This window comes from Urtica dioica, chromosome 9 (assembly GCF_054948205.1).
Source record: "Urtica dioica subsp. dioica isolate 48M chromosome 9, U.dioica_male_clone48M_v1_H2, whole genome shotgun sequence".
Classification (NCBI taxonomy): Eukaryota; Viridiplantae; Streptophyta; class Magnoliopsida; order Rosales; family Urticaceae; genus Urtica; species Urtica dioica.
Genome location: NC_142764.1, coordinates 11,880,763 through 11,952,041, shown reverse-complemented (window position 1 = coordinate 11,952,041; position 71,279 = coordinate 11,880,763). Strand labels below are relative to the sequence as shown.

The following is a 71,279-nucleotide window of genomic DNA, read 5'->3' as shown; positions in this document are numbered from 1 at the left end:
AGTCTTCAAACTAAAAAAAAAAAACATTTAGAAATGCAAAAAACGTCTTCATCGGCCGCTCATGTTTTGGAGCGAAACGACATGTTGTTTCGACAAATGCCGAACGACATTCAACGAAGAAACGAAAAACAACGTCTTCGTCGGCAATCAATTTTGAATAGGGAATAAGTTTGTGTTTGTCATCGTTCTCAGCAGAAAGACATATACGTATTGGGTTAGGTTGTTGTCGTTTTGACAAATGCCGAACGACATTCAACGAAGAAACGAAAACTACGTCTTTGTCGGCAATCAATTTTGAATAGGGAATAAGTTTGTGTTTGTCATCGTTCTCAGCAGAAAGATATATACGTATTGGGTTAGGTTGTTAAGAGACCCTCCCACCTAAGAGCATCTTCAATGGTACATTAGCTTAAATTATCAAATCAATTTTTTAAGTTACAATTTTTTTAAGCAACATTGTTTTTTAGTGGTAAGTCAATCTCCATCTTGTTGCGTAAACATTAATCGTATATATATATATATATATATATATATATATATATATATATATATATATATATATATATATTTTTACATTTTATTGCATTCTCATTGGTTGAAAAATAAGTGGGACCCATTAGAATAGTTTAGAGCCAATTTGCTTTATAGAACTAATTTGCTCTACCAAATATATAACTAAAATGTGCAACAACAATTAAGCTAATAGCTTAAATTTTTCATAATTGCTAGCAAGTCGCTCTTTTTGTATCGTTAAAAGATGCTCTAAGTGTCTTGTTCCGTAAAAGGGTATTAGAAATTTCCAAACATATAATCATTCGTGGTTGTGGAGTCAAGAACTTCCACCCATTAATTCACCCAACGCAAGTTTCATGCTTATCATTTATTTTGAGTGTTTCCGATTGAAGAATATGCGAGTCATCTTGTTCCTTTGATGTGTTTTACAAAAGGGGAACGACTCTGATCTACTAGTATGTTTACCAGGCAATGCCTCGATTCCAAAGATGTAAAGGATTTGCAAACCATTATCTGAAAAAAGGGATTGATAGTGATGATATTGTTGGCTTTCCACATTATGGAAACTTTAAAGCTTGACTAGCTAAAGATAATTTCTTCTATTAGACAATCTCATGAACTCTCAGTCCAATTGTTTTTCTACGTTTTCTTTTTTAGTTTTTTCTTTTACATTGGTTTGATAGTGTCTTTAAACTTTCAACGTGTCTCATATCTCTCAGCTCTATTCATAATTGTAACAAGTTTCAAAACCGGGCAAAGGTTAACCGATTTGAATCAGGTAAGAAGTTCTAAAATCGGCTAACCGGTTAACCAATTTTTATTATTTAGAAATAGATACAATTATTGACGAAAACGAATAACGAGTTAAAGAACTCGAAAAACATTTTTCAAAATAGGTTTTCAAACTTGAAATTGATTTCAAAGACATGGTTAACAAAAAAAAATTATATAAGTAAATTTTGGTTTTTCGACGTACCAATTCGACCTAGTTATTGGTTCAAAAAAATATGGAGACCACCTACGGCTTTAAGACAACCCTAGGATTAAATTTATCTAACCTTTAATCTTCTAATGAGCTGTTAATCTATTTAATTAACCCTTAATTCCATATTTTTTTAAACACTTTCACGAATAAAAAAATATCATAGTTTTCAAACTACGAAATGTTTGAATAATGAATAAATATCTCAATTTACCGTTTCATAGTCAACTAGGATAATGGACCTACCTAATACCTGAAGCTCCAGTAATACGATTATATTTCAAAAGCTCTTTACTAATTTAATGAAATTAATTAATTATTCTGGTGTTATTCTTCAAACAAATTCAAAATTGAACTTATGTCGTTATTAAATAACTTACTCGATATAATAGTGTCTATTGATTTACTTGATCCTCGACCCTCTAGGTTGACTTATGGTGTTAAGGTATATTTTGTGTTTATGCTCTTCGTCACACATATAAGCCCCTAAGTGACTTAACATCCAACAAAAACCTCAACCATTAACATATGATGAAAGTGTTTACAATAATTTAGCTGTAGCGTTGACATTAGGTAAGTCTATATTAACTTTCTTTAAGAAAATCTGAATCCTGTATCTCTAAATTAATGCTACTATGTAGTCATCATAATATGATCTCCCAAAATGTAAGTATTGAACAAAGCATAAGCATGAATTCTGACGAAGAAATCAATAAACACGTATGATAATATGATTTAAAAGTTTGCGAGCACTTCAATTTTAAAATAAATTCAAGCCATAAGGCTTTAATTTCGGTGATACTACTTCTTTCATGTAAGGTCTTTTATTGTGTGAAGACGTGAGTTCAATCCTCAGAAATAGCGAAATGTCTTCATTATTGAATTTTAAAAAACTTTTTTGTAATTTGTGATTAAATGTTTAATGTAATCAATATACAATATATGTGCGAATAGAAAAATAGAAAGAAAAAAAAAGATGTTAAATTCTCATTATGATCATATGCATGTTGTAGATGTTCCATAAACAACGCATCTGGAAGAGGTTTATACATATATATGTCATCTATACAAAATGCTCTAACTATGTATTATAGCATATTTAGTGCCCCATGTATGTAATTACCAATTAAACTAAGTTAATCACCAACTAAATTTAAACAATTTAGGTTGTAAAGATAAATAAATTATTGAACAAACCAAGACCTATTTTCGTTAAAGATGTCTATACAACCTAAATCTCGCTCTCATTGATTAGCGTAGATATATAAAAAGGATATAGAGCAAGAGATTTAGCTATGCGGTATTTAAATGGTACAAATGCAATGGGCTATACAGATAGATGGATAAAGAATTATCAACTCACTACTTTACACATAACGCGGTCTTAATGTGAGGTAAATTAATCAGGCTGGCTGAGCGTGGTCAGCTTTTGATGATGGAAAGAAGCTCATTGGCAGTCCATGTCACTAATTGAAGGTGTTTAAGGTGGCTAAGTAACTCATCTTTGCCTGATGACAGAATCATCGATGCACACTCCGCTAAAAAAGTTACAACATCATTTCATATAAGGGTTAACATAAAGGTTTTAATTATTCGTATCTATTTGTTAATGTTTGTTAATCTTCTGATTTGAGTTACAGACTGGGAAGAGCAAATGCTTTCCTAATTTTTTTAAAATTGTAATTTTTATTGTAGAATTTTATCATTTATAAATAATTTTTAGCCTAAAATTATATGACATTTTTTATTTTCCCCTCTTAAAATTTCATATTTAAAATTTACTTGCGGCTCCACCAACCATGCTCAATTAAGTTACTAATTAGAATTTGTATATATAAAAAAAATTAATAAAAAAAATTACAACTGAAAATTTTCTAAATCCCCACTCAGATGATATAAATCCTGATTATCTCGTTTGATAAATAATTTTAAAAAACTGCCTCATAAATAATGACAACTATGTTTATTTTTTCTTATATATATATAGCGATGCAATATGATAAATACATATTCATTTTAAATATTGCAAGGACAATTTTTGTGTGTGTGATTATTATTCCCTAACAAAGCTTAATTCTCAATGTCCAAAAGAAAAAGAAAATACCTGAAATCTTAGAGAGACTAAGAAGTGTGTAAGAAGCAATCACCCTTGCCTCCACATCATTGTCATGGCTCAAGCACTCTACCAAGCACGGCACGAGAGCCGTGCATGACATCGGCTGCAGCTTCTCATCGCCCACCGAGCTGAATATCCACGAAGCCGTCACAAGACTGGCTCGACTTAAGCTCGGGACCCCATTCCTTATGCACTCCGAGAGACCCACCAGAAATCTCTCCTTCCCGCTCCTCACCAAAGCCGCGCCCGCTTTCCTTTGCCACCACTCTATGGCTTCCTCGTCTTCCCTTCCCTAATGGAGTATTTCAAACCAAACAAATAATTAAAAATGGGTTATCCTAAAAATGTACTTTTTCTTCTTCTCATTTATCCATTAGGAAGAGTTTATTCTTCTTTTATGACTATTGATTGTCAATAATCTAGTCATACTTTTGGAATAATCTCTAAATAAAACTACCAGAAGCCTCGTGTAAATTTGAATGATAAAAAAAATGTTACTCAACGGAAAATAACGTGCGTGACCCTAACAGGCGCAAATTTAAAATTTGAGTTTATTCTTCTTTTATGACTATGGTCGTCATTATCAATAATGTAGGCATACTTTTGGAATAATCTCTAACTAAAACTACCAGAAACCTCGTGAATGATTAAAAAAATGTTACTTGGCGTGCAATCACATGCGTGATCCTAACATGTGCAAATTCAAAATTTTCCGAATATGAGAAACTTACATTTTCATCATGTCTTTGAAATGCATTCACTGAGACTCCATCGAGACCTGCTCTTTGTAGAAGCCAATTCTCGATGGATGGCTCTCCGGTGTAAGAAAACCGGCCGCTTAGAATAAGGAGTGTTCTTGCTGATTGCTCTTGAATCTCGCTATTGTGTGTCGTACAATCTATTGCTTCTATAATTGCTTCCACTGCCTCTTCTCTGAATATGCTCGCATTCGAAAGATCTTCCTGCAATACAACTACATACGAATTTTAAACGAAAAAATAAAAATAAAAATTGGATTTTTATTTAATTTTTAAAACATGTGTCTATATTCTTTAAGAAAGACACTCAAAATTGGACTTTTACTCACTTAGCCTATTTAAAAAGCCAATTTTTTAAACTAATTAATTTACAAATTCGGCAAAGTTTTGAGCACCTAATTTGAATAATTTGAAAAAAAAAAAAAAAAAAAAAAAGAAGAGATGATTTACCAGTAGATCAAGCTGCAATAAAATAGCTGCGACGAGGGAACGATCTATTGGTTTGGCCTTCTGAAGATAGGCAAACAAGATGTGCATTGCGTTAAAGCCACCCCAACCTTCTTTCACCCTCTCTAACATTCTGATCACCTGAGTTCTACTCAAAAACAAAAAATAAATCATTTAAAGGAACGTATAGAAGATCTCCCAAAAAAACATGGGATTTAGTCTTTGTTGTTTCGATTGAGAAAAAAATCGAAGAAAAAGTCAGTCAAAATTTGAAGAAATATATATAGTTAAGTTTGATTTTATTGACTTCAAGTACGTATAACTTCAAGTTTACAAGAGGCTGGTTTTATGAGCTGCCCCTTTTTTACCTAAAAAATATCTGAAAAATAGTTCTTCAAGTAAATGTTATTGACTTCCAAGCCTTCATTTTCTATAATGTAAGATTCCAGTTCCAAACCAAAAAATAAAGTTTAGGATAAGAACAACGAGAAGTCTATTTAACACATATGAACAAATTATGTAAAAGTCATTCCAAACTAACAAATTAATAAAATAGCCGAGATTTAAATTAAATAGTCAAAGTTTTCAACGAGCCAAAATTTAATATTATCAATAAAAAAAAAAATTATATTGTATATAGCGTAATTGATTAAGTAAAAAATAAAATTTAAAAATTTTATTAACTCATTTTTGTAATTTTTTATGATTTCACTAATTTTAAACTTTTAAACTAGCATGACCTATATAGCTACCCTGTTACGGTCGTGCGGGAGACGACCGGTCGGGAGGTCGCTGAGGGCCCGAGACGGGCGAGAAACGTGTGCCAAGCATGGGCAAACGTCCCGCACGGATGGAAATCTCCTTAGGAAGTCTAAGGGGATCTCAGATGGGAGTCGAAGGTAAAAGACTCAATCACTCACGGGAGTCATAGCAAGTTAGACGCAGGAAGTTGACGGTCTCTATTCGGGGTACTTTGGTGTAAAGCTCTCCACCACCCGACAGTCTCAGTGACTGAAGTGAGCTTCCCGTGAGCCGAAAGAGGCAGGCACGCGGGGTGGGCATACATAGTCAAAGAGGACTAGTATGTCGTTCGAGTTGGGATAGGCTCGGACCAGTATTGCCATGGGGGCAATACTGCGCACCCTCTATCCCACACGGTGGTTATCCATAGAGATTCTCAGGTTCTCAGTGTCGACCCCAGGGGAATCGGATTAATCATCGAATGGACATTCTCGTGCCACAGACGGTAGGAATGTCCCTAACGCGAGGAGTCCGAGGTCCGACTCTATTCGTGGGACTTACAGCCTGAAACGCATGGCATGAGCGAGACATATGCGGATATCAAAAGGATAAGGGCTAGGCTGTGAGTCAAGTTGCTCATTCGGACATCTACTCGCATGAGTTGTGAGACGGAATGTCGGAGTAAAGGATTTTTGGGTGCGGGTGCCGCCCTAAGTCCCATGTACGCCTACTCGGGAGAGGCATACGATAGCCCATCGTGAAGGGAAGAAATGATGACTTGATCTTGGCTAAGGCATCGCACATGCAACCGAGTGGAGAGTCACGCGGGAGAGCGCTGATGCGGGATTGGCCGAGGTGATGCGAGGGAACCTAGTAACGAGGCGAGTGTTAGCGAGGCATTGCTCGGGCAAGTCTCGGCACTAGGATGCAGTTCTAGTCGCTACGGGCGAGACTCTTTGGACGTAGTTCCCGTCAGGATATCCGTATTCGTGAGCACAAAGTGTGCGAGGGTTTTCGTGAAGAAAACCGAGGAAAGGTAGGCTGGCCTTGACTGTAAGAGTCTTTACACCGCACGGGTGTAGTATTTCGCAGAAAAAAGTCGGCCCGTGACACCCAATCCTTATTTTACTTATACCCGTGATTTAAAAAATAAAAAAAATATAAAAAAGGTAGTAATTTGACACTAACCGGGTGAGGCAGAGCAACTCAAAGAGCAGCTCAATGGCGGGTCCGCCGGGAATAGTCCTCCGACATTCGAGGAGGACAAGCTCGAGCAGAGCCTCCACGCTCAGCCCCTCCGCCAAGTAGTGCCGGCAGCTTCCGTCCGCCCTGACACAGCGCAGCACAAACTCCACGGCGTCGAACCTCGCCGTGACCTCCCCGGCGCCGCCCACCGTCTCGGCGAGCACACCCAGCCCGCCCAGGCACACCACCTGCCTGGCGTTGTCCATGTTCCTGTCCTCGTCCTCGAACCCCGTCAGCAGCTGCCTCAGCAGGTAGAACGCCGCCGCCGCCCCGCCGAACTCCAGCAGCCGCAGCACCAGCGGCACCCACTCCGCCGCCGCCATGTTCATCGCCGCCGGCCTCAGCAGCCGTAGCGCCGCCGCCGCCCTCAGGAAGAGCCACCCGCTGCTCCTGAGGTGGCGCCGGAACGCCTCCAGCTGCGGGTCCGCGTTCAGCACCATCAGGCGGCTCAGCTCGCTCCGCCCCACCAGCGAGAGCGCCGCCGAACACACCTCCTCGTCCTCCGACGCAAGCAACACTTCCAACACTCCCTCCACCACCGCCGCCTTCGACAGAGCCGCTTCCACCCCCGTCGACTTTGCGATCACGTGGATCGCCGCCTCGCATTCCTCCAGGCTGTCCGACGTCGAGACCGCCTCGACGGCTCGTGCCACCTCAGCCGACACACCGACACTCTCTTCCTTTCTGCGCAGAGACCCGTTCTTGGGCAGCGAGCGTTCTAGCGGCAGCGTCTGTTGGCAGCCGAAGAATCGGAAGTTTTCCGGTCTCTGGTGCTGGCTCGAGGATGATCTCCGGCGGCTGCGGTGCCGCTCCTGTTTTTTTTTTTTTTTTTTTTTTAGAATTTGGATTACATTCTCTAATTAAAGCTTAATTGAAAGACTATGAGAAAAATAAAAAAGTTTAATTCTCACGTGAAGCGAAGAGCTTCTGTTGCTGCTGAAGCCACTCATCATCTTTTCGATGATCACGCTGTCCTCTCGATTTGAGTCCCACATGTCCTTCAAAGTTCCGCTCCGGCTGATTAAGCTCGCCGACTCCCGCAGATTCGTCGGCCCAAACACCGCATTGTATCTTCAATGACACGTAACAAAAGAATTACTTGAAACTATGCATCAATTGGATTGGATAGTTGTAAAAGCTATCTATAAGCAGAGTCAGAGAGACTCACAAGCTCTTGTTAGCGGAGGAGTTGGTGCTAAAGCTTTCCATGGACGATCTCCTCGGCAGCGCTCGGTGAGGCATCGCCGGCAGAGGAATAACCGGGACAGAGGGCGAACCGACCGCCCCGGCTTTAAGCCATTTCTTGTAGTAGGAAGCGAACTCGACGGTTCCGATATCAACCTGCGCATTGTAGGCCTTGCTCAGCGCCTTCGCTCGCCTCTCCTCCGAGCCACCGAGGCACTCGATCTCGTTGGAGAACCACACTTTGAGATGAAGGAGGTGAGGCAGGAAAAAGTGTTCCCAGAGATCAGGAGCCAAATGGGTTCGCGCCAGGAACGGCGAGTCGCTGAAAACCTCGAGCAAATGCCTCGCCGACTTCACGTCGTTGCGCTCCAGCTTGTGAAGGATGGCCAGGTAGAGCTGAGCGCAGGCCGAGAGGTGCGAACCCGAGTCTCGCTCGCCGTTCAGAGAAGAAACGACGACGGAAAGAATCTGAGCGGTGCTTCCGACTCTTTTAGGGTTCGCAATCGCTCCTCTCTCTTCCACCAGACTGTCCACGGACTCGATCCCAACTTCGAGCTTCTCGAGAATCTCGTAGTCGTCGTCGCAGTCCATCCTCGTGGAGACCAAGCACGAGAGACACTTCTCGCGGACTTTCTCGCGGAAAGCCTCGTCCTTGGCATACCGTCCGACGTAGCCGCTGAGTATCGAGACCACTGCCCGGACCGAGGCTTCGTCGATCGCCGGGCTGTCTCTCCGCGTGGGCTCCGACAGGACCGAGGACATCGAGTTCGACCTCTCCGAAGCCGAACCGAGCCTCGACGACGACCTTTTCTCGGCCCTCGCTCCTCTGCGCCTGGACGAGCTCTGAGTTTGGCAGATGTAGAGAGGAATGGTTATGGACTGGTCTCTCGGGGATTTTTGCCGTCGGTGAAAGACTTCTTCGGCGAGAAGGTCAGAGAGAGAAGAAGCCATGGTTGATGGTTGTGATTAAGGGTCAAGGTGGGTTGAGTGGTGGTGGTGGATATTGGATTGAGGATGAAAACTGTCGCTAACATGCTGAGAGAAAAAGACAAATGACAGCGTGAGAGCGAGAGAGATATTAGAAGTGGTCGTAGTAGAAGAAGACGGGAAAAATAGAGGATACAGATAATGTGGATTGGAATTCGGACGAGAGAAAGACAATGATACGACGACAATACAAGGGTTAAAGCCATTTCATTACAACTTGTGTCTTGGGATGCCTTCGCTGGATTTTCACCTTTGGATTAGATATCGTGGGTAAGAAAAAAAAAAATTATATCGCCGCAGTTTAACGTTTGGAATTTTCCATGGGAATTCATTTATTAAATTATTTCATTTTAAAATTTTTTAAAAGTTTTCAAATTTGCATTATTAATTATATCATTGAGCGTTTAAGCTTAAATTACTGTGAAACATTTTTATTCTTATTATTAGAGATTTTCTACACATATATTATGTATAATCGATGGAGCATATAGTTAAGCAGTAGTATTATCCAATTTTCACATTGATAATTGCTAGATAAACTTAACGGTTTGACAAATATAGGACATTATTAGCTAAGCAGAGCAATACACAAAGAGACAAAATACACAATTAAATATCAAATAATTGGCTGCGTAACCATCTTAAACACTATCAATTTTTTTTTAGCCAACCTTTCGTTAATTTCCTGTAAATAAACATATTGCTTACGTGGCAGCTTATTAATTAAATTAGGTTTACACTTTTGCCCTTATTTAATTCGCACATTTTTTTAATTAGGCAGTTTTTTTTTCAAATTTCGAATCAAATAATGAAACCGAATAGGGAAGTTTTCAAATTTGAAATTTGAAATTTCCTGCAGATTTTGAAAGTTAATAGTCCATTTATTGTTATGAATTTGGAAGTTTTCAGCGTTGACTTTAGGTAATTATTATCTATTTTCGTGGCAATTTATATGGATAAAATCTGTATATATATTCTTCATTTATTGATATTATTTTGTCTTCCATATATTCATAATTTCCAGAATTTTCGTGCCCAAAATATTTCCAGAATTTTTTTCAGTTTATTTACACGAATATACTGTAAATATGCTTTGTATTTACAGTGAATATACTGTAAATATGCTTTGTATTTACAATGAATATACTGTAAATATACTTCGCATTTACACGAATATACTGTAAATATGTTTTCTATTTACACGAACATACTGTAACTGTAATCCAACAACAACACTGTCACTGTAATCCAACATTTATCCCAAGCCAAGCCAACCTAAACCGAAGCTTAAATCAAAATCTGAGCAAAAAAAAAAAAAAAAAACTGTTCTTCGCGGAGTCCATGATTCCGATAGGGACCTTTGGATGCAGATCGCGGAGAGGAGGACGAAATGAGAGGCGCCGGAGCTTTTCCCGGCGACGAGGCTGTTCTTCGTGGTAGATCTGCCTCTTTGCGTGGACGACGGGCGGGCCCGCGCGAAGGTCCAAGCCGGCGCCTATTCTTCTCGTGGAACGTCGAGAAGAGGACGAAGAACGAGACGAGGACGAAAGCGAGGTTCCAGATCACGCCCAGGACCATGATCGGCTGCGAGTACGCGCAACTCTCTCCTCCGCCGGAGATTTGTTCTTCTTCGTCGTCTTCGTCATCGTCGTCGGCGAGGATGGCGGCGGCGAGGAGGTGGAGAGAGAATGAGGAGGGGGTCGATGGAGTGGTGTGGTGGCTTCGGAGGGGAGGGTGGTTGTGGAGAGAGTGATCACTGCTTAGGGTTTCTGCATTTTTTTTCCCTTTTGGATTGTGTTTCGTTCGGTTACTTGTGGTGGTTTTAATTTGGTTTAAATGAATATCCCTCGAAATCCGCGCGAGTAGTTAATGCCAAAATCTGATTTAAGTTTTTAATGAAATGAATATATTTCTTGGGCGGGAAACTGCTGGACATATGCGTCATTTCGTCTGCTGTAAATAAATGACACTGACTATTTACAGCATATTAACGAAAGGTGGGCTAAAAAAAATTGCTTATTTTTGGGAGGCCATTTAACTTAATTACCCATTAAATATAGATAATAAAGTTGAAATTTATAAAATATACAGAAGAATACGAGAGAATTGATGGGTCCTTTTACAAACTAATGGAATTAAAAATGAGTGAATGATTTTTTGGGTGATGTAGTTAATAGCCAATTTAAAATTATGAATTTGCAAAATAGTCAAAGTTTGCCTTAATTTAGTGAAATAGCCAAAATGTGCAACAATCTGGTTTCAAAAAAAATTTGACACCAAGATTAATTTTTTCGAAGTGATAAATTGCTTATAATAATCGTCAAAAATTTTAATCATGGTTGTCAAAAAATTTGGAAAACGTAAATTTGGCTACTTTGCTGAAAAGTTGAAACTTTGGCTATTTTGCTAATCGATAAGTTTCAAATGACTATTTTGTACAGTTTAGTATATTTGATAGGAAGTAAAGAATATTGAGTTGATGGATTGTTACGTATTTGTAAAAGTAAACTTTTTATTTTTTATTTTTTTTTCTTCCGAAATTGGAGAGATTGAAAATGGTGGGCCAGGTTGATTTATCATTCCTCCCAATTTCTCCTATTTATTTTACATAATTTCTACCAAACAACTAAAACGGTCACATCAATGAAAAAATCCATCCTCTCTTCCCTTCCCATCTACCAAACAAAGCCTAAATGTCGCCAGGAGCCCTCAGCCCAATGAGGCAACCAGCTTGAAGAAGAAGGCTTAGCCCTTGGCTAACTTCATCCTTGTTCAAGGGTTAAGCCCTCGAGTACCTGACCTTTGAGGGATTTGTCTACATTTTCGATTAAAATTTCAGAGAGGCATGCGCAAGGATCAAAATATCGGAATATATCGTTGATATATCGGTACCGATGGTAAAGTATCAGCTATAGTGTCTATCGTTTTTATAAAATATCGTTGAAAAATCGTTGATATATCGATAAAATATCAATATATTTTAGTAGTTAAAATATTCAAAATATCGACAAATATTATCCAAATTTGAATTTCTTTTTTAAAAGAAAATAAACAATTCATTATTTATTTTTTTTATTTCTTTTATGTTTTATTTTTTATTCTTTATATCTTTTACTTATTGATTTTACTTAGTATTATCAATATTTCCTTATTTATATTTTATAATACACATAAATATATACTACAATACTTATTTGTATGTAAAATGAAAAAATCAAGTTTTTTAATATATATATATATATATATATATATATATTATGTGTATATATATATATATATTCTTATATATATGTATATACACATACAATATATATATATATATATATATATATATATATATATATTGTTGGTGATTATTGTACCTTGATAACCATATTAAGTGCGGAAAAAATTAATTACGCTAACAAAAGCTAATTAATATTATGGTTATCTAACAAGATCTAGATTTACTTATTAATTCATGAAAGCAATGTCAAGCCACCAATAAGAGCTAGGTTCAGAGATTCAGTAATACTTACATGTTTTGGATCAACTACTGAATCTTCAAGCTTTGACTCATCCGTCTTCAGTCTTAAAAGACTATCTTCAAGCTTTAACTCCTCGATGCTCTTGAACTTGTCAGTGATGACACCGTAATCTTCTGAAACGTAATCTCCGAGACGAATAAGAAAGATGAGTGGGAACAATCTTTATTTCACTACGATCTATAGTGAGATGTTTAGATCGCACCGTGTTTATAGGATTGGAATCACGGACTTCCAAGAGGGGGAGAGGGAGAGTCGGCCGAGAGAGAGAGAGAGAGAGAGAGAGAGAGAGAGAGAGAGAGAGATTCTTCTCTTGGTCGAAATTTCTAATGCACAGAAGTGTGTATGTTGCCTTCTCATGAACTCATATTTTATAGTTGTGGAAAAGATATATTTTTGGTAGTTTCCAAAATATATTATTTCATTTTATTGTGTTCACTCTAGTGAATCAAAGCTTGGTCCTTGGATCTCATCTCATGAATCTCACTTTCTCTCTTAGTCATCAGATCAATATATATGAGATTTTATTTCATGTTTAAATAGAGAATATTTATTAATGAGAGAATAAAAGAAATATCTCATTGGATAAATTACAGTATTGCCCCCTCAACTCTATGGTGATTAACGATTTGCCCCCTGATAAATGAAAACGTACATCAGTGGACTTGAAATCCTACAATGTAACCATTAGCTCCTTCTGTTAACTCTTATCGACGGAACTCGTCTCTTGAAAAATATGTCATGGGTAGTTTTGTAATTTTACTGAATAATGAGTAATTCAGGATATAATAATGAATGAAAAAAAACCCCCGAAAACTTCTTCATTTTATCAGAACAAAAATTCAAATCGTGGAGATGAAATCCCCGGCGAAGAAGAAAACTCGAGCCCCGAAATCCAAGGCGAAAACGAAGCTTAAAACGGCGGTGAAGAAAAAAGTGGAGAGCGCGTCGACTGAAGAGAATGAAAGGAGAAGAGTCGATTATGGTAAGGTTTTATATGTAATGGTGGTCCCATGGTTATTGCTTTTGCCGATTTTGTATTTTATAATAGTTGTTGGTGGTCCCAAACTTTATGTTTTGTCTGGGTTTTGTCTGGGTTATGTGGTGGTTGTGGTCCCGAGTTAGGGTTTTTTTTGGTGGTGGTAGTGGTCCCCGGTTGTAATCAATCTCTGAATGGAACATTAAATTATTATTCTCGAGACTATTAAATGGTTGTTCTTAAATGATTCTTGGAATCTTTGTCTTTCAGATCCTTCGTCGACCCTATTTACTTTTAAAGTTCATCACGGTGGCACTATGGATTCAGAGATGGTATATGTTGATGGGGAAGTCTCGTACTTTGAATACTGTGACTTGGATAGGATGTCAATTGTGATAATAAATGGTATGTTGAAGAAATACTTAGGATACGATACTGGAGCATTTTATTTCTTACCTGCAGAAGGTGAAAAAAAGATGGAGTACGTTGACACAGATGATGATTTGCTTAGAAGTATTGGGGTGTTAATGGAGACAACAAGAGTAATTGACCTCTACTGCGAGCACCCGGTACCAAAACCTACAGAAAATGAGCCGGCCCATGCTGAAGAAGCCCGTGAAGAGCAGGCCCATGCTCAAGAAGCCCGTGAAGAGCAGGCCCATGCTGAAGAAGCCCGTGAAGAGCAGGCCCATGCTCAAGAAGCCCGTGAAGAGCAGGCCCATGCTCAAGAAGCCCGTCAAGAGCAGGCCCATGCTCAAGAAGCCCGTGAAGAGCTGGCCCATGCTCAAGAAGATCGTGAAGAGCAAGTGAATGCTCAAGAAGACGATGAAGAGCAGGTTGATGAAGAGCAAATTGATTATCAAGAAGACGATGAAGACCAGGTTGATGATGATGAAGGCCGTGAGCAAGAAAGTGGATACGAACGGAGTGACGATGATGTTGTTGTAGATGCTATTGACCTTGGCCTTGATGTATTGAAGCAGAATAAAGGGAAAGCTACAGAAGTTGGGGACGATGAAGAAAGTGAGTATGAAGACGAGTTTGGTGGGGGTAACGTTTCATCAAGTGAGGACGACGAACAAAAGATGCCACGTGACTTTGTGAAGAAGAAGTTGCCAAAATTTCCTGAATTCAGACCCGACACTGACATGCAAAAACCAGAATTCAAGCTTGGTTTATTGTTCCCGAATGGTAAGGTATTTAAGGAAGCAATTAAAGAGTACTCAATTAGGAGTGGGAAAGAAGTGTTCTTCAAAAAGAATGACCCTAACAGAGTACGTGTAGAGTGTAGGGACCCTAAATGTAAGTGGGTCTGTTTTGCATCTGTGGTAGGGAAGTCATCAACATGGATGATCAAGACATACTGTGGTGAGCATACATGTGCCCGGACAAATAAGAACAGGTTTGCAACATCGGCTTGGTTGGCGAAGACATACTGTCAAGAGTTTCAAGATAATGAGACTTGGTCCGCCGCTAATTTCATGAGTCGCGTACAAAAAGATTTTGTATTGGAGTGCTCGAGAATGAAGGCGTATAGAACAAGAAAAGCTGCTGAGCTAGCTATTCAAGGGACTTATGAGCAGCAATACGCGGTTTTGTGGGATTATGGTGCAGAGATTAAGAGGTCAAACCCCGGATCCACAGTTGAATTTGAGACAGAAGTTGACTCTGAAGGTAAATTCTTGTTCAAGAGATTGTATATATGCTATGAGGCGTGCAAAGCTGGTTTCAGATCGTGTAGACCTATCATTGGTCTGGATGGGTGCCACATCAAAGGGCATCATACAGGCCAACTACTTAGTGCAGTAGGGGTTGATGCTAATAATGGCATGTTCCCAATTGCATTCGCAGTTGTGGAATCCGAAGGGAAGGCAACATGGACTTGGTTTTTAAAGTGGCTACAGATTGACCTGAGCATAGAAAATGGGTACCACTGGACTTTTATTACCGACAAGCAGAAAGGTCTAAAAGAGGCTTTGACTGGAATATGGGAAGAAGGTTCAGTAATGGCAGAACATCGACATTGTGCCAGACATCTCCAAAGTAACTTCACCAAGGTATACTTAATAATTTCATCTGATTTAAAGACTTTATATTGTGTTTATGTGATACTAAAATGCCGGTTGTACATTCTATTTGTCATAGGTGTTCAAGGGTCAGTATTTGAAGACAAAGATGATGGCAGCGGCTATGGCTTACTCAGTAGACAGATTTAATGCCGAGATGGAGTTCATAAAAGCCGAGGATGTCAAGGCGTTTGAGTGGCTGGTTGATAAAGGTACAAGTCACTGGGCCAGAAGCGGGTTCAGAACCACACTGAAATGTGACATGTTACTGAATAACATGTGTGAATGCTTCAATGGGACAAGGTAAGGTTGAATTTTATACCTTGAATTTATTACCAATACATAAGAATGATTGACCAAGTCTCTGTTAATGATTGACATTTATGTGATTTAGGGCTATTTTGATGGCAAGACAAAAACCAATACTATCAATGCTTGAAATCATAAGAATGTATCTCCTACAACGATTCACAAAGCAAAGATTGGCTGTGGCAAATTGGCATGGTTGTATAGGTCCCAGAATTTCTAAAATATTGGAAAAAAATAAAGAGAATTCATCTTCATACATTGCACAATGGTCCGGTGGACATGACTACCAAGTTAAAAACATGTATGGTGGGATGCACGCGGTTAACTTGAGAAACAATACTTGTTCTTGTAAACGGTGGGATCTATCAGGTATTTCATCATTTACTTGTTCTTGTTGAGACTTCACGTATATGATAATGTTTTTGTTCATGTGTGTCATACAGGTATACCTTGCAGCCATGCAATTGCTTGCATATGGCATAAGCACGATGACCCTGTTGACTATGTCGCAGAATGTTACAAGAAGGAGACATTTCTGGCCACCTACAAGTACCAAATATTTCCAATGAATCCAATAGAGCAATGGCCAAAGACATGTAAAACACCCTTGTCAAGACCACCTGACAGAGCCGAGCCAGGAAGGCCAAAAAAGTTGAGGCGTGTGGAACATGATGAGGTTATCCCACGTGGTGCAACTAGAATTTCCAGAAAATACGTGACGATTTCATGTTCACAGTGCGGCAAGGGGGGGCATAACACCTTAACTTGTTTCAGAAGAAAACAGGAAGAACTGGTGAGATTTATACCTTAACTTGTTTAATAAATGGTCCCTAATCCAAATGTTTATTACATGTTTTCACAGAGACGTCAAAAGAGTCAATCAAACAACCCAAGCCAAAGTCAGAGTCAACCACACCACCCTAGCCAAAGTCAGAGTCAACCCACACAGGCTTCAAGTCAGGGTCAACCCACACAGGCTCCAAGTCAACCGAGTCAGCCCTCCCAAACCCTTAGGGTAAGTTAACATTAACTTTTTCTGGACCATGTTATTATGTGGTGATTTGTATACATTATGTTTGTGCAGAGGAGCCCGAGAATTCGCACGACAATGGGGCCAAGACAAGGATCAGGAGTGCTGCCAAGAGTCTTATTCTAAAAGTCTGTTTTGGTGTGCAGATTTTGTGGTCTAGTAAACTTTTGATGACTATTTTGTGGTCTTGATGACTATTTTATGTATGGTATATTTTGATACTTAATAGACCTTTTGAATATGTGTGAAAGGCTATTATGTTGATTTAATTAGGTACACTTAATGTCAATGTTTTCTCTAATTTGATCTTGTACTTCCCGTTTCAAATTGAGTGACCGATATCTTACTTGCCATTTCAGTATATTACACTTCAACAAACAAACCTATTACGTATGTAAACATATCTGCTTCAAATTTCCATTTATGATTCATTCAGCACCAAAAACAAAAAAAAAACCATACAATATAAAACAGTTGTACAATTCCTAGGGGCAACATAGCCTTACTTAAACAGAATGACATACACCAGTAGTGCAACTATGATGAGTAACATAACTTTCATCTTCTTGATTTCGGCTTCTATTTTGCCCCAATTCGCCATTGATTCCCCCACATTGTTAAGTCCATCAGCAACATCAAATTATTTCCCATTCCCGAGTTCCTGCTCTAATTTGTTTCTCTTCCTCAGTAATCCGGGAATCACTTGAACTGATCTCTTACACATCCGGGGATCGATCCACTCTAAAAACCCACACCCATTACATATCCCTTTCTGCGAAATTTAAAACTCCATGAATTGAGAAGATAAACACAAACCAATCCATGAATAGAGAAGATCAACACATTCATTCAACATAAATAACATACCTCATATCGAGAACACCCAAAAAATCGACGCCCGGGATTCTCATCGGTCCACGAAGTGCGTTGCATGCTTGGCAGTCCGCACGGACAACTAGGTCGTCGACGATCTTCGCCAGAGGACTGAGCTTCATCGTTTGTACCGGGCTGAGAACGATTCAACGTTTCGCTGCTCCAAGACTGACTTCCATCCATTTTCCTCGATTGAAATCGCGCCTCTTGATTGATTTTGGGAACCCTAGCACGCGAATTTATTTTGTCTGTTCTTTCCCTAATTTTGTTTCCCCAATTTTATATAAATCATTCGAATAAGGGTATTCTAATAAATTCACACATCACGTGCTTAAAACACGAGAAAAGTAACGATTTCTGTCGATAAGAGTTAACAGAAGGAGCTAATGGTTACATTGTAGGATTTCAAGTCCACTGATGTACGTTTTCATTTATCAGGTGGTCAATCGTTAATCACCATAGAGTTGAGGGGGCAATACTGTAATTTATCCTATCTCATTTTCTTTTAAATATTATTCTCTCCTAATATTCATGAGAGAGAATAAAAGATAATATCTTATTTCATTTTAAATATTATTCTCTCTAAATATTCATGAGAGAGAATAAAGGACAATATCTTATTTCCTTTTAAATATTTTTCTTTCTCCTTTATTTAAACAACTAAAGAGAAAATATTGGTAAGTACCAATAATAGCATGGACAAATTTTGTCACACGGCCAAGGAGAAATTTGCGCAAATCTTGTGCCGAGATCCTTAAAAAATTCCTGCACCTCAATATATGCAAGGCCCAATTGCTCAAAACTCAATTAATTATTTATTTACTTGGTCCAACAATAAACAAATAAGTAATTGATTAATTATTTACTTTATCAAACAATAAATAATTAATACTACCATAAATAATTATTTAATTATGCAAATATCCATATTTCAGAATTGCTGTTGTCAGTCACAATTACAGCTAGTGAGATTATAATAATGAAAACATTATTATTGAAAGTTCTTATCCGCCTTTATCAGAGCCGAATCGGGGACTACAGACATAGTAGTAGAAGCTTAACAAATCCGATGAAAAGACGAAAAAGTCATTTCTTTTTTCTACACTGATTTGTCTAATCTTGGTCAGACTCGACCTTGCAAGCCAAGACTGAATCCTCCTTGGTACTAGAATTATATTTACTCATCGTGACGAGTGTCCACTGATATAGTCAGTTCGTGATCAAGATCCTCCAGGTTCAACCCGTGTCGAGAAAAGTAAATTATTCTGCTATACTTTTATTGACACCTATTAGCCCTAAGCATTGTTGCTTCACCGGCGAAAGATTCTTCCGAATATACAAACTTCAGAAGTGTGCGCAATCTATCGGTTCTGGAATCAACCCTTAGGTGAGAAAACATTTACCTTCTTTCAGGAAAGCTGGATTCGATATCTGTAAATCACTTCCCACTCGAACCCTGTTCCGAAATGCTCCCAAGACAATAAGCTGTGATTAGCATGATAGTGGCCTTTTAGCGAATGAGTCAAAGAGTGCAGTAACATAATCCAGTGGCCATGATCACTTCAGGATTTAGATAAAGTCTCACAGTGATCATCATTTGTGATCTCGGTTAGTGTGTCGTAACGGTCCTTAAACGACACATCTACAAACAAGATCTGTCCGGGTCGTACACTTACTACAAGTGTAGAATGCTCCCACTAAGTGATCAACCTTCACTTGTGTTCCACATATATGATTTCAGATTCTACCCAGACATGAACAAATCATCGACCAATTTTAGTTCACCGCCCTAGCTCAGATGCCGTGCATGTGACTCAGTTTGATACAGAGACTATGGGATGATGAATGTTTGATAAATCTTAATATATAAGAAATAACGCTTTCGATTCGAATAACTTAGAAATCTCAAAACTTTATTTTATTAATATTTCAAAAGCATTTTCTCGTGGGCAAGAATTCCTACATATGTGTATATATATATATATAAATAATGATCATAATTTTAAAAAATATATTGTAAATTATACAAAAAAATTAGATAACTAACCAATTAAAATGTTTGAGATTGCTATATAACTAATGTTTCGTAAATCTTAGATAAATAGCTATAAAGATAACATGGCATCCCTAATTTGCCATTTCATTAAAATAAAAGGGTGTGATATTTAGGTTAATTTACGTTTGTAAATACATGTACGTGGCTATATACCTAAAATTTACGAAACGTTAGCTATATAGCAATACGAAACTGTAAATATAACTATACACCTAATAGACCCTAAATCATATCATTAATTTATTATATGTAAATAATAATAAATAATATTTGCGTTTCTATTAAAAATTGGTACCGTTTAAATACTATTTTATGATTTGTAGTATGTATTTTGAGTTTATTTATTGTCTTAAATAAGCAACATTTGAGAACTATTTAAAAAATTATTTTATATTTTGGATTTAGAGACATATATTTTGGAGTTTTTTTAAAATTATATTTTGTTATAGGATTTTTTGTCGATATATTGACCGATAGTCGATATATTATCAATATATCATCAGTATGATCGGTAATCGGTATTCAAATTATTATTGGATACCCATCGATATATCTGTTGGGAAATCGAGCATGTATCAGACACGAACAATCGTTCTGATGCGACTCGTTTGAGATGATTCCACCATATAACCATATTAATGCGGAAAAATAATTAATTACGCTGATCATAAGCTAATTAAATTATGGTTATAATTAACAAGATCTAGTTATGTTTAATTAATTTAATTCACGAGAGCATATTTATCAAGCAACCGATTTGAGCAAAACAAAACGAGTACTTATATTGATTTTCGGTTCAGCTATAGAACGCTCCTAAACCAATCGCGTACTCCTTGCGTCGTCTTGATGAAGGACTCGAAGATGACACCTTAGTCTTCCGAAACGTAATCTCCGAGACGAATAAGAAAGATGAGTGGGCACAGTCTTTATCTCACTAGATCACGAAACTAGGTGTTTCGAGATCTCGCTATTATTTTACTAAGAATGGAAACAAATTTCCGAGGGGAGGGAGAGGCAGAAGTGCACGGCCAAGGTAGGCTATAGTGCACAAAAATTTTCTCAAAAATTGCTTATTTTTGCCTTCTCATGAACCCCTATTTATAGTAGTAAAATGAGATATTCATGGAATCTTCCAGAATATTTTATTTCCTTTTATTGTGTTCACACTAGTGGATTAAATCTAGGCCATTGGATCTCAACAAGTGAATCCTACTTTTTCTCTCATCCATCAGATCAATATCTATGGGATATTATTCTCTATTTAAATAGAGAATATTTTATTTAGTGAGAGAATAAAGAGGAATATATTATTTCCCTTTAAATATATTCTTATATTATTCTCTCTCCTTTATTTAAACAACGAAAGAGAAAATATTGGTAAATACCAATATTATAAAATTCGAATTTTAGGCACACGGCCAATGGGGGATTTGCGCAACCCCTAGTGCCAAAATTCCCAAATCCGATTTTCATATTTTGTGCAAGGCCCAATTGCTCAAAACACAATTAATCATTTATTTACTTGGTCCAACAACAAACAAATAATTAATAATTGTTTATTTACTTGATCAAACAATAAATAAACAATTCTACCATAAATATTTATTTAATTCTGCGAATACCCGTTTTCCAGACTTAATGTTGTCAATCACAATTACAGCAAGTGAGATTAATAATGATAAACATTATTATACGAAAGTTCTTATCCGCCTTTATCAGAGCCGAATCGAGGACTATGGACCTAGTAATAGAAGCTTAACAAATCCGATGAAAAAGACGAAATAGTCCTTTCTCTTTTTCCATCGATTCGTCTAATCTTGGTCAAATACTCCACCTTGTAAGCCAAGATTGAACTCTCCTTTATACTAGAATTATATTTACTCATCGTGACGAGTGTCCACTGATATAGTCAGTTCGTGATCAAGATCCTCCAGGTTCAATCCGTGTCAAGAGAAGTCAATTTTTCCGTTATACTTCTCTTGATACATATCAGCCCTAAGCATTGTTGCTTCCCCAGCGAAAGATTCTTTCGAACGTTACTTACTTCGAAAGTGCTAGCAATCTATCGGTTCTGGAATCAACCCTTAGGTGAGTGAACATTAACCTTCTTTCAGGAAGGCTGGATTCCGTATCTATAAATCACTTCCCACTCGAATCATGCTCTGAGAGACTCCCAAGACATAAGCTGTGATTAGCATGAATAGCCTTTTAGCGAATGAGTCAAAGAGCTCAGTAACATAACCCAGTGTCCATGATCACTTCAGGATTTAGATCATGTCTCACTGTGACCATCATAGTGGTCTCGGTTAGTGTGTCGTAACGGTCCTTAAACGACACATCTACACCAAGACCTGTCCAAGTCGTACACTTACCACAAGTGTAGAATGCTCCCACATAGTGATCAGCTTTCACCTATGTGTTCCACATATATGACTTTAGATATAGCTTTTCAGGCGTATATCAGTCATCGACCTCGTTTTAGCTCACCGCCCGAACTCAGGTGCCCAGCACGTGACTCAGTTTAATACGGAGGCTATGGAAGATAGTTGTTATTGATTCTAATTGTTTAGAACTCAACCCACTAATCATATAATGCTAATAAAGTAATCTTATTATCGAATTTAGTAATCATTTATTCATTATTTTCAAGTGGGCAATATTCCCAACAATATCTGTCGGTAGTCGATATATAAATAAAATCAGATGCTCAGTATCGGTATCGATATTTCAGTCCTTAGTGTACGTATGGTACGTCGACCTCAAATTTTTTTTGTCTCAATTCAAGCTCCAATAAACACGAATAAAAAAGAAAACCTTTTTCTATATATATACTATTTATTAATAATTTGATCAGTCACTACAACATGATCATTGATTTTTCAATTACTCTCATGACAAGATGAGTGTATTTTATTGATATACTCTTCTAAAGTCTTAGTATCACTAATTCTCCAACAAATGAACCAGACGTAATCACATTATGTAATTATTTTGTAATTTTCATCCATTTAATGATATTCACATCAAAGGTAAACTTTGTAAGATATTTAATTGATCCCAATATATTAATCTTTGTTCATATACATAAGGTCTCTGCATATAGCCATATAATTAAGATCTTTTGAATAACTTAAATTGGAAAAAGATTCAAATGTTGAATATAATTCATTTTGATAAATGCAACTAGAAAATTCACATAGTGCAAAATTAGTATTTCATTAAAATTGCAAACTAGTCAATATATTGATATTAACGTTTATCATATGATGCTAAATGATATATAAACTGTCGTTGTCGTTTTTGAGCGTCAATAATCGCGAGGAAAACAAAATGGTTAAAAAGTGTTTGATTCGATTTATTTATTTTACGTGGATCTCAGAAGGACGTCGTATAGAAATGAATATTATCTGTTTGTAATAATATATGTGTAAATTAAACAAGAAAGTAAATGATTTTATTGAATATTCGAGCTCAATTACACGTCGATTCAATAAGTATGAATACAACTGACGAACTCAAAAATACAATTAAGAGACAGAGAAAGAAAAAGATGTGAGCGATCATAGGAAAAGAACACAAATCTTCTCAGAAGAAGAGAATTTATACCACGATGAGATGCACTATCTCCGGAGACACATGTTGGCGACTTCGTCCTTCATTGGCTCTCTTTCTGCCACGTACCTTCCTTATTTGAATTGGTTCGGTAGAAGTCATCAACTCTCCGAGTTTCAAGGCGAGATCGTGTCTCATGCGCTGACTTCAACTTCATTGTGATACTTGAGGAAGGTACTCTGAGTTCGTAAGGGGATTTGGGCCATGCCTACATATTTTTTGAAATTTTTGCGTCAATGAATAACAAACGACAAAAAATATGTGTCGCTTTGTAGAATGGGCTTCTTTTTATTATCAGGTTTAACGGCCCAATGTCGTTTTATTATAGAGGATCGAACCTTACTCCTACAATCAGTCACCTTGTGCATTTAAATTGTGCATTTAATATTTGAAGAATATTAAATGGACAAAAAGAGGGTTCAGTTCGTCCGACATTTTGGCGCAAATTAAATATTTGATCATGTACGCGTTACTCGTGTGGCGTCGTTATAGTGCCACGATTCCCAAGTTGAATCGTTTAGCGCATCGGTTGAAATTTTTCACGCGGACAGAGTAGATAAATTCATTTGATGGTTAATGATGAAATTTTTCAGGAAATCAAGAAATTGGGTTTTAACCGCCCTTTATATAGAGATATCAAAAGTCACATCCACTTACTCGCTATATTTACTGCGCGAATGAAATTTTAAGGTACTTCTTTTATTTCGTTTGTCCTTGTTATTTTCTCTCTAGCGAGTTCTCAGTTATTTTGACTTCGCTCGAATTTCTCTTTAAGTTCGGTCGAAGTTTATAGGAAATTGTGTCAGTTTGCCTTTCTTCTTTCGTGTTTAATTCGAGCTTGCTTAAGGCCAACCCTAGAAACCTTGTCGAACTCAGAGAATCTAGAACCATCGTCCTGGGTCCTTGACGGGAACAAAGATCTCCTATTGTCTTCCCTAATTGGTTCAACCGATCTAGAGTTGTTTAATAGGAAATACCAGATTTCCTACGAGATCCATTTTCTCACTCCCCCTCCTAGTGCCACGGAAGATATAATTATATATAAATATTGCTGTGTATACGAAATATTTTTTTTTTAAAATTGTGGGCTCATGTTTCAGATTCATCCCATTCTATTAGAATATCTCAGGGGTCCTTAAGCTTACCACTCCCCAAATGTGCCTGAACTTCATTCATATGGTACACAGGCTGATTATTCTTTCTATAGAGACGGGAGTCAAACTCACAGTGATGGATTTACTTCGCCTCCGTGTGGTCAAGTCGTACTCAAATCACGAACCACTGTGTTTTTTATTTTTCGAAGTCTCCAAATGAGAGTGATTGAAAGAATCTCATGCAAGGATACCACTTGGGGTAGGCAGTATTTTTGGTTTTTCTTCAATGAGCATTCCATGTGTGCTCATGCCGAGTCTTTTTCGACGACTTGGGCAAGTACCCCGGGCATGGATTAGCTAGTTGATATCGAGGTTTCGTAAGTCAATTATTTTTTCGAACTAATATTTTATGAATATTTCTTTGTCTCAGAAAGAGCTCAAGCTCCTGGAGCGAACGAAGAGTTCTTCAATAAGCTTGCTAAGCTTAGGAAGGGATAGGTCAATTGGGATTCTTTCAGTCTTGTGAGGTTCATAGCAGCGGGACTTTGGCAAGCTCTCATTTTCCTCGATGTCGAAGAGGAAGGTGAGTTTGGTCTTGTAATTTTTGCGTCATTTTTGAATTTTTGTTGCGTCGATTTATATTTAAAAGTTTGAAAATTAGAAGTATACGACTATATGAGTGTGTCGGCCAGTGCTCGTTCTAAAAGGAGGAAGAATAAAGCTGCAGCGGTTTCAACCTCGGCGGGGACTCCATCCAGGAAACCAATAGTGTCGGCTAGGCCTCCGAGACTTCTACAAAGAACCCCAGAGAGAAAAATAAGAAGAAGAAGACGATTCACACCGAACTGATTGAATAGGCGAAAGAGGACGAAGAAGAACAGGAAGAATAGAATGAGGATGAAGGTGACAAGCTCACCAGAAAGAGGAAGGGGAATGCAGTCGACTTCTTCAAAGATGGCACTACCTCGTACGTGCGAGATCACAGCCAGTTCGGCTCCGTCTCAGTCCCAACCAAAGCACACAAGGAAAACCGGGTTGCGTTTCACTACAACTAGGACTACATGTTGATGGATGGCTTCTTCTCCTTAGCGGTCTTGTTCAAGCAGATGGTCGATCCCAAACTGCCCATACCGAAAGTGCCAGCTCTCAAGGAGCCCACCTGGTACAAGCATATGGCTTTGGGTACATTACTGAAGTTAGTATTTTGGTCTGAGATTCTATTTTTACTATGTAGTTTTCATACTCAGGATTTGTACTCGGATTTCTTTTAGATGACCACCGAGCTAAACTGAGGCGTGCACTTTTACGAGGCTCGCGTCCAAGAGGCCGACAAAAAGGGCTAGAAGCTCGCAAAGTGTTCGCTGGCACGGAGGCTCTAATTCCGAGCATCAAGAGATTAAGGAGAAATTGGTAGTGCTCGAAGAAGAATGGTCGAAGAAAGACGAGTACGTCAAAAAGGTTGTCAAGAAGATGAAGTTTGTCGTGCTGGAGAACGGCCGCTTCAGACCAATGTCAAAGACAAGCTCGAGAAGGTCAAAGGCATACTATGCCGAGAAGAAGTTGAAGGAGTAGCTGGTGTTAGGGATTAAACATGTTGGTATCGGTCACGAACAATCGTTCTGACACCAAATTGTTTGTCAAGTACCCTTATTGGGAATACATATCCCTATAATCATGCGGAATAAAAATAATTACGCTATGTAGCTAATTAATTATACGATTATATGATCTAGATTTGTTTAAACAAGTACTAAACACTGGAGAGCAATTCAAGCAACCAACTTATAAGAGATGAATGGAATAGCATAACACTTACGGGGTTGGGTTCAACTACAGAAACTTCCAATCGAGTTTTTTAAGATCCAATTCTGAGCTCCAGTTACTCGATCTTCAAGCGTTGGTCTCTGGTCTTGAATCTTTGGGAACGGCGACGGGCCTCTTTTCATTTGGATCTCCAATGGATGATACCGTAATCTTCCAAGCCGTAATCTCCTAATGAACAAAAATAAAGTATGGGCTCTCTCGTTATCTCACAACAACTATGATTTAGGAGTTCGGATCGTGTCGTGTTTTTGAGCTTGAAATCAAGAATTATAAAGGGGGGGGGGAGAGAGAGAGAGAGAAATCAGGCACCACAGAGAGAGAGTGGTCGACTTTTTCATCTTGTTTTTCATGTATCAGACGTGTGTCTTTTTGTGTTCTCCATGACTCATATTTATAGTTGTAGGATGGAGATATTTTAGGAAGCCATTGGGGTTTTCTTATTCTCTTTTATATTCTTTCATATTTTGTAGCTAAACATGAACCATTGGATCTTGACTACAAATCCTATTTTTTCTCTCATCCATCGGACCAGAATGTAGGACATTATATTTCCTCTTTTTTTATCATATATTTAAGGAATCTAGATATTTGAGAATAATAAAGACACTATCTTATTTCTTTATTTAATGGAGAGAGTATCTCAACCATTATTATTCTCCTAAATATTAAGAAATTATCCATGAGAGAGAATAAAAGACTATTTTATTTCCTTATTTAATGGAGAGAAAATATCTCAACCATTATTCTCTCATAAATATTAAGAAATTAATTATGAGAGAGAATAAATGACAATATCTTGTTTCCTTATTTAATTGAGAGAGAATTTCTCCACCATTATTATTCTCTCTTATTTATTTAATTACCTGATTTCTTTTCCATAAATCTAAACCCTAACCAAAGAGAGAATAATGGGTATTTAAACCCTATAGTATGCGGCCAACATAGATGTACTAGGCCTAGGAATTTTTTAATTTTATAGTGTCTATGATGACCAACTTAAAATTCAATTAATTAAATATTTGTTCCAACAATAAATAATTAATTCCACAATAAATACTTAATTCGGCAAATAGAAAATTTTTTGAATGAATGTTGCTAAGAAAATTTACAGTTGTGAGATTGTAAACAATAAATCTTATTATTACTTGAGAGTTCTTATTCATTTTTAACAGAGCCGACTCGGGGACTATGGACCTAGTAACAAAAGCTCTTACAAATCTGTTTAAAAATAGACGAAAAAGTCATTTCTCTTATTTAATCGGTTCATCAATCTTTGAATCACTTTCCGCTCAGATCATATCCCGAATTCCCAAGACATAAGTGTTTAGGCATCTTCAAGTAGCCATTAACGAATGAAAAGAACCCAGTAATCCATGACCACTTCAGAATTTAGACTAAGTCTCACTGTGACCATCATAGCGACCCTGATTAATGTGTCGTAACGGTACTTAAACAACACATCAATAACCAAAGTCAATCTATGCCGTACACTTACCAAAAGTGTAGAATGCTCCCATCAAATGATTAACCTTCACTTGTGTTCCATTTATATGATTTTAGATACAACTATCCAAGTTTAGTTCACCACCCGAACTTAGATTCCCATCATGTAATTCAGTTTAATACGGAGACTAACGATGATAGTTGTTATTGATTCTAACTAGAAAACAACTCACTAATCAATTATGCTAATAAAGTAAACTTCTTATTGAATTCAGTAATCATTCATGTTTATTTTATTATCTTCAATGTGTAATATTCCTAACAATCTCTCACCTTTGACCAGAGAAGATAAGGTAGTTTCCTTAGATCATTAATGCTTATCCATTGTACACAGACGACTTCGATTTATGACTAGGATTGATATTCTCATCTTGTAGATTCTCGCCTTAATTTATATCTCTATCAATTATGTTGATCAATGACTCATTCAATATTTTCCAAGTACATGCTACTTTGTAAGTGCTCTTTGACTAACTAATTAAGATCAAGTCAAATCGTTTGTAGTAAATGTTATACTTGAAATTCTGATTAGTTGCGAAGACAAGATGTCGCACACAATGTGTTGACAATGTGTCCGACAACTTGCTTGAACACAGATTATGGATAAACAACAAACAGTGCAAGAACAAAGTACACACGATATGGTTACCCAGTTCGGTGAAACACACCTACGTTTGGGGGCACTCTGCCAGTGGAAAGGATTTCACTATCTTGTAGTCAATAGTACACGCAAGGTTTATATATGATTACAATCATCAAATCAATAAAACCTAGAGACTATTACCACCAGTGAATACCTAGTCAGGGACTCCCCCTGAATTTGAGTTTCGTCTCAATTCCACCATTCGAGCAACTGCCTGGCTCGGATGACTTTCAGTCTTCAGCTGTTCGTGAACCTTCAATCACGCGAACACAAAACCCAACTCTCACAGACACTCAATCTTTGTGGAATAGTGTTTGAGAGAATACACCGATATTAACAAAACACAAAGCCTCCCAATCCGCCGGTCTTGCACGTCTAGGAGCTCTAAGTATTTTATCAAAAGCGTCAAGACTGCTAAGGGGGAGCGCATGGCTTTTATAGCAGCTGCACAAGCCTGGAAGTGAATCTAGGGTTTCCTTACCCAGCCTCATACGAATATCTCATAATCAAGTCACCAGCGAGGCAAATATCTCACAATGAAATCAGCAGCTAGGTAATATCTCATAATCAAGTCATCAGCGAGGCAAATATCTCACAATGAAGTCAGCAGCTAGGCAATATCTCAATACTGGAAACTTGCCTAAAATAAAGTCTGCACACAGGAGGAAAGATGTCACACCAGAAGTAGAAGCATAACGACCGACATCTTTCCACACAACTTGCACTAAAAAATAGAGCCAACATATAACGTAACAACAATACTAGTGAACATACACTTTACAAATCTTATTAGATAATAAACCCAACTTTATATCTTTTAAGATAAGAAGTTCACTCATTCTTGGTGTATATCCCACTTGGCGCCAAAACTAGTTGCACCACAACATGTGATTTATTGAACGTATTTATAAGAACTATATATTGACGTATTTCCATTACTTAGTTAATTATAGTTTGTTCTTATTAGTCGTGCTCTTATTCAATATACACACGACTAATGATTTACTGTATTTTAATAACCTAGTATCTCACTATTTTCATAAATATTAGTGTTCAATACCTTATTATTTCTCAGAAATTTACTTTTGTCAAAGGTTTGACTATCAATCCTCTTAATGAAAAAGTTTATAGCCTCATCAATCGAGCTTACATCTTATTTCAATAAGTATATATATGAGACAAAATGGAATGAGCTTGTCGTTTCTAAACTTCAAGTTATGGAAACAGTTAGCTCAGTCAATTTACTTGTATTATAAATTAATCGACCATTAAAAGGTGGTAACTTCATTCATGACACATACTTAGGAGTTACACATCGAACATTTTCAAATTTCGATTTTAGCAAACCCTTATGTATAATTACACTTGGTTTGTTTAACACTTGGATCAACTTTTCATATTTCAAAAAGTTTAGTAGAATAACTACCCAGATCCATGTCATAAGCTTTTAAGAAGTTTATCCATTATGGACTATTCATCTTCTTATTTGAAGATCTCGATGAATTAGTTCGTGGTATACGAGAGAAGAGCAAGATCGTTGCCAATGTCTTTTCTCAAGGGTTAAATCCCTTCTTTACCAATTAGCTTTTAAAGCTCAAACACATTCATATGTCTATTTATAGATCTTTATGTTTCCATTAAGTCATTGGCTTGAATGGCAGATCTACTAAAATGGGTTTATGACTTTAGCTAGTTAGTTTGATCTTTTGTGATATTTCACGATCAAGTCTTTCCATTAAAGGAAAGATCTTGTTGATAATAGTGATAAGGATCCAGTCAAGGATGCTCCCACTTGTTTATTGATTTTGGTGGCAAGTTCACTATTAATGATGCTCCACACTCAATTAATATATTATCAACACTAACTTTGTTGTTGTGTCTCCTTATTATCTCCCACTCGCACAAATCATTGTCGATATAAGGTAATAAATATTTAGACGCAATCATTGCTTTAAATAGTTCTTAACAATTATACATATTCAAGATAAGAAATAAAGAAAGCAATAAATGCTGAATAAATTACTAACAAAGATTTATAACTTAGGAAATATTATTGTGCTAGTCTATAGCATATGAATGGTCATTCAATTCCTTCATATTCTATTCAATTCTAGGGCAAAACATTAATGCATAAACAATACCATAAAGGCATCCAATAATAAAGAGAGAAATATTCAATGACACAAGCATGCGTTCATAAATAATGTAATAAAGCATAAAAAAGATAAGATTCATAATATCCGAAATAACCATAAAAGGCTACGATCCAGAAAACTTGGATTATTATTCTGACACATCACGATGTTCATAAATAAAAACTAATCCAATAAATGAAAGAAATAAAACTAGCAGAAAATTAGATCTTCAGCTGGAGCATGAGCTTCTCTACAACTCGGGATTGAATCTAACATTGTTTAGCAAGCTCATCGACACTTTCGTGCTCCATCAACAAAAAGAGGTATGCTCATGATTAATTATCCTCAAACATTATTTTAGAATATCTTTAATTATGAATTTTAAGGTACAATACTAGCATTCTTCTTATTTTTCTCAAGCTCGGCCAAGTACAAAGGACAATGCTTCTTCGAATGACCTTCAGTGTTGCAGTGGTGACATTTACCAGCGCTATCTCGCTTCTTCTCTTTCCATTTTCCACTCTTCTTGAATTTTCTCTTTTCTTTCTTAGCAGGTGCTTTCCCCTTTGAATTACTAAGGTGTGCCTTAGATGAGTCGGCATCAGAAGACCATTTATTCTTGGTATTAGGTGAAGAACTTTTGTCAGCATAGTGAGCCGACCCTTTGTTCTTCACATGTTGAGAAATAGACTCGAAAGTATAAACGTGGAGAAATATTTCAAAAGAAAAGTAGACTCAACGGCGTCCATAGAAAAACACACTAAAAGTGCAAACGCTCCGACATCCTCCAAGAGAAACAAATTGCTCACATTTCGCAAGCATTACAAAATTGAAAGATTGACAGTGGTCGAGGCCTAAATCAAAGTACAACTCTCAAACGTCATGGAGACATGCGTTTGGGCTCACACTATGGTACATTACTTGGCTTGCTCACTTTATTTTCATCTATAGTTGAAGTCCTTGAAATCATCGTTGACGATGCATCTGGTTGTGAGCAAAGATACGAAGCAACTAATTTGTTGGAAAATGTTTAATTGTATGGCTTTGTCTTTTTTCTACACTTGGTGAGGATGATACTGGGAGTTTTGAATGAATTGTCAAAAGCGCTACATCAAAAAGATCAAGATATTGTAAATGTCATTGTCTTAGTCTAAGTTTGTAAACAAAGACTACAAGTAATGAAGGAAAATGGTTGGGATTCTTTATTAGTAAAGTGTCATCTTTTTTTGTGAAAGCCATAATATACAAGCACCGATATGAGTGATATCTACATATCTCGAGGAAGATCGCGATGCAAGACTTATGAGACTACAAATTTGCTTCACTACTGCGCAGAGTTGTATTACTCCATCATCGATACGCAATTTCAAGAAATGAACAGTCGTTTCAACGAGGTAAAAACTACGTTGCTTCTTTGTTTAGCGTGTTTGAGTCCTAATTATTTGTTTGTTGCTTTCGAAAAGCAGAAGCTAATTCAACTTGCCGGTTATTATCCAAATGATTTTTCTGCAATTGAGCTCATGATACTTGATGATCAACTTGAAAATTATATTGTTGATATGCGCTCAAGTCTAGAGTTTTCAGATTTGAAGGGGTTTAGTCATCTTGCAAAAAAAATGGTTGAAATAGGAAGAGATAAGGTGTACCATTTAGTCTATCGATTATTGACATTGACATTGATTTTGCCTGTTGCGACTGCTAGCATTGAAAGTGTGTTTTCTGAAATGCATCTCGTAAAGATCAAGTTATGCAATTGTATTGGAGATCACTAGTTGAACGACAAGTTAGTTATTTATATTGAAAAAGAAATTTTTGATTGTATTGATGATGAAGTTATTATGGACCGTTTTCATAAATTTAAAACTCAGTCGTTAAAATTTGTAATATATTTATTGAGTTGGATAATTTTATTATATATTTTGTATATTTAATTTTCAATTTTTTTTTGTATTCCTCCTGAATTCAATTCTTGGCTCCGCCGTTGGTTCCCCCTAAATTTTTTATTGATCTAGAAGGTGAAAAAATTTGTGTAATTATCATCGTGAAAGTTGGATCTTAATGATGTAACATAGAAACATACACAAAACGTTCAATAAATTTGTCAAACAAGGAGATCAAGTTTTTTTTATTAACTCATTAATGCTCAACGATGACTTAACTTACATTAGCATAGAGAAATTTCATTATATGGACCTCAAAGTTAACAAAATATGAAGATTAAACCTCTTACTTCAAAAATATTTAAAAATTGACTTTTTTTTTCTTATTTCGGACCAAAATACCCTTCTGACCATCGTGACATACACTGACGTATGATGTCGTACGATGCGGTACGATGTCATACGATACTATATGATGCATACGTTGATGTACAATGCCGTACGCTACAATATGATACTATATGGTCAGAAATGCATTTTTATCCGAAATATGAACACATGTTTAAGGTCTAATCTTGATATTTTATTAATTTTGATGTCCACGATGAAGTTTCTCTTAACTTGTCCCTAAACAAAAAAAAAAAAAAAAAAAAAAAAAAGACTTGCATTAGCTTGAGAGATTGGATTTTGCTTTACTACCATACTTATCGCCTATCGGTACCAAGAACTAAGAACTACCACTGATTTTTTTATTATTAGTGAATTGATCACATGGTTTTATAAGTCAATGATAGTAATTAATGGTCTAATAATTGATGTTTTTATCTTTTCCTATAAAATAATAAATTACGTCCGTCGCTAACGCAAAAAGGAGGGTGACGGGAGCAGGGACGTAAGCGGGGGCCAGGTGCGGATGATGATACCACAAAAATCGTCACTCACACGACTTCATTCCCAACTACTCTCACTTTTCCTTTTCCAAGACGTTTCGGCTCATACTCATTGAGTTTGGATTCTCTCTCTCATCAAATAAAACAACGCTTCGGAAATTTCTCCGCTCCTTTCCTTTTCGCCTCTGTCTCATTTCGTACACTATATACCCATTTTTGTTCTTCCTCTCGCTTTCCGCTCAAATATATTCGAATGTGAAGACCTTATTCAAAGTATTCTCCATTTTTTATGATCTGTCAACCAGTTTTGTTAGGCGCACTGTTCGGAGGGCAAATACATCGAAATTTTTACTTTTTTTTTAAATAGTATTATCATGGATTTCGTTGCAATTATGGATCCTTGTAACTTCCTAGCAATCAAGGTGTCGATGACTTGGTAAGAGTTAGCAGTGGCTATTATTTTATTCTTTTCAATATCTTGTAGATTTGACGATCAAATAATGCACTTTCCTACTTAGCCTTTGTCCGAATCAGAAAAAGGCTCATTAATTCGCCTGCTTAAAAAAAATGTGAATTTCACTTTTCCGATTCGCTAGCTAGATAGTCCTGCAATTTCGGTGTTCATAAAAGTCTCGAAAACCCCAATTGTAGCTGTTCATCGTCTGGGATTATATTAGAATCCGAACACTGAGTGTGGTAATGGGATAGGTAGCGATTCAAAAGGCTCTGGCTCCGTGATTTATGGGTGATTGGATCAGAAATGGCTATTACAGCAGAGCAATCGTCCTCTCTGAGCTTCGGATCCTCGTCGCTCGTGTCTAATGGCTCAAACACTGAGGCCGCGGCGCCGAGCCTCGATTCCATGAGCCTAAACAAGCTTAGCTCGAACTTGGAGAGCCTGTTGATCGAGTCGAACCGCGATTACTGCGACGCGGATGTGGTCGCCGAGGGGTCTCTTGTGGGCGTCCACCGCTGCATCTTGGCCGCCAGAAGCGGGTTCTTCCATGACCTTTTCAAGAAAGACAAAGGGATCTCCGCCAAAGGATCGGCGAAGCCAAAGTATAATATCACTGATCTCTTGCCTTGTGGCAGCGTCGGGTACGAGGCTTTCTTGGTGTTTTTGGGGTACGTGTACACCGGGAAGCTTAAGCCTTCACCCAAGGAGGTTTCGACTTGTGTGGACACCATATGTGCTCACGATTCTTGTCGCCCTGCTATCAATTTCGTGGTGGAGCTGATGTATGCTTCTTCTATTTTCCAGATGCCCGAGCTCGTGTCGCTGTTTCAGGTCCGTCTTCGTTCTTTCTTCATAAGGATTTCATATTCTTTGTGCTTGTTTCTTACCTTTTGAGCTATATATGCAAAATTATATAACAGCGCAAACTTTTAGTTACGGCATGTCACTTCCTAACTTATTCGAATTATTTAGGAAACATTATCTCCTCATTTTGTCTGCTTTTGCTAATCTTGTAAAGTTAATTTTAGTATTTTGGGGATAATAATTTGACTCTTGTCTTCTTTTGTAGCGTCGGCTTCTTAACTTTGTCGGGAAATCTTTGGTAGAGGATGTTCTTCCGATACTCGAAGTTGCATTCCATTGCCAATTGACCCAGCTGTTTGATCAATGTATCGATAGAGTGGCCCGGTCAGATCTTGAAGCCCTCTCTCTTGAAAAAGAGCTTCCCCATGAAGTTTCAGAAAATATCAAATCGCTACGCCTCAAGTCCCAATGCAGCGACGAAGAAGATAACACGGAATCTACTGACCCCTTGCGTGAAAAGAGAATTCGGAGAATACAAAAGGCGTTGGACTCCGACGATGTTGAGCTCGTGAAACTTCTTTTAACCGAGTCTGACATAACATTAGACGATGCGAATGCCCTTCATTATGCCGTGGCATATTGTGACCCTAAAATCGTGAATGAGGTGCTCGCTTTGGGTCTCGCCGATATCAATCTCCGAAACTCCCGTGGTTACACGGTGCTTCACATTGCTGCGATGCGAAAAGAGCCATCGATCATAGTGTCCCTTTTGGCCAGAGGGGCTTGTGCATCGGAGCTGACGTCGGACGGTCAGAGTGCCGTGAGTATTTGCAGGAGATTGACGAGACCAAAGGATTTCCATGCGAGGGTGGAAAAAGGGAAAGAGACTAAGAAAGACCGGCTTTGCATTGATGTTCTCGAAAGAGAAATGCGGAGAAATCCTATGGTCCCAACTGCATCAATATCTTCTCACACTATGGCCGACGATTTGCACATGAGGTTGCTTTACCTAGAAAATAGAGGTATTACTATTATTTCAGATTAATTTTTTTATTCTTATTTTTTCATGCGTTCCGTAAAATAATAAACTGCATATCAGAAGCAGAATTTGTTCAATGGAATTGAATACTTCATTATCCAATTGGGTATATACTTGCTTAACCGTTAGTAACTGCGCTTGATGGTGCAATATACATCCATTGTGATGTACTTCTGATGTATCTGTGTAAATCGCAGTGGCATTTGCTCGGTTGTTCTTTCCTAGCGAAGCAAAGCTAGCCATGGACATTGCTCATGCCGAAACGACATCTGAGTTTGCCAGGCTTTCTGCTCAAGCTTCGGCTGGGAATTTCAGGGAGGTCGATTTAAACGAAACTCCCATTGTACAGAAAAAGAGGCTGTTTAGTAGGATGGAATCCCTTGTCAAAACAGGTAAGTGCAAAGCTTTGCAATCCATTTTAAAAGCTTCTAATTGATATGATATGAATGTTAGGTAAATGAAAAAGTCATATATATATATATATATATATATATATGTATATAATAATATAATAAGAGTCGGTGCTGACTGCATTAACAATGGTATTTGACATAGGATCCAAAATATATCGTGCCCTATTAACTGCAGATTCACGTACTAAATAAAGTTATTTAAGATACGACCAAAAGATTAGTTGTTCAAAAAGGCATGACCATTCTTGGTCATAAAGTTTCCGCGCATGGAGGGAAATTTTCTTACTGCACCACTTTCTATTCTTTTTATGGAAAATAAAAAAGTAATGAGTTCTTTTCGTTCTTAGTGGGAAAGGAGGGTGAGGACTTAAGCAAGATTTAAAGGGCATTTAATATTCCTCTGCTCGCCAACATCAATTCATGTCACACGCTTAATATATAAATATTTTAAGTGGTTTACTTTAGGCTTTAGTGTAATCATCGTAGAGGTTGATTGATTCGATTCAATTTGAGTCCATAGTCACTAACCTTAGTCTATCATATTCTTCTGCTCTTTTATATTGCTTATTCTGAGGTTTTATTAGTTGCTAGTGGTATTTCTGAATCTAACTATTAGACTAAACCCTAGGATTTATTCACCAAACGAAACACAATAGTAGAACAAATGAACCATCCATTCTCGATCAGATTTACTTGGTTTAAAATTCAATCATTTTTGAGAGAAGGCGAGAGTCCATTATATTTTCTGTCGTTTGGATTCAGGAAAACTCATGTAAAGATCATTCGAGGGAAAATATAGAACTAAACCTGTAATTTCACTTTCCTTGGAAAAGTATGTGGAATGTAAAAATTCAAGAAAATTTGTACATCTGGGGGTTTTTGTTTTCTCATGTATTTTCCTGCACATTTTCTATCCAGTTTTCATTGTCAGTCATAAAATCCGGGTTCCAAACAATGCAAAAACGATGACTCATTCTTGTGGATGTACACCCTATCGAATATATTTTGCAAAAATTCATAACTTCAGAGCATGTTGGTGAATGGCAGTGGAAATGGGAAAACGATATTTCCCCCATTGCTCGGAAGTGCTAGACAAGTTCATGGAGGACGATCTGCCTGAAATGCTTTACCTGGAAAGAGGCACAACGGAAGAGCAGAAAATCAAAAGAACGAGATTCATGGAGCTCAAAGACGATGTTCAGAAAGCATTCACAAAGGACAAGGCCGAGTTTGACCGCATCGGCTTGTCCTCGTCATCAACATCTTCGTCTTCTTTGAAAGATGGTGTAAAGCAAAGGACTAGAAAGCTGTTGTCAGGAGGCCCTAAAAGTTTTGTCCCTGATGAATAATATTAATAATAATAATAATAATAATACTTCCAAGACAAGAGCCACTTGTAAGTGTTGGCTCTTCATTGCCTGTAATATATTCATAGCAAATATTGTGTTAGGTTCTGTAAACACACACTTGATACCGATGGGCGTCAGCAGAGATATCCTGTAAATTACACTTTTTGCAGCTTGAATTCCCCTGTACCAGAGGATACATTGTTTCTTTGTAAGCCCTGTATAAATCTGAATTGCAGATTATTAATTCTACATTAATGATCAAATTTTGGTATTGTAGACGGAAGTGTGATCAGTGGAAGATTAAGTAGCTTTGGATCTTCAAACTATTAGTGGTAATAAGTTGTCTAATGAGCTTAAGGTTGGCGACAAGAACTTCCCACGAGTTTGATCAAAATGAACATCTAATGTAAATACGAGTTCTTGTCCCAACTTACAAATATCCACAACTTCGCTACCCTTGTGCTATGTATTAGTACTATTTTTTTTTTTTACTAGTATCATTCTTCATGATCAGTTTCAGTGCAATCCCAAAGCAAGCTCATTGGTGTCCATATTTGATTAAAAGAAGATTATATATATAAAGACGATAAAAATTTAAAGAGTCCACAAGTGTCTTTGCATCAATATACGATATTATCCCGGGAACAAACAGCAGAAAAAATTAATGAGAGCAGATTCTTGATGAATTCAAATAGTCTTTAGGTTGACAAAGTGAATGAGCTTCTGAGGCTTTCCCACATAGCGGGGCCTTCGGGGTGGACATCGACGAAGTACTTGACAAAGCGTTTTTCCGAACAGGCGAGGATTGTGCTGAGCTTCAACATAGGCTTGGGCGCACTGTTTTTCCTCAGCCATGCGTACATCGAGAACCTCAGGTTGATCCGCTCCATGTCGTAGCTCAGATATGATGGGAACGCGACCAGAGACTCCAATGGATACCCAAACTCATTCGTCAAGCACCTTATCTTCTTTTCGAGGACGTCCCTGTTTTGGTTCAGAATCATGGGAGCGTGTTTGGTTATCTCCGTAACGACATTGTAGTCCAAACCCGCCTCGACCAAGCAATCGAATCTCTCCTGCAATCGGTCCCCTCTGCCCCTGAATTTCTTCAGAGCTTTTGCCATCTCGTCTGAGTTTTCGACGTACCCGAGCCGCACCAAGAACGCCGCTTTCTCTATGTGCTTGCTTCGATTCGGCGAAGGAGCCGTGTTAGCCCTTGACTTAGAAGCCAAGATCAACACCTTGAGAGGCATTTTCTTCATCATTCTGCACAGATCGTGTCTCCGCACTTTCAGCTCTTTACACACGGTTTTGGGTCCTTTCAAAGCCGAAAAACCCAAAAACTCCATGTGCTTAGCCACGATATCGGCGGTGTCTTCCACGGGCATTCCAATCTCAAACAGAAAATCCACGGCCCGGAAAAGGTTTCTCGAACACGTCTTTGATAACATCTTCGGATTCTGCTTGAACATCAAACAGACATCGTTCATCCCAATGCTCAGCTTCAGTAATCTTCCAAACATTGAGTAAATCCTCTTCCCGGAACCTTCGAGCAGCGCCGAAGGGTTCGTTTTAAACAAATCACTCATCTCCTCTTCACTGTATCCCACTTTCTCAAGGAAATGAATTGTGTCAATCATTCTCTTCCAATTGTAAGTGCTGTTACCGGGTATGTACCAGCCAATCCAGTCATTACCGATCCCGAGTCCATTCAACTTCTGAAGAACCTCAACGAACGCCAAGTCAACACCACCAACCAAAAGCAAGGGACAAGAGCTCACAAGCTGGATCACAGTAGATCTGCTCAGCCCCAAACTTTCGTACGCCTGGAGTTTCCAAGTCACCTCTCCGAAAGGGAACTCAAAGATCTGCTTCGCTTCACGATACATTGCACCGATCTTGCAGCGAGGAATTCCATAAGCACTCAGGGCACGGAAGTTCTCGAGCATGGTAGGGTCGTCGCTCATGAAAATCAGGTGCTTCGGGAGATGCAAAGGCACCTCCGAAGGCTTTAGACCTATGCTCTCGAAGAAAGGCTCAAACTCGTTGATGGGGTCGTAGCGAAAGGACCGGGACAGAGAACGAGCAATGTCGCTCTCTGCATCGACCTTGGAGAGAAGATTCTCAACGAATGCCGGGGAATTCTTGCTGATATGCTCAGCATCGTTGAAACTGAAGTTCCTAGTGCAATGAAGGTAATCAAAGAGAGCTTCTTGGGCTTCGGTTCTTGCCGTCCGAGAGACCCTGGAGGTTTCGGTGTAATGGGAAAGTCTAGGACTACAAAAGCATTGAAATTTAAACGACAAAGAAGATGGGTTTCGAACAAGGGTGCGTCTTTCGTGGAGAGCCGGAGAGAGTGTGAGGATTTGATTGAGATGGGCAAGCATTTCAGACAATTTCGACGCTCTTCACTCAACTATTGTGACACACATAAGAAAATTTGTAAGCAGTGAAACAAGAATCTCATCTGAACTATACGCCCAACTGGTCTGAGCATGGAATACAAAGTGAGGTTTAGAGTTTGGAGTTTGGACTAAAGAGTTATACCTCCGACGCAAACTTCTCGATGACGGTGTGGTAGCTTCTGGCTTTTTGTCTTTCGAGATAAAAAAAATAAAAAATAAATTAAGAAAATATAAAACACCAAAACCCCTAATTTTGGCGACAGAATACTCTTCGAACCGTGACATACAATGTCGTACAATACAATGCTATGTGGTCGAAAGGACATTTTTGTCCAAAATAAAGACAAAGATCTATTTTTAAATATTTTTGAAATAAGACATATAATCTTGATCTTTTATTAATTTTGAAGTTCACATAATAAAATTTCTCATTAACAACTCATATAAAAAAACCACTTTAAAAGTGGTTCACGATGTGCACACTTCAATATTTTATTATTTATTTAAGCATTGTTTATTCATTATTTGATGGTTTAAAAAAAATATCATTTATTATAAATAAATAAAAAAAATTAACAGACGATTCCGCACGTGTTGCTCCTCTTCTCATCGATCGATGCATAGTGCTTCTGCACTTCTACTGCCCGACGAAGAACTCCGCCGCCCTTCGAGCCCGGATCTGCCTGCGCGACGCTCGACGAAGACGAAGAGCTATGCCTCCCTCGGAGCTTAATCCGAGGGAATTCCACGGCAGTAAATAGAAGTTTTCATTCATCACAATGGATATATTCTTGAAGCTCTTATCGCCACGAATCCATTGGACTTGGAATCGCTCGATTTCGAGTTCGTTATAAGAAATATATGGATTTTTGAAGTTTTAAAGGAAAAAAAAAACGAAAAATTTAGAGAAAGAAAGATGGATGTGATGAGAATGCGAATGAGAAAGAATAAAAAATGGAATGTAGTTAGACAAAAGGAAAGAGAGAGAGATAGAAGATAGAATAAGAGATCCTATCGATAAAGGATTTAAATTGGATTTTTTTTTCAAAAAATAAAATTTAATAAATTAAATAAATAAAGGTAATAAGGGGTATAAAAATATGGCATGGTAACCGTTGACTATTTGTTTAACATTTTACTCATGTACTCGCAAGATCCTATCCGTCATGGGTAAAGTCTTACCTGATAAATGGATAATGGGAAAGATACTGGTATTACCCATTAAAAATTAGATGAGTGTGTCTAAGGTATGATATATAAGTACCCACCCCAAGACCCAGGGCCGGCTAAACGGAATTGGAGGCCTAAAGCGAGAGTAAAAAATAAGGTCTTTGTCTAATACACGCGAAGTAAATCACATATGAGATATTTTTGTATGAACTCATTGTTAACTCCATATCTCAAGTAATGATTATTGATCTCATCATTTTTAATACGTCATACATGCTCTTATAATATTACATTATCACATATTTCATTAATATTAATATATGTCTTTAGCCTTTTTTATGCCACCACTTTGTCACTCTTTGAATTGTGTAATTTTTTTTCTTGTTGCTTCTACATGTTTCTTTGGTATAAATTTTTAAAGTGCGTTTTTTTTTCATATTTAATAATATATATATATATATATATATATATATATATATATATATATATTGCAAATTCTATCATATCCCGATTGATATTTTTTTTTCAGACATATTTAAACCAAATTAAAAAAAATTGATAATTGATCCTTATATTCCAAGAAAAAAAATGCACACTACGTGTACAAAAACGAACTTTTATTTTATAATTTTCATACCTCATACACTACGTGTACAAAAACGAACTTTTATTTTATAATTTTCATACCTCATAAGAATCGACACACTTTCAAAATGTACTTTTATTTTATGTCATAAATGCATAGTTTTGCAGAAACAAGAAGATTTGTGGCTTAACCATTCCAAGGTTGTTCAGCCGAAGCCTCATGGAATGGACAGTACTTCATGGAAAGCCATCTAAAAGGCCTTAGTATTAATATGTGGGCCTGACTCTTTTTTGTTGAATGGCTGCATGTTTTTTATTTTAAAAAGATTTCAACACATTGAACATTTATTTTATTAATTATTACATATAAATGAATTTCTTTGGGCCTTCTTCAATTGGGGGCCTAAAGCCAAAGCTTTAGCTCCCTTGAAGGTGGGCCGGGCCTGCCAAGACCCAACTCATTTAAAATTATTACTATATTTATAAAAATTTTGGGGTATGCTTTTACTAATTTAAATATTTTTTTAAGAGTGGTTTATATGATCCTTGAAAATTATAATATTAAATGGGTAAGAAAGAACCATGGATTACCATAAACCCTGTAGAGTTTTATCTAGGCACATACGAATTAAAAATAAAGGGAAAATAACACATATATACCCTGTGTTTTAGTGAAATATCGAGTTTAACCTTTGATTTTCAAAAATGTCTAGTTCATACCCTCTTTTTTCAAAAACTAAAATGACAAAATTATGCATTGAAATAGACAACAATGCCACAAATACATTGACTTTTCATTGACGTTAACTATAATATTTATATGTAAACACCAATTATCTTTATTCATTCGCGTCATATTTGTAATTTATTTAAAAACTAAAAAATAAATCAGTATATTAATCATGAAAAACACAGAAAGAGTCAAATGGGTAAAAATTGACAGTTGATAGTCATCAAAATCACGGTTGTCTAATGAGCTTAAGGTTGGCGACAAGAACTTCCCACGAGTTTGATCCAAATGAACATCTAATGTAAATACGAGTTTTTGTCCTAACTTACAAATACCCACAACTTCGCTACCCTTGTGCTATGTATTAGTACTATTTTTTTTTAGGGTTATTAAGTTATATAGCCACACGGATATAGTGAATTGAGATATAGCCCACCTTTGGTTAATTTATTGTAAATAGCCAAGTAAACTTATTAACAGATTAGTAAAAGCCTTATTTAACACAGCCAAACATATATTTTAGGTAGTTAATAGGCTGCCACGTATGCAAATTGGTTATTTACAAAGTATTTACCAAAGGTTGACTAATTTACAGTTCCTATAGTTTAGGTGGCTTACGTAGTCAATTTTTTGTTTTTTTTAATTAGTATCATTCTTCATGTTCAGTTTCAGTGCAATCCCAAAGCAAGCTCATTGGTGTCCATATTTGATTAAAAGAAGATTATATATATAAAGATGATAAAAATTTGAAGATTCCACAAGTGTCTATACGGTATTATCCCGGGAACAAACAGCAGAAAAAATTAATGAGAGAGCATATTCTTGATGAATTCAAATAGTCTTTAGGTTGACAAAGAGAATGAGCTTCTGAGGCTTTCCCACATAGCGGGGCCTTCGGGGTGGACATCGACGAAGTACTTGACAAAGCGTTTTTCCGAACAGGCGAGGATTGTGCTGAGCTTCAACATAGGCTTGGGCGCACTGTTTTTCCTCAGCCATGCGTACATCGAGAACCTCAGGTCGATCCGCTCCATGTCGTAGCTCAGATATGATGGGAACGCGACCAGAGACTCCAATGGATACCCAAACTCATTCGTCAAGCACCTTATCTTCTTTTCGAGGACGTCCCTGTTTTGGTTCAGAATCATGGGAGCGTGTTTGGTTATCTCCGTAACGACGTTGTAGTCCAAACCCGCCTCGACCAAGCAATCGAATCTCTCCTGCAATTGGTCCCCTCGGCCCCTGAATTTCTTCAGAGCTTTTGCCATCTCGTCTGAGTTTTCGACGTACCCGAGCCGCACCAAGAACGCCGCTTTCTCTATGTGCTTGCTTCGATTCGGCGAAGGAGCCGTGTTAGCCCTTGACTTAGAAGCCAAGATCAACACCTTGAGAGGCTTTTTCTTCATCATTCTGCACAGATCGTGTCTCCGCACTTTCAGCTCTTTACACACGGTTTTGGGTCCTTTCAAAGCCGAAAAACCCAAAAACTCCATGTGCTTAGCCACGATATCGGCGGTGTCTTCCACGGGCATTCCAATCTCAAACAGAAAATCCACGGCCCGGAAAAGGTTTCTCGAACACGTCTTTGATAACATCTTCGGATTCTGCTTGAACATCAAACAGACATCGTTCATCCCAATGCTCAGCTTTAGTAATCTTCCAAACATCGAGTAAATCCTCTTCCCGGAACCTTCGAGCAGCGCCGAAGGGTTCGTTTTAAACAAATCACTCATCTCCTCTTCACTGTATCCCACTTTCTCAAGGAAATGAATTGTGTCAATCATTCTCTTCCAATTGTAAGTGCTGTTACCGGGTATGTACCAGCCAATCCAGTCATTACCGATCCCGAGTCCATTCAACTTCTGAAGAACCTCAACGAACGCCAAGTCAACACCACCAACCAAAAGCAAGGGACAAGAGCTCACAAGCTGGATCACAGTAGATCTGCTCAGCCCCAAACTTTCGTACGCCTGGAGTTTCCAAGTCACCTCTCCGAAAGGGAACTCAAAGATCTGCTTCGCTTCACGATACATTGCACCGATCTTGCAGCGAGGAATTCCATAAGCACTCAGGGCACGGAAGTTCTCGAGCATGGTAGGGTCGTCGCTCATGAAAATCAGGTGCTTCGGGAGATGCAAAGGCACCTCCGAAGGCTTTAGACCTATGCTCTCGAAGAAAGGCTCAAACTCGTTGATGGGGTCGTAGCGAAAGGACCGGGACAGAGAACGAGCAATGTCGCTCTCTGCATCGACCTTGGAGAGAAGATTCTCAACGAATGCCGGGGAATTCTTGCTGATATGCTCAGCATCGTTGAAACTGAAGTTCCTAGTGCAATGAAGGTAATCAAAGAGAGCTTCTTGGGCTTCGGTTCTTGCCGTCCGAGAGACCCTGGAGGTTTCGGTGTAATGGGAAAGTCTAGGACTACAAAAGCATTGAAATTTAAACGACAAAGAAGATGGGTTTCGAACAAGGGTGCGTCTTTCGTGGAGAGCCGGAGAGAGTGTGAGGATTTGATTGAGATGGGCAAGCATTTCAGACAATTTCGACGCTCTTCACTCAACTATTGTGACACACATAAGAAAATTTGTAAGCAGTGAAACAAGAATCTCATCTGAACTATACGCCCAACTGGTCTGAGCATGGAATACAAAGTGAGGTTTAGAGTTTGGAGTTTGGACTAAAGAGTTATACCTCCGACGCAAACTTCTCGATGACGGTGTGGTAGCTTCTGGCTTTTTGTCTTTCGAGATAAAAAAAAATAAAAAATAAATTAAGAAAATATAAAACACCAAAACCCCTAATTTTGGCACATAATACTCTTCGGACGTGAATACCATATCATACGATGTCGTATAATCCCATATCTCTAATGCTATATGGTCACAAAGACATTTTTGTCCGAAATAAAGATAAAGATCCATTTTTAGATTTTTTGAAATTAAAGATCTAATGTTAATATTTTGTTAACTTTGATGGGCACATAATAAAATTTCTCATTAACAACTCATATTAAAAAAAAAAACCACTTTAAAAGTTATTCACAATGTGCCCACTTCAATATTTTATTATTTATTTAAGCATTGTTTATTCATTATTTGATTGTTTTAAAAAAAATATCATTTATTGTGCTCCTCATCTCATCGATCGATGCACAGTGCTTCTGCACTCCTGCAGCCCGACGAAGAGCTCCGCCGCCCTTCGAGTCCGGATCTGCCTGCGCGATGCTCGATGAAGACGAAGAGCTACGCCTCCCTCGGAGCCAAATCCGGGGGAATTCCACGGTAATAAATAGAATTTTTCATCCATCACAATGGATATATTCTTGAAGCTCTCGTCGTCACGAATCCATAGGACTTGGAATCACTCAATTTTGAGTATGTATGAGAAATGTATGGATTTTTGAAGTTTTAAAGGAAAAAAAAAACTAAAAATTTAGAGAGAGAAAGATGGATGTGATGAGAATGCGAATGAGAGAAAAAAAAATGGAATGTAGTTAGACAAAAGGAAAGAGGGAGATAGAAGAGAGAATAAGAGATCCTATCGATAAGGGATTTATATTGAAATTTTTTTTTTCAAAAAATAAAATTTAATAAATTAAATAAATATAGGTAATAAGGGGTATAAAAATATGGCATGGCAACCGTTGACTATTTGTTTAACATTTTACTCATGTACTCTCGCAAGATCCTATCCGTTATTGGTAAGGTCTTACTTGATAAATGGATAATGGGAAAAAAAGAAGTTATTACCCATTAAAAATTAGATGAGTGCGTCTAAGGTATGATATATAAGTACCCCACCCAAGACCCAACTCATTTAAAATTATTACTATATTTATAAATTTTTGGTAAATTTTGGGGTATGCTTTTACTAATTTAAATTTTTTTTTTAAGAATTGTTCATATGATCCTTGAAAATTATAATATTAAATGGGTTAAAAAGAACCGTTGATTACCATAAACCATGTAGAGTTTTATCTATATATATATCCTATGTTTTAGTGAAATATCGAGTTTAATCTTTGGTTCTCAAAAAGCCTCAGCCTCTTCTTCACTACTGGCTGGATTCGGTGAGATCCTGGAAGACGACGAAAAGTCTATTTTATACCCTCTTTTTAAAAAAAAAACTAAAATGACAAAATTATACATTGAAATAGACAACAATGCCACAAATACATTGACTTTTCATTGACGTTAACTATAATATTTATATGTAAACACCAATTATCTTTATTCATTTGCGTCATATATGTAATTTATTTAAAAACTAAAAAATAAACAACATTTTATTAATCATGAAAAACACAGAAATAGTCAAATGGGTAAAAATTGACAATTGATAGTCATCAAAATCACAGATTCAAACAGAGAATCCAAGATACAAAGTTGCAATTCGAACACGAAATGGAGTCATATGTTGGGAAATATGAATTTTATTATTTAATTTCAATTTTATTTTTATTTCAGAATTAGGAATTTGGAAGTTAGGCTACTGGTTTGTATTTGATTCGGTTTTTTTTATATAAGAGTTAATATTGATGTAAAGGAGATTTATGACGCTATTCTCCATTTTAGGTTATAATTTCATCATTTTAGTTAAACAGAGAATATGAACTCGACATTTTTGAAAACCAAAGGCTAAACTCGACATTTCACTAAAACATAGGGTATATATGTGTTATTTTCCCAAAAATAAATGGGTACATGTAGAGTAAGATTTTGATTTTTTTTCCATCGATAAGGTTTGGTTTTGCATAACCCTATCCAGACCCTACCCATTGCCATCCTTAAACGAGACCGGATATTCAGTATGCTGTAAACACTATCAGCCAATTCATAAGAACTCTAAGTCCCACTCATCTTGACGGTGTCAACTGTGTTGCTCGTTACCTGAAAAGGTCAGTTGGAAAAGGTTTACTACTTTCCGCTTCCATTCAGTTTCCTTAAGTGCTTATCTTGACTCTAACTGGACACGTTGTCCAATTACTGAACGTTCTACGAAATAATATTTTACCATACTAGGATCTAGTCTAATTTTATGGAAAACCAAGAAACAACCGACAGTCTCTTGTTCATCTACAATGGTAGAATATCATGCTCTCGCGGCCTTACTGTCGAGTTATAGTGGTTACATTCTCTTTTCAAAGATCTTGGTATCCCACATCTTCATCTAATCTCTGTCCACTACGATAATCAAACGAGTACTCATACTGCCCAAAATCCAATTTTTCATGAATGAACTAAGCACACTGAAATACACTGCCATTTTGTTCACAAAAAAAAAATAAAAAATTAGGACTAGTCTATCTTCATTAGGGATGGCGATGGGTAGGGTTTTGCGAAACAAAATCCTACCCACGAAACAAAAATTAAAATCATACTCTATCCATATCCATTTATTTTTAATGGGTATGAGTATGGGTAAAACCCGACAGGGTTTAGGGTAATTCATGAGTATTTTTTTGGGCCGGTTAGGTATCTAGCCCAAATTGGTCACCTTTTTAAAATTCTAGCCCAACTATTACTCAAATTAGGTAATTAGCCCAATCCACCACCAAACAATATTATATTCTTATCTTACCCCTCATCATATACACAACAAAATTTTCGCATCCGACTCTAAATCCTTCAATCCTCCGATATTGCCTCTGAACTCTCCGTCAATTTCGAATCCTTCAATCCTCCGATATTGCGTCCGACCTTCTTTTCCGCCACCAATTTTCTGATTTCGCCACTTCTGAAGCTGACGAAGCGTCTCCGTTCTCAGACTTGGAAAAAATGGTAAGTAAATATGATTTCCAATTCGATTAACTCAAAGAACACCATAATCGAAACCCTACCCCACATCTCCGATCAATTCTCTGGTAGATTAACTATAAAATATGATAAATAATATTTCCAATTCGATTAACCCATAGAGCACCATAACCAAAACTCTGAAACTTTAATGGTAGATATAGATAATATTTACAGTCGGGCCATTCGATAATAAATATTATTTACCATTTGAAAAAGCAAAATACTTGTCTCCGATTTGGCGAACGATTCCATGATTCAAATTTGATGATGAATAACTGGAAAAAATTTGGAATTGACAAACAAATAAGAACGAAGATTTAAGAAACCAAAGAACCTAAACACCTACACTAGACAAACATAAACTAAGAAGGATTAAATGACTAACCTAGACGGACATATAATATAAGAACAATTGAAGAACATCTACGAAATCAACGATCCTAAACATCTATTCCAAATGAGTCGTCGAATATCCTAGTTGCAAATCGCAGGATAATTTTAATGGTAAATAATATTTACATTCGAGACATTCGATAGTAAATATTATTTACCATTCGAAAAAACAAAATACATGTCTCCGATTTGGCGAACGATTCCATGATTTAAATCCGATGATGAATAACTGGAAAAAATTTGGAATTAACAAACACATAAGAACGAAGTTTTATGAAACCAAGGGCAATTTTGAAAGTATGAGAAATATGAGCTATTTCCCTAAATAAATAGATAGTTAGGCTATAATTTAAAAATCCACTATATAAGTAAGCTAATTGTTTATAAATCTCTATTTTTTTACCCATTTAATATTTGTATTTTTCAAGAACCAATAAATAAATCTTAAAAAATCATTTAAATTAATATAAGTGTATGCCAAAATTTGCTTAAAATTTATAAATATAGTATTAATTTTAAGCGGGTAGGATATGAGTAAGGACTTGGGTAGGGTACTTAAAAATCATACCATAACCATACTCATATAATTTTTAATGGATAATATCCGTATTTTACCTATTACTCATTTATTCGAGTAAGATCATATCCATCAAATGTAAGTAGGATCTTGCGGATACATGAGTATGTGGGTAAAATTATCATCTCCAATATTCTTCATATTATTTACGTTCATTTGATCAATTAGACGGCATTCTTATGAAACCACTTGGAGTCAACACTTTTCAACGACTTCTTCTCAAGTTGAGTGTAATTGATATTTCAATTCTAGCTCCAATTTGACCGGTGGTATTGCCGCACAAATATAACATAGCCACACATCACAATAGTTGGAATATTTTCAGCTTAATATTAATATTAGAAGTTATATTATGAATTAATTTTGATATTTTTCTCTTATCTTTTATATTTCAGATATTTATTATGATATATTCTGTTATAAAAAATTTCTTATTTTTCAGCGCAGAATTCACGTAGAACTTTACCTCATACATTGAAAGATATCAGTAAGAAATTCTCTTTTTCTTATTATTCATAAAAGAGTTAAGTTATAAATTATAACATCATCCACTTTCTTAAATCTTTCCTCTCTCATTCTATCATATCCCCGATACTTCTCTTTTACCTTGAGTGGGATCTGGTCCTTCCCACGATTCTGCATCGGAATGGAAAAAAAACTTCCCAAATAGTTTTATGCTAAAAATAAATTTGTGTAATAATTATTAATAATTGATACCTTGGCCTCGTACCTTGCGTTAAAGATAAAAACTGGCTAAAACGCGTCGATGAGCCAAACTTGCTGCCACGTCACATTATTCGTGCTCCTAACTTGCCATGTGATTAGGAGAGAGAGAGAGAAATAAAAAAAAAAGAAAAAAAGAATCACCACATGCAATGCAAGTCATCTTAACATACATACATACATCCAACCAAACCTATCACACCTCGTGAACCTACAAACAAGCCACTAGAGAACCACCACCAGCTTTCTGTGGGACCCACTTAACCAACATCTACGAATTAGATCTCAACACGTGCTTCAATTTAACCACCGTCTCTCTCCTTTCCATGTCTCCCTCTCTCTTCTCGATTTCCATCAACACCACCAATGCACTCACACAAGAAGACAGCTCTTTTATTTTAATTTTTTTTAATTCATTAGCATTTGGGGCTCTCTTTCTTTCTTTCTTCACTCTGAGGTGTGTGTCTGATTTCAATTGCTTCGCTTTTTTTTGGCACTGAGTTTATTGGTTCTTCCTCTGCATTCCGTCATTTCGCGCTCATGGTAACTTCTCTCTAAACTCCTGAGTTGTTAAACTTACCGTTATGTCATTTGTTTTCTTCGTCTTCTGTACATCAATGTCTCTGTTTTCGTGAATAATGTGATCTCTATTGGACTGTTCCTTCGCGTTCTCTATTATGTTTTCGAAATGCTCATTTTCTTAGTTTCAAGTTAATTTTTTAACGAGTTCAAGAATCCATTTTTAGCCAATCTTTGTAATGGGTTTGTTCACCCTATTCCTGGCCTTATAACAATATCGCTTTTTCTTGTCCGATGACTTATGAATCGTTTCAGTTTTGTGAAGTTTTTGTTGACCGAGGGTTTCTTGGTTTTGCCATAGCCATAATTCCTCAAAAAAAGCTCGCTTATAGCTCTTGCTGTAACAAATTAACTTGGAGTTTGCTCATAATATTTCCCTAATCAAGGAACGCTCAAATGGATCAAAGATGACTCTTATCACATCTATCTTATCCCATTCTATTGTTAATAATCAAATAGTTGATAATCGTCTATGATTTGTCGTTTTCAATTTTAGAGGAGGGCGTAACACAAAGTACATTAGTGTTTACTCAATTAAATGAAGTAGAATATCATCCGTTGATTTAGGATCTATTGTCGAGTCTAGTGCAAATGAAAAACTATAGGAGCTGAGTTAAACAAGTGCCAAGTTGTTTGCATTGTCGATGGAGTTGGGTATAAAATTTTGCTTTATCGAACAAAATTTCTGATATAGAAGGGTGATTATAGGACCTCAATGTTGATTTCTAGTGCGATCAGTAAGCTCATGACTCGCAATGTATATCATTTGCCCAATTCTATTGCTGTTATAGTTCAACCATTTTATGTAAACCTAATGATAATTATTCTAGCATTGATGTTGATTTTTTTTTTCATTGTAGAGATATGTTTGACTAGTCATGTCTGTGCTTGTGACTTGCATCCTTATCTTTGATCGCTCTATTACTTTCGCTAACCTTGCTTTTTTGTTCCTGTCGGACAACTAAGGGATAAAAGTTGGAAAAAGCGAACTGGACACGAGTAAAAGGAAGTCAAGTAAAGTTAGATTGGCTGTCAAAACTCGAGATCTGAGAAAAAGCAATGACACGGAATACACCCCTGTCTATCAAGTCTTACCAAAACCAGGCAGGAGTGCTCTTTAGAAGCTACTTACTAGAAGATCCCTTTATTACATACACGTCCGTTGTTGGTGGCATTCTATTCTGCAAACTGGTACCTTGATATGCCTTCGAGCTTTTGTGTCTAAATCTGGATCATCTTCGACATAAGTTTTCTGATACCCGTAGCCTCATTACTACAGGTTTATGATCTAACCCAGTTGCTTAGTAACCTCTACATCAAGAACTATGCGACGCTCACAAAAATCCAACAAATTGAGTGGAATAACCGGTGAGTTTCCGTTCCAATTACAGGTCCTTACCAGGTGAAAGTTTCATTACGTGTCGATAATTTACTTTAATTGACCAATGCACATTTTTTTGCAGAGGTATTTCCACTGTCCATGCCATTTTCATCACAACCATGTCCTTGTACTTTGTTTTCTGGTCGGATCTCTTTTCCGACCAAAATCCGGCCTCTGTCACATTTCGAACCTCACAGCTATCTACGTTTTCATTAGGGGTAATATCACCTTGTCATTCTTTCTATATTATTTACTTTTATGTAAGCTTTTGCATTCTTCGTTCACAACCCTTTCTTATGCTATGGGTTTCAAGAATGGTAACTTCACTATTGAAGGCTTATTATGTATTCAAGTTTCCAAAACAAATGTCACAACGTAAAAAAAATTAGAGTGTTTGTCGTCCAACTGTTCCCATGTTACCCATTTGTTCTTGATTCATTCACTTCTTATTTCACAATCTTTGTTACTCAACTAAAATAATTTTGACAGGTCTCCGTTGGATACTTCATCGCTGATCTTGGAATGATCTTATGGCTTTACCCGTCTTTGGGTGGAGTAGAGTATGTAAGTCTGCTCTTCCAATTTAAAAAGAAACCAGAAAATCTTGTGTCGGCATGATTGTAGGTTGCATATAGGTTTCTCTGACAGTAAGATGCTATAATTTGCAGGTTTACATTCGTTGTTCGTTCGGTATAATTGTTACAACCACAATAATACCAATAAATTAATTGGGTATATTCAAATGGAGCTTTGATCTTTAAACATAGAATTGAAATGAGAATCATAGAGATATCGAAACTTAAAAAAGAAAAAAAATAGTTTTTGCACATCTATTTCTCGAAGAAGCTTTATTCTTTTTATTTTATGTCTTAAATGTTAAAATGCAGTCCAGTTAAAGTTCCTTGTATGACCAAAAATATTTTCAGGTGATTCATCACTCCATTTCGGGAATTTCTGTAGCATACTCAATGTACTCCGGTGAAGGACAACTTTATACGTTTATGATTCTCATATCCGAGATTACAACTCCGGAGATAAACATAAGATGGTAGGTTTCAGTGAAAAGATCCTAATTTAATTATTGAATTATAATTACACAATTTGTGTTGAGGTTTGTGTATTAAATGTAGGTATCTAGATACCGGTGGCATGAAGAAGTCGATTGCTTATCTTATTAATGGTGTGGTAATCTTTTTTGCATGGCTGGTAAGTTTACAATGCTTTTATATGATAAATAATGAAATAAATAATTCAATTTTTTTTTGTACTTAACACGAGTTTGGCCCGGCCCTTAGGGCATTGAATCGGCGGTAAAGAGGAGAAGTGTTCAGTCTAGTCTAACCGAGGAAGATGTCACTTTTTTAAATTCCGAGAGCTGACAAACATTTTACTAAGTGACCTGGACTTGACAAAATAAAATAAAATTAATGTGGTTCCTGCTTTTCAAGTTTAATCCAATCTATATAAGAGCTAGGTTGAATTGGACACAGAGAAAATGATGTTGCATTTTAATGCACAAATATCACAAGCAGCTCTATCTGTATGTTTCTAGTTGATGCGATTAGATGAAAGCTTACTGAATGTACTTACTGCCCGCAGGTTGCGAGAATACAGCTCTTCGCCTACATGTTTTACCATGTTTACCTCCACTACAATCAGGTTCATATCTACCTTATAAAGTTTCAGCTTCTTTGTTGCTTTGAAAAGGTTTTTACTGTTTTCATTTTGAGTTCATTATCAGTTTATTATTCAACACATGTAATGCTTGAAATGGGGTATCGAGTCTGATTTCTGAAGAATATGAGTCTAGGACTTGAAAAGGGATTATGAGATGCCTTTGGAATGATAAATGGGTCCTTTTGGCAGGTGAAGCAAATGCATGTTTTTGGTTATCTGTTGGTGATGGTGGTGCCATCTGTTCTAGCCCTAATGAACTTGATATGGTTTGGAAAGATCCTCAAAGGATTGAAGAAGCAATTAGCTAAAAGGAGAGAGAGTGTATGAAGCATCACTTGAACTTCACGTGTTACTGTATATTGAACCCTACACCTCTCTCTTCTTCATTCTTTTCAATCTTCTGTATAAATCGATATATGATAGGGAAGAACATGTTACAAGGAAATTTTTTTTAAGGGTGATATAGTTAAATAGCGGATTTAAAGTTATGAATTAGCAAAATAGTCAAGGTTTGTCTTAATTTAGTGAAATAGCCAAAATGTGAAGTAATCTGGTTTCAAATTTTTTTTGACCCAAGATTAATTTTTTTGAAAGTGATAAATTGTTTATAATAATCGTCAACAATTTTAATCTTGGTTGTCAAATTTTTTTTAAAATGTAAATTTGGCTGTTTTGTTGAAAAGTTGAAACTTTGATTATTTTGTTAATCAATAAGTTTCAAATAGTTATTTTATACCATTTTTCCCTTTTTTAATCGTTAAATGGGTCTATAAACCAGCAGTTGTACATACGTTCGGTCTCTGCTCTTACCACGTTCTTTTTTATTTTGTTTATATATATATATATATATATATATATATATATATATATATATATATATATATATATATTTTAACTTTTTCAAATGTCCAGCTCTGTGAATGGAAAGGTTTAAAACTAGGTCTACATTCTTTTTATCTTTGTAACATAAGGATTAGTATTCCCCGGTATGGAGCTATTTATTTAGCGAAAATTCATCCAACAGTTTTTTATTCTTTTTTTTTTTTCAACAGAGAACCCCCCAAGATAAAATTAATACATACGCTAATTCTTAGTGCCTTGGAACTTGGATATTGAAAGAGATTTTTATTAGGATTTTAATTAATGATATTTGAAACCTTGAAAAATATTTTGGGATCATTTTTTCTAAGCATACGGGAGGAAAATCCCCCAAAACTACAACTTTATATACATTCAACACTAGGTAGATGCGCAATTACACGTCTTCGCATAGATAAAAACAATGAAAAATGATGATTTTATTTATTTATTTATTTATTTTTAACGATGATTAGCTCAACTAGGTGTTAATCCTGGGCATCAAAGTCGAAAGATGTCAGAATTTTCGATTCTGACATCACAAAATGTGCTACTGAAACTTCATTTATGGTGGCTCGTCAGACCAAAATTTGACTTACCGTTTATCGGTAGCGAACCGAAACTCAGAGTTTAAGAGTATATCCCTTTTCGCAAGGGTTTTACCGTGGGTGTCCCGGAAAAAAAGGATAATCCATACCGATTGATAAATTGATCCCGAAGATGTAAACTGCAAAATACCTAATTTACCGAGGGATTTTTCATGACAAAAAAATATCTAATATATATATATATATATATATATATATATATATATATATAAACTAAAAATTATTAATATCTAATATTTTATCTTTACATATATATAAACTAAAAATTATTAATATCTAATATTTTATCTTTACATATTATTATCCTCTTCTAAAATTATATGATAGTTTTTATGTTTGATGAATAACTCATTATATTGTTAATAGTTGATAATAATTAAGTTTGTCATTACTTATAAAAAAGAAATAAAGAAAATAATAAACAGTAACGAATAATGAATTAAAGAATTAAAGAAAAAATAACAAATAGTGCATTATTTTATTTTTTATTCACAAAGAACCAGAATAAAGATAAAGGTGTCTGTCACCACAAAGCAACTTTACATAAGTCCCAAACTGGCCGAATAACGACGTGTATAAATAAAGGAAAAACAAATCTATGCTGAGTGATAAACTCTATTCCATGGGGTTTTAGTCGCTTTGGGGCCTTTAATTTATTTTGCCCACACAGTCAAATTTGAGTCTAAATTTTTTAAGCTTTTTGCAGAACCCGACAAAACCATCCGATTTATTCTGCTTTTTTTTTAAAAAGAAATCCGGTTTTGTAAGGTTTTGTAACGAGACTTGATGGTTCCCGATTTTCCGCGCGGGAACCGACCGGTTTTCCCGGTATCTCAAATCTTGAGTTACTAGAACATATGGTTTCATAAAGGAATCTTACTCTTGCTGATCCAACGACCCTAATAAACTAACCGGTTTCGCCCGTTGGGGTATTGAGAATTGAATTTTTATATTTTTATTTTAACTCAAATTTTTTATTCTCCTATAAGTACCACCTTATTCCACTATTTGTCCTAACATATCAATCCATTCTTCCCCCAACTTCTCGCAAACTCTCAAAAATCCACTCAAACCCTCATATAATTGAAGAGACAAGATTCATTTGACATCTTAGAGTGGTGGAGGCAACACGAAAATATGTTTATAATCTTGTTAATGATGGCTTAAGATATACTCACTATCCCGGGCTCGACTATTTCTCCACATTATTGATAATAGGGATGTAGTTTAAACCCTAATACGGTCAATTTATTAATAATTGAAAAAAATAAGCTTCTTCATGATAGACAAGCTCAAGAGTCATTCATCATCAACTTGAAGATTAGAATAAAACTTGAAGATTAAAATTATATATATATATATATATATATATATATATATATATATATGTTTAATACTTGTAACTTTGAATAATTATTGATAAAGTTTAAAGGCACTATTTTCTCTACCGAGATTTATCCATTTGAGTTTGCACGAAGAGATTTTACTAAGCCGTTTTTTATAAATTCTTCATCACTATCCAATTTTTTCATTTGAGCACATACTTTAAGAACTTTACAATTTAATCCATTGCAAAACAGATTTAAAAAGCTTAATATAATTTCTTTCCAGAAGCGAAAGTTTATGGTCCTTGAATAGAAATTTAATTTCCTCTCAATTAGAAGTTTTGGTCCTTAACGACGGGAAGCTTCCGTTTCATTAAGGACCGGAAGGGGCGTTCTGCCAGAAGATGAAGGGCACTTCCTTCCGAATGCCCACTATTACTACGTGTGCAAACGCTTGTTATTAAATTTCCTAAAAAAAATCTTGTTATTTAGTAATTTATCATCGATATGATATAATGTAGTGATTTCAAGGTGTGGTCAAGTTCAAAATCGGTCTCCAAACAGGACCGGATCATTTATGAAAATAAAACAAATCGGATCAAATTATTGTAGATTGATCCAGATTAGTTTGGACCGATTCAAAACATTTATTTATTTTAAATGTTTTTTCTTACAAATTTTAAAAAGAGAATAACAATTTTTAATTTTTTTAATATCATCATAAACATCTATTACTTAAGATTTCCAAGTGAGATTAGTAGTTTTAAATGTCTTATAATTACTTCAAAAATGAAAAACCTTAAAAATATAGGATGTCCGGTCAGGTCTATAATGTAGTATCGAATTTGGTTACATGATCACAGGAATAATATTTTGTTTTTTCTATCACTCCACTCACTCTCTGCAAACTATGGATCTGGGAGACTATGATGCAGCCTTCGACGCCGAAATGAAGAGTAAAAGACAAACTCGTACTAATGGATATATATATAAGAAATGAATGGTCATGTGGGTATGGAAAACTCATTTAATGATTCATTTTTTAATTTTGAAATGTTTGATGAATGCTATTTTGGATATTTATATTCCTTAATTTCTGTTATTGGCTAATTTGCAAAATTAATAATAAAATCTTGACTATTTATCAAAATATAAATTTACTATTAGCTTTTATTTTTAGTTAATCTCTCAAAACATTTCAAGTAATTTTTTAGATAACAATAAGCAGGACAAGTTACCCAACACATTTTTACATTAGTTTCAATACAATAACATATAGGGATATTTTACATCAATATATACATACTCACATAACACATGTTCTCAACAGATTAAAAACAAAATATTGTTGGCATAAAAAACAAATGTCATGTTGGTTACATTAAAGAAAAAAGTAGTAAGAGAATAAACAAGATAAATACACTCTAAAATATAGTTTATATAAAGAGTATCTTTATCAAAATTATTTTTATTTTTTTTGCTGGGAACGAAAGTATCTTTATTTGACACAATCGGTACTTGACTACATTTTGTTCAATGATGCCCATCGATTCCTGAAACATGCACCCTACGTGATAATTATCACTGAAACATGCATATTCTTATAAGGGCGTGTCTGATACTAATAACCTGGTCAAGCTTCCACTTCTCAGGAGATCAGCAAATCATTAATGATTCCTTACTAGCTGATAAAAATAGCATAAATTCAACCAAGGTATGGGCACTATAATATTGAAAACGACATTTAAGCTCCCATCGTACGTACGTGGTACCCCACTAAACATGGTTTGGAAACAGTATGCATAAAAGGGGGAAGAATAATAATACGCTGTTTTATATATATTCATGCTTCGAATATGCACTAGAAGTCCATTAATTTCCTTAATATCTGCTGTACATGACTGCACAACCTCATATTTTGTCCGATATTTAATTTGTTATTATCAATTTAGATTCCAACGGGTTACAACTTACGCATGCCCATATTTTTAGGCCAAAAAATTTTTAGGATTTTTTTTTATTTTACCCTAATTTTTTTTGGCCCCCTCCTTTTTAGATTCTGGGGTCCGCTCTAAGAGACTCTTAGATATCACGAATATTAAAATCAGTTCTCTAAAAGACCTAACTGTCGCTCATGAAAAAGTATATAAAAAGCGGGCTTGGTGAACTTTATCTAAACAGATCCAAACTTCTTCAAAACAGCTTCACCATTTTCTTTTTTAGGAAAAAAAAGCTTCATCTTTTTTTTTTCCTTAAACAATGTCACATTCCCTAACCAAGAGTGCACTTACCTTCCAATGCCTCTTAGTCATCACTTCCATTTTGAGTTCCCCTATAACCACTCTAGCCACAAGGAAGACTAAGCCAGGTAGTACTACTACTGGGCATTCACTAGTCCTTGGCCTGAGACACTCTAGAGCTACCCTCTCCACTCCGAAAAGTACTAAATCTATTTCAAGTGTTACATTTTCGCCGAAGAAACAATCGGAACCCTTTGCCATGATGGAGCCATTAAGGGCGGTCCGAGATGGTTTCCTTGTACCTCTTTATGTAGGGACGCCCCCACAAGCCATGCAAGTGTACATGGACACAGGGAGTGACCTAACTTGGGTTCCATGTGGCGACAATTTCTCTTTCGACTGCATGGACTGCGACGGCTACAAGGTGACCGCCGCCGCGTTCTCTCCGTCCACTTCTTCATCCTCTCGGAGAGACCTTTGTGGAAGCTCATTTTGCATCAACATCCACAGCTCGGACAACGACATCGATCCTTGCACAATGGCTGGGTGTTCGTTGAGCACCCTATTGAAATCCTCTTGCGCTAGGCCATGCCCTTCGTTTGCGTACACTTACGGTGCAGGTGGGGTTGTCGCGGGGCTGCTAACTAGGGATACCCTTAGGGTTCACCAAAGTATATCTAGCCCTAACATCACCAAGGAAATACCTAATTTCTTATTTGGGTGTGTTGGATCTACTTATAGAGAGCCTATTGGGATAGCAGGGTTTGGTAGAGGAGCGCTTTCGCTCCCATCCCAATTAGGGTTCCTCCTAAAAGGCTTCTCTCATTGTTTCTTGCCCTTCAAGTTTGCAAACAAACCCAACATATCAAGCCCTCTAGTTATAGGAGATTTAGCTCTCTCTTCTAGCCATGAAGAAAATTTGCAATACACCCCTATGTTGAAGAGTCCTATGTACGCTAGCTACTATTACGTTGGTCTAGAGTCCATAACCGTGGGCGATTCTGTTGCAATTGAATCGCCCTTGAGTTTGAGAGAGTTTGACTCACAAGGTAATGGAGGAATGTTGATTGACTCAGGCACCACATATACCCATTTACCTGAGCCACTCTATTCTCTACTTCTTTCCAAACTTCATTCCATGATCACCTTTCCTAGAGCTGAAGACACTGAGACAAGAACCGGATTCGATCTGTGCTATAAAGTCCCATACACTGCTACCACCAGTACCACCGCTGAAGAACGTAGTTCTCTTCCATCAATAACTTTTCGTTTTTTAAACAATGTGAGGCTCGTTTTGTTTGGAGAAAGCCACTTCTACGCGATGGGAGCGCCACAAAACTCAACGGTCGTGAAGTGCTTGCTGTTTCAGAGCATGGAAGATGGGAATTATGGGCCAGGAGGGGTATTTGGTAACTTCCAGCAGCAAAATGTGAAGGTTGTGTATGATTTGGAGAAGGAGAGGATCGGATTTCAACAGATGGATTGCGCTTCTTCTGCTATCTCTCAAGGTCTTCACCAAAAACCCTAGCTTTGTCTTCATGCTATTAGAGAATACACAAAATTCAGTCTTGACAACTTTCTAGCTCATTTGTAACCTCGGCTGCTCATTTTGCGTGATATTAAATTCTCTCTCTCTCTCTTTTTTTTTCTTCCCCATATATGATGCCATTAGTTCATATATTTGCTTATTTTTATTTAAATCATTAATTTTTGTAAGGAAAAATGGTACAAAATAGCCATTTCAAAATTATCGATTAACAAAATAGTCAAAGTTTCAACTTTTCAGCAAAATAGCTAAATCTACGTATGCAAAAATTTTTTGACGGCCAAGATTAAAATGGTTTACGATTATTGTAAACAATTTATCACTTTAAAAAAAAATTAATCTTGGGGTTAAAAAATTTTTGAAACCAAATTACTGCACATTTTTTGCTACTTCACTAAATTAAGACAAACCTTAACTATTTTGCAAATTCATAACTTTAAATTGACTATTTAACTATATCACGCTTTTTGTAAATATATACCACACTATAATGCAGCCGTTTGATATTCCTATGCAGCCATCAATTTAGTAAACAATGCGGCAAGAAACATAAGTTTTATGTGTGTTACTTGTTGAAAAATCGTGTGGTTATTGATATTAACGAGAATTTGATATCAAGTTATTGGCTAATTTGTGGCAAATATTAGAGTGGGGTCCACTCATCAAAACTGAAATGTTTTGACTGATTCTTATTCCTTGTTACGAGAGGTATAAGATCGGTTATTTATTTACCAAAATCGGAGCTATGATGAATGAGAAATTGATGTTCAAAGTGTGTTGAATATATCAAAAATTCTGAAGGAATTTGTACGTGTTGTGGTCTAATTTTTGGACCAGTTATTCGCCTTCATTGATCAAAAACGTTTTTGTATGTTTTAATGGATTTTTGAGTTGTAACCATGCACTAATGGGTTGGAGGTTACAACCATATCATTAAGGCTAGACGTTTTTGTTTTCAAAAGCCTTCAACACACTTTTATGGCTTTGATGGGCATTAAAATGCCATCATTGTGTGACGGTTTTAGGTCTAAAACCGCTATGATCATGAGCCTATAAAAGGCTGGAGCATGTTCTCATTTGAAAGATAGGAATGAGCCAAGTACATGGCTATAATATAAGCTATGGTGAACACGCACAAATTTTTTCCTTCTTTCCCCTCAATATTTTTCGTTGTTGGTGGTAGTATTCTGGCATGTGTTCAAGTTCGCCGGAGATGAACAAGTTGGTGTTTTGTTCTTCTCGTACGTCGTTGTATCCTGGGAGGCGGTTGCTCACGTTATTCCAACACCCGGTGGGAGAGCAATAACGCTTTAAGGAAATTGTCAAACAAGCTTCGACGTGTTCTCCATTTCCCTTTCTATACCGGTTTCTTGGTGATATCCGGTTTAGTTATTTTAATTTATTTATTTTGGTTCTCATGTCTATGTATGTATTTTATTAGTTTTCGTTCATGATTATTTATTTGATTTAGTTATGCAATTTGTCTTATTATTCCCGCCTAATATTAGCAATATAGCTAACATTACTCATATATTTTGTAGACTTCGAGCAAGGACTCGGAAGGTCCGAGAACGGAAGGAATCCAGCACCAAGTCTGAACTGAATAGGTTTAAGGGACAAAATAAAATAAGGAACGACCCGTTCATAACTTAAGAACGAACTTTATAGAGTAGAACTTCAGAGAAAAGAGAAGCTGGTAAGTCAAAGACTAATCAAATAAATGAAACACTTTTAAATAAATACAACTTAAACAAAATGCACACATCGACGGTTATTCTGAGTACTCGAAGAAATAACCACCGACTATTCACGTTCTGGGAACGGTTATCAAATAACTGTCAGGGACGTGATATTAATCATCTCACATATTCGACTCCAAACCCTATAAGTAGATGAGAACGCCGCTGAACAAAGACAATCCATATATTTCGATACCAAAACACTCGATCAAAAAGCTTTACCTATTGTCTAGCACCCTGATTTATACTTTTTTTTTTTACTAAATTCATCTGTAACTAGAGAAATTCTCGTCTAAAAATTTGGAGCTCTCGGGTTTGCGTGCTCGGAACCTAGTGCTCTTCGTGAGATAATTGCTGTAATGTTTTTGTTTGTCAACGTGAACTGCCAAATTTGATGAATATATATATATATATATATATATATATATATATATATATATAAATATATATACACGCACACGCACTATACTAGTGGAGTCAGACTACTATATATATACACACACACACGCACTATACTAGTGGAGTCATACTACTACATACATAAGTCGATGGCAGTATATGTTGGATGGCAGATCAAAGGAAAAAGAAATATATATATATATATATATATATATATATATATATATATATATATATATATATATATATATATATATCAAAATGCCAGTCAACTACTAAATTGTTCTATCCAATTAACGAATATTGTTAGTTATCAACCTCACCACGTCAGCAGAGATTGGTGAAACTGGCTTATCCGATGTGGCAGCCGCGATCGAATGGAAAGGCTTATCCGATGTGGCAGCCGCGATCGAATGGAAAGGCTTATCCGACGTGGCAGCCGCGATCGAATGGAAAGGCTTATCCGATGTGGCAGCGATCGAATGATATAAATTGTTTACATTTGATCTGGTAATTGATAAATAATAAAAGGTAGACAAATACTAATGTCAAAATTAATTGACAATATGTCTATATTTATGATATATCCGATGTAAAAATTAATGACCAAACAACCTTAAGTTGTTCTACGTGAATTCAAAGATTATTATTTCCCGTTAATTGTGAATGACGATACTATTTATGAAAAAACTAGCAAACTAGTTGATTTAGTAATTGAAACGAACTAATTTGTAATATATACATTTGACTTAATAATTGAAAATACACGAATTCAAAGGTTCTTCCTTGTAAAGTCAATTGATATTAACTAAATGCTGTTATATTTGTGAATTGATATAAATATAGTTTATTTATAACTTTCAACATTTTGAAATCACTACAAAGCCACAAAGTGGTTTAGCCGCGACATAACGTCGTATGATTGCGACTTTTCGTGGCTAATTGAAATTTTCACCGCTTATGTCCTAATTTTAAAATGATCTAGCCCCGACTTACCATGGCTGGAACCCATTAAATTATTAATTACACCACTCTCTCTCTGTCTCTCCGAAACACATCCGGCTATGGTCCGTCGTCAACCTTAGCTACATCGATCTTCCAAGGTAATTTTCTCAATCTCTTTCTCTCTCTTTTCCTTTACCCCTCCCACCTTCTTCGTGCTCCACTACACCGCCCCTCCAACTCCCTAGCAACCCCCAACAGTCCCTCTTATGTGGGCCCAACCTCCAAAGCCATCTCATCCTCCCCTTTACCCTCAGACCTTCCGCGTCCAAAGCACCGCCACCTCTGAACCAAAACCCATCATCTTCGTTGCCCCTCTGAAGCCAATAGTCCTTGTAACTAGTGCAACATAACGTAAGGTTCTAGACAATCACAGTTGTTGATTTACGCTTGTTTGTGAAGGGTTTTCATAGAAATACAAATGTTGAGTTTATCACGGTGAGGAATGATTCAAACTAGTGGTTGAAGAGGCGTTTCGTTGATCGTGATGACAGACTCACGTTCACTGGGTGAAAGAACTAGTAAAATGATAATGAAAGTATGGACATTTTAACAATAATTAAATAGTCTGGCTAGATTTATAAAATGTGTAATAAATTTGCTAATAATTGGCTTTTAAATAGACTCATTAATCACAATCCACAAAAAACAATTCCCTTAATGTTCAACAAGGACATCCGAACAGACAAATAACAGTATACACTATTCACAAAGTGACCCCATAATAATATTTTGCCATCAAATTTTGTAAAATAAGATAGTAATTTTGTTTTCAATTAGTAATTGATTTATTAGAAAAATAAAATATCAAGCTGTGTTCATTACTCTCTTATTAATAAAAGATTGTTCATACCGAACAACAACATCATATTATTAAATGATATAGCATGTCATATATTAAAACAGATTATGAAGAGCAGAACCTCAAAGTGCTCATCTAATTTTCATATAAACAGTAGTGACATAAAAATCGAAACACAACATATCATATGAAGAATAGAGCATCAAAGACCTCTATTATATGAAGAATAGATTATAAACTAAGAACAGAACATCAAAGACTTTTATTTTCAGAGTTGCTTCTGAATAGATTATAAACTAAGAACAGAAAATTAGAAACTTTTATTATTAGAATCGCTTCTGCTTTTGCTGGTATAGTATTACTAGCTTACTCTAATTTTTTTGAGCCAATAGATAGTAGAAATACTAATGCAGTGCTCATCAGTTTAAGATTTGAGTGACATATCAAATAAATCAACAAAAATTTGAAGATCCTGAAACAATACATAGTGATCTTGTAATAGAGAGTCCTAATGCTTTATAAATAAACAATTGAATCCTACTAAGGTAGATAAATACTAAACTAGATAATGAAACAGATTTGGGTTTTGTTGGTCTCTCTCCAGAAACTCTCTTTCAATGAGGTTGTCAATCCTCTTCTTGATGATCTTGATTTCGGGCTTGAAGATGGGCTTCAACTGGTCAACGCACTCGATGATGAGACTCTGGTAGGCCAAGACCTTCCTGGCCTTCATGATCCTGACAATGGCGGCGTCGACATTGTATTCCCTTTTCTTTTCGACCTCCTGCGACACCTTCTTCCGCTCCTGCTGGTCCACCGAGGGAGGCAGCGCGATCTTGATCCTCCGCATCGGGTCGTCGAACCCCGAATTGAACTCGAACTCGTCGCTCTCCGAGATAGCCCCATTCCCGGCCGTCCTCTTGAGGATCTTGTACTTTCCGCAGGAGAGGGATTGGAGGACTCTGGAGAGATCCTGAGCGTCCATGTTGAGCGCCAGTGCGATCTCTGTGTAGCTCAGCCGGTCTGAGTGGTTGAAGAGCAAGAGCAGTGCCGCTTGGTAGGTGGAGACGGCGAGGTCGATGGGCTTGGAATCGAAGCTGCCTCGGATATCGCAGATCCCGAGGGAATACACAAACGAGAGACGCCGGTCTTTGAACTTGCTCTTGTAGAACTCCGAGTAAGCCTCCACGCACTTGGCCATCTCCGCGGGGGCCGCCACGTCAGCCGTCTTGTAGGTCGGCCAGTGAGTGGTCGTGAGCACCGTCACCGTGAAATCGACCCCGCTGGTGTCGGTTGACTTGAACTCGGCGTGGGTGTCCTTGGACACGGCCGTGTCGTTGAGCATGGTCTCGAGCTTGGCGGCGTAGTTGGGCCCGAAATCCCGCTTGAGCTTGGCCACGAGGCTCTTCTCTTGCTCCGTGCTGACGCTGCGCCCGACGAGGAGGCGGCGGGCGAGCTTTTTCCGGTGGAGCTCCGAGAAGAGGTCTTTGTCGTTCATGAACCACAAAAACGTGACCGTGCTCTCCAGAGCCTCGTCCAAGTCCTCGTCGCTCATCTTCTCGCCGCGCCCGCCTCTCTTCAGAACGTCGTCGCAGAACTCCGCCAGAAGCTCGGCCGTCGATTTCCCTCCGACTTTCCCGTTCGCCGCTCTCTTCATGGCGTCATTCAACTCCGTCCAGAACCACTCGTTCTCCTCGAAGCAGCCACTCAGGTACACAGCGGTGTACCTGGCATAGAGAGCGAAGAGCCTCTCGATCATACGGTCCTCCTCTCGAACGATGGCCATTCCCTCGTCGCCCACTTGTTGTCCGAACTGCGCAGCGGCTCGGCAGAGCTCGCAGGGGAGCTCGGAGTAGAGCCGGAACACCCTCTTCACGTCCTCGATCATGTCGCCCCGAATCAAGGCTCGGAACCCGGACTCGCAGTCCTCCATGAGCTCCAGCGTGAGCGAGGGAGCCACGAGAAGCGCTGCCCGGGCCGCCGCGACCACCGCGGCCTCGCTGCTGTGGTGGAGGAAATCCTTAACCCTCTCTCTCTCGCGCCTTATGGCCTCCTCGGCCCTGGCCATGTACTCCGGGAAGCTACACGAACCCGCGTGCCACGTGGCGGCCTTGCGGGAATAGTACCCCGTGGTGGCCTCCAATACCTTGGCCTCCAAGTCAGCCCTGTACCGCTCGATCCCGCCGGACTCCACCAAGACCCCGACGGCGATCTTCCTCATGAGGCCGAGCAGGTCCGCGTCCCCGTCCCCGTCGCGGTGGGTCTCCAGAAGAGCCAGCAAGGCGTCGCTGGCCGAGCCCTGGACGAGCTCGTAGAAGCTGGCGGAGCCGGTGTTGGCCAGCTTCGGGAGGGACATGCGAGCGAGGTAGCACCGGTCCAGGTAGCCCAGGACCCGAGAGAGCCACGTCATGGTCACGGAGTAGGTGAGCCACTTTGCGTCCAGCTCGCGGAGCAGCTTGGGGCCGGAGAAGAGGCGGAGCGACGGCGCTACGTTGGCGGAGAGGTAGTCGGAGAGGGAGGCGCTGTAGGCGGCGCAGAAGCGCGCGGCGTTGAAGTCGGACTCGTCGTGGGTGGAGCAGAGGTCGAACACTGTGCCGTGCATCGCTATGTACTCGTCGGTGGTGATGGAGATTCGGTGGGGCTTTTCGTCTTCCAGGATCGTCTGAAGCTTCTTGAAACAGTTGTTCATCAGGGCTACGCCCTCTTCGATCGTCGATGCGTGAATTGCCATCATCGTTTCGCTCTCAACAATATCACGCTCTGTTGCTCTTAGGAATAATTCGGGGGTGTATTTATATGCGTTTTAATTCTACTTTCCTAATCCGACTCTGATTTCGGAGTGATTACGTGTGATGTTATGGAAGTTACGAATCAGGTATGTACCACAAAAGATTTTTTTTTAATAAATAATATTTTTGACGCAATGCGATAATTATGCAGTTATGGTATATATATATAACATTGATTAATGAACCGTGTGTGTTTTTTTTTTAAACTTTTTTTTTAAGAAAAAATAAAAAAAATTGGATCTTAGACATAAGTATTGTTTATTTTTTCCTTCTTTTTATATCGGAAAGATAAAAACATCTCCAAAAATTTTAAATATATTTTTTAAACTCTAAATATTTATAAACGTGCTGTATGGTTTCGCGGTAACGCGCTCACAATTATGATTGACAATGGATTTAATTTAATTTGTACCTCATAAATGTGATGCGTATATAACCAGGCCCATCCCAAAGATGAAACCAGAGAGGCAAAGCCCAAGATCCCCACTTAGTAAAAGCTCAATTCTCAGTTTATTTTTTTCTTCTAACTTCTGTTTGTGAATATTATCGATGATACCACATTTTAAACATATTTTCCGATGCTACCTCCACTTTTATTCTTATTTTGATTATATATCATTCTATTCTAAAAATACCAATTAACAAACACGAAATTCAAATATTAGTCCCATTCTAAAGTGTATTAAAATAAATACTTACAGTTTATTTATTCTATTTTTTTTTCATAAAGTCTAAAATTTACATGACTCAGTCATTCAAATCTTTATTTTTTTTAATAAATTTGGTATCAATATAAATATCTCAACGAGACGATTTTTTAACCGGTGAAAACCTGTTCTAATACGTAATATATTTTATATTAATCGTAATTAATTAAAAATCATTTACATTCGAATTTTAAAAGAAAACGAATTAAGATATATTTCAATTTTTAATTTTTTTTGTTTATTTTCTTGAAGAATGACAGTAAAAGTAAACTGTTACCTACTTAACCCATTAACAAATAACACATGAATTTCATATATAATGTAATTAAATTAGACTATACAGTAGAAATTCTAACATTTGCATAAATATTTTATTCTTGTAAACTTAGCTAATGAACACTAACATTTAGTTTGTATATATTAAACTTGAAATTCTGTTTAGTCAATAGACAAGATGTCATATACGGAGTAGAGTTAATGAATACGATAATCTGTTCCGATGCAATAGATAAACAAAAGTAAACTAGTGCGTAAAAGTAAATGATAATAGAAAGAAAATTAGTCTGAAGGGTAACGTAGTTAGAGCAATGTCACCTAGTCTGGAGGACAGTGTACCCAGTAGAAAGAAAATTCATTATATGGAAAGTAGTCAATAGTACAACAATGATTTATACGAACGATCCCCACTTCAATGTCCTTTTTATATTATTACTCGTGAATTCCAAATCAGACTCCTCCTGAATCTGAGATCTCCACAATTCCACTCTAAAAAACTTTCCCACTATGTTTGATATTCTTCGATGTCAAGTTCGTGAAAACTTCAATCACGAAATCAAAGAACCCACACAACTCTCTAACACTCAATATGTGTGGAATAATGTCTAGAGAATTAAATCACACACATCACAAAAATTAAATCGTGCACGTATAAGAACTCTAAAAATGTGAATGAATGTGTCAAGACTACTAAGGGTAAAACATTCGCCTTTTATAGTAGTTGACACATTTGAAAGATGAAAATATGGTTTCCTAACCAATTCACGCGAAGAAGATACATGTATAAGGTCTACCGCGAAGCATTCTGGAATAACAGGAAACTTGTCACAAATACAATTCTATTCAAGATGTCTCAATATATATTGGAGCATGTTGCAAGACATCATGTCAATCAAACTTGCACTAAAAAATAATTCAACAACACACGCAACAAAAAAACTCCATCTTTGGCTATTTTTAGGCAAACACTTCCAGAGCAATACTCATAAGAAAAATTCTTAAAAAAATTAACATTACAAACACGAGACTATTAGATAAAGTTAAAATAAATGATAATTTAATACTTCTCCCCCTAATTGCCTAACAAACAGATCAAAGGCAAGGATAAACCAAAACAGAGGGAGGCATAAATCTGATAATCACACAAGAGATTACTAAACAAGGCAGTAGAAACAACACAAATATCCGAAAAATAGTCTGAACCTACATACCATAGACATAGAGGATGAGCAACCTGATACATCCTAAAAAAGAGTCTCAAACAAGGCAAACTAGCAACAAATAACTTGAAGAAACATCACCAAGAGAAATACAAATCAAGTAGAGGGAGACGCAGTAGACCCATCTCATTATCATCTTCATCTTCATCTTCAATCACTTCACCTTCATCTTCATTATCTTCATATTCTTCTTCTTGAGTAGGAAGAGCATGTTGAGAAGTGAAAGCACCATCAATACTAGCACTCGGGGTCATGACCTTGACCAACTCTTCACACACTGCTTTCCGGCGAGTAGAGGTGTCGATAATATCTTAGAGAGCATAGATCTCTTGAATAAGAGCTCTCAGAATGTCGCTTGGCACAGACCTAGACAGAGGGGTCACATCTAGAGTATCAGTTCCTGAGCCGAAAGATGTCGCGGCAGATGGCCTGACAATGTCACAAGCATGTTTCCCTTCAAACAACTTGTGACTGAAGGTGACCTTTCCCAAAACTACCTTAACAACATCATAATCATGCACAATGTCCTTCTTTTGAGAAATAAAGATCCCATTAATCACAGAAGGACACCCACTAGGAAGCTTCACAACATAAGACTCGGTATGCTTTACCATATGATCTGTGACGACCCGGCTTTCCGAACCGTTTTACTTTACTTACTTATTTTACTTATCTAATTTATGCATTAAAAAAACGAGGATTTTTTTTTCTTCTATCATGTAATACTCTTAGAAAACCGTAATCTAGAAATTCGCGAATTATATATATATATATATATATATATATATTAAAACAAATATTATCAAATACTAAGTACAATAAAATCATACTAACCCTTATCAAAATAGTTTGATTGAAAATATAACAAGTAAATGAATAAAAACTAAATCTTTAAACTTTGATCATGGTAAAGCTTCGACCTTGAAAATATTTTGACTTTTACTTTAAAACCGGTATTTTAGTAGTAACCTAATAGAAATTAAGTTATAATAAATTTGGTAATCCAGCTACGGATAAAGCAATACAAAACTATAACATACTACTTAATCTACATAAAAACTTTATTTTAGAAATTATAATAAATATAATTTATTTATTGTGTAGGGGAAGTCTTTCTTACGTATTGGCAACCATAAACCAACCCCCTTGCTATCGATGCCTCTGCTCCGTACTCATCACTTAGCAGTAAGTTGTTTACCTACAACACATACGTAACATATTCGTGGAAATGAGCTATCGCTCAAGGAGTAATACAATGCATGAACCGGTTATTAGTATCTTCGTTCTAATAGGTGATATGGTCTTTCTTAATATAAATCTTATCATATTTTATATCGGGGCTCCCTAGAGTAGTCGTACCAATTTCAGTGTACACTTTGGAAACCAAGATATGAGGTTGAAAAGTCTCATACTCCGCTCCATCTTATAAACTTATAACATATGAGAAATTTCCCCATTTTGGCCCGTACGACTCTCTTACTTATCTTTTCACACTATTATTTAAGTGACATGCAATATGAGATGTAATATAAATAAACATTACACATAACATCATACGTGACATGATTATAAACTAAATAAAATAACATGACATAGCTTACCAATGCGTATGAAACATAACATAGCTCAACATTAACTAGCATCTCATGTATCATACATAAATTTAGTTAGCATAAAGACATGCACAACATCAACATACATAATGTCATATAAATTTAAAAACATGACGTTAATACTCCATTATCATCACTTATCATATCATAGCACAACATAGACTAAAATTCATAAACGTAGATATGTAATCATCGCATAGTATATAACAACTCATAAATCACATCATCATACTTAAACATATCACACCATGTATCAAGTAACTTATGACTATAAAAAAAACTTAAATCATCATAATTTTATTTAAAATTAATATGTGACGTAGTAAAATTATTCTCACCTAGAGACCGAAATTAGGATATTCGATCGTGAACGGCTAAAATGCTCTACTCGGTTAAAAACCTAATAGAAATGATTAACACTTAAGATATCACATAATGCTCACTAAAAAAAATCTATTCTGGAAACATAAAAGGTTTTTGGAAAAATTCATACTCCATCGCTAAGTGAAATTACTAAAATACCCTTAGCTATAGAATCTCGAAAACATAAAACTGTTGAGATAAATTATGTGAAAATTCAAAAAAAATATAAAATAATAATTTAAATGTTTTCTTCTCAAGTGGAAAGACCAAAACATGTTTTAAAATATTAAAAACGGTTTAAAAGCCATGATGAGCAAATG

General features: G+C 36.8%; 7 protein-coding genes and 1 pseudogene across 10 annotated transcripts; 4 read left to right on the top strand and 4 right to left on the bottom strand.

The window, feature by feature from the left end:
- Nucleotides 1-2,679: 2,679 nt before the first annotated feature.
- On the bottom strand, nt 2,680-9,175 carry LOC149384961 (uncharacterized). Of its 2 annotated transcripts, XM_089626821.1 has the most exons (7): nt 7,971-9,166; nt 7,714-7,873; nt 6,746-7,614; nt 4,820-4,964; nt 4,343-4,573; nt 3,600-3,903; nt 2,680-3,033 (listed from the first exon to the last, which is right to left on the bottom strand). In XM_089626821.1, the coding sequence occupies exons 1-7, from the start codon at nt 8,936-8,938 to the stop codon at nt 2,918-2,920; spliced, it is 2,793 nt and encodes a 930-aa protein (XP_089482947.1). In that variant the 5' UTR covers nt 8,939-9,166; the 3' UTR covers nt 2,680-2,917. The 2 variants fall into 2 exon arrangements, 1 of the variants encoding a protein (XP_089482947.1); XR_016301403.1 differs by lacking the exon at nt 2,680-3,033 and having other exon boundaries at nt 3,647-3,903; nt 4,343-4,584; nt 7,971-9,175.
- Nucleotides 9,176-13,353: 4,178 nt separating this feature from the next.
- On the top strand, nt 13,354-17,008 carry LOC149384960 (uncharacterized). Its single transcript, XM_089626211.1, has 7 exons — nt 13,354-13,483; nt 13,748-15,534; nt 15,623-15,846; nt 15,938-16,221; nt 16,296-16,645; nt 16,715-16,867; nt 16,937-17,008. The coding sequence occupies exons 1-7, from the start codon at nt 13,354-13,356 to the stop codon at nt 17,006-17,008; spliced, it is 3,000 nt and encodes a 999-aa protein (XP_089482337.1).
- A 16,461-nt stretch (nt 17,009-33,469) lies between these two features.
- On the top strand, nt 33,470-37,752 carry NPR3 (NPR1-like protein 3). Of its 3 annotated transcripts, none has more exons than XM_089624906.1 (5): nt 33,476-33,828; nt 34,105-34,680; nt 34,919-35,675; nt 35,890-36,084; nt 37,153-37,752. In XM_089624906.1, exons 2-5 carry the CDS (start codon nt 34,153-34,155, stop codon nt 37,452-37,454), a joined length of 1,782 nt encoding a protein of 593 aa, XP_089481032.1. In that variant the 5' UTR covers nt 33,476-33,828; nt 34,105-34,152; the 3' UTR covers nt 37,455-37,752. The 3 variants fall into 3 exon arrangements, with proteins under 3 accessions (XP_089481033.1, XP_089481032.1, XP_089481031.1); XM_089624905.1 differs by having other exon boundaries at nt 34,101-34,680; XM_089624907.1 differs by having other exon boundaries at nt 33,470-34,680; nt 37,024-37,250.
- Nucleotides 37,753-38,016: 264 nt separating this feature from the next.
- LOC149384958 (transcription termination factor MTEF18, mitochondrial-like) lies at nt 38,017-40,085 on the bottom strand. The gene is made up of 2 exons (XM_089624962.1): nt 40,002-40,085; nt 38,017-39,870 (listed from the first exon to the last, which is right to left on the bottom strand). The coding sequence occupies exon 2, from the start codon at nt 39,839-39,841 to the stop codon at nt 38,153-38,155; it is 1,689 nt and encodes a 562-aa protein (XP_089481088.1). The 5' UTR covers nt 39,842-39,870; nt 40,002-40,085; the 3' UTR covers nt 38,017-38,152.
- Nucleotides 40,086-43,083: 2,998 nt separating this feature from the next.
- On the bottom strand, nt 43,084-45,094 carry LOC149384957 (transcription termination factor MTEF18, mitochondrial-like). The gene is made up of 2 exons (XM_089624993.1): nt 45,036-45,094; nt 43,084-44,904 (listed from the first exon to the last, which is right to left on the bottom strand). The coding sequence occupies exon 2, from the start codon at nt 44,873-44,875 to the stop codon at nt 43,187-43,189; it is 1,689 nt and encodes a 562-aa protein (XP_089481119.1). The 5' UTR covers nt 44,876-44,904; nt 45,036-45,094; the 3' UTR covers nt 43,084-43,186.
- A 5,073-nt stretch (nt 45,095-50,167) lies between these two features.
- LOC149384956 (uncharacterized) lies at nt 50,168-53,960 on the top strand. The gene is made up of 9 exons (XM_089627444.1): nt 50,168-50,378; nt 51,381-51,605; nt 51,694-51,782; nt 51,878-52,013; nt 52,285-52,359; nt 52,722-52,843; nt 52,926-53,001; nt 53,395-53,454; nt 53,662-53,960. The coding sequence occupies exons 2-9, from the start codon at nt 51,474-51,476 to the stop codon at nt 53,797-53,799; spliced, it is 828 nt and encodes a 275-aa protein (XP_089483570.1). The 5' UTR covers nt 50,168-50,378; nt 51,381-51,473; the 3' UTR covers nt 53,800-53,960.
- Nucleotides 53,961-58,747: 4,787 nt separating this feature from the next.
- LOC149384955 (Eukaryotic aspartyl protease family protein) lies at nt 58,748-60,055 on the top strand. The gene has a single exon (XM_089627246.1). The coding sequence runs from the start codon at nt 58,763-58,765 to the stop codon at nt 60,029-60,031; it is 1,269 nt and encodes a 422-aa protein (XP_089483372.1). The 5' UTR covers nt 58,748-58,762; the 3' UTR covers nt 60,032-60,055.
- A 3,244-nt stretch (nt 60,056-63,299) lies between these two features.
- Nucleotides 63,300-66,722, bottom strand: LOC149384954 (cullin-1 pseudogene; annotated as a pseudogene).
- Nucleotides 66,723-71,279: the final 4,557 nt, after the last annotated feature.

Bases quoted from the DNA above. Each gene is read 5' to 3' on its own strand.
- LOC149384956 (XM_089627444.1), top strand. From the start codon at position 51,474: ATGACACGGAATACACCCCTGTCTATCAAGTCTTACCAAAACCAGGCA. The intron at 51,606-51,693 runs GTACCTTGATAT...TCATTACTACAG, and splicing joins GCATTCTATTCTGCAAACTG to GTTTATGATCTAACCCAGTT. The intron at 53,002-53,394 runs GTAAGTTTACAA...TACTGCCCGCAG, and splicing joins TAATCTTTTTTGCATGGCTG to GTTGCGAGAATACAGCTCTT.
- LOC149384958 (XM_089624962.1), bottom strand. From the start codon at position 39,841: ATGCTTGCCCATCTCAATCAAATCCTCACACTCTCTCCGGCTCTCCAC.
- LOC149384955 (XM_089627246.1), top strand. From the start codon at position 58,763: ATGATGGAGCCATTAAGGGCGGTCCGAGATGGTTTCCTTGTACCTCTT.
- LOC149384960 (XM_089626211.1), top strand. From the start codon at position 13,354: ATGAAATCCCCGGCGAAGAAGAAAACTCGAGCCCCGAAATCCAAGGCG. The intron at 15,847-15,937 runs GTAAGGTTGAAT...TATGTGATTTAG, and splicing joins GAATGCTTCAATGGGACAAG to GGCTATTTTGATGGCAAGAC. The intron at 16,222-16,295 runs GTATTTCATCAT...TGTGTCATACAG, and splicing joins TAAACGGTGGGATCTATCAG to GTATACCTTGCAGCCATGCA.
- LOC149384957 (XM_089624993.1), bottom strand. From the start codon at position 44,875: ATGCTTGCCCATCTCAATCAAATCCTCACACTCTCTCCGGCTCTCCAC.
- LOC149384961 (XM_089626821.1), bottom strand. From the start codon at position 8,938: ATGGCTTCTTCTCTCTCTGACCTTCTCGCCGAAGAAGTCTTTCACCGA. The intron at 3,904-4,342 runs GTAAGTTTCTCA...ATACTCCATTAG, and splicing joins TTCAAAGACATGATGAAAAT to GGAAGGGAAGACGAGGAAGC. The intron at 3,034-3,599 runs GTATTTTCTTTT...TAACTTTTTTAG, and splicing joins TAGTCTCTCTAAGATTTCAG to CGGAGTGTGCATCGATGATT.
- NPR3 (XM_089624906.1), top strand. From the start codon at position 34,153: ATGGCTATTACAGCAGAGCAATCGTCCTCTCTGAGCTTCGGATCCTCG. The intron at 35,676-35,889 runs GTATTACTATTA...TGTAAATCGCAG, and splicing joins GCTTTACCTAGAAAATAGAG to TGGCATTTGCTCGGTTGTTC. The intron at 36,085-37,152 runs GTAAGTGCAAAG...GGTGAATGGCAG, and splicing joins GGAATCCCTTGTCAAAACAG to TGGAAATGGGAAAACGATAT.